At 34.3% G+C, this 72089-nt stretch overlaps 3 protein-coding genes across 7 annotated transcripts; 1 reads left to right on the top strand and 2 right to left on the bottom strand.

Moving 5' to 3' along the window:
* The first annotated feature begins 515 nt into the window (after positions 1-515).
* On the top strand, positions 516-6247 carry LOC136219516 (DEAD-box ATP-dependent RNA helicase 51-like). Its single transcript, XM_066006943.1, has 12 exons — positions 516-1034; positions 1522-1707; positions 3065-3250; positions 3480-3563; positions 3827-3868; positions 4059-4130; positions 4210-4509; positions 5089-5127; positions 5214-5318; positions 5491-5559; positions 5643-5768; positions 5863-6247. The coding sequence occupies exons 1-12, from the start codon at positions 753-755 to the stop codon at positions 6037-6039; spliced, it is 1668 nt and encodes a 555-aa protein (XP_065863015.1). The 5' UTR covers positions 516-752; the 3' UTR covers positions 6040-6247.
* Positions 6248-34651: 28404 nt separating this feature from the next.
* Positions 34652-43139, bottom strand: LOC136219515 (chloride channel protein CLC-f). The gene is made up of 9 exons (XM_066006942.1): positions 42509-43139; positions 41480-41882; positions 38992-39186; positions 38152-38606; positions 37927-38031; positions 37133-37336; positions 36811-37020; positions 35767-35999; positions 34652-35117 (listed from the first exon to the last, which is right to left on the bottom strand). Exons 1-9 carry the CDS (start codon positions 42917-42919, stop codon positions 35036-35038), a joined length of 2298 nt encoding a protein of 765 aa, XP_065863014.1. The 5' UTR covers positions 42920-43139; the 3' UTR covers positions 34652-35035.
* A 9823-nt stretch (positions 43140-52962) lies between these two features.
* LOC136219514 (probable WRKY transcription factor 2) lies at positions 52963-57508 on the bottom strand. 5 transcript variants are annotated; one of them, XM_066006938.1, is made up of 7 exons: positions 57285-57508; positions 56924-57023; positions 55565-56082; positions 54977-55162; positions 54016-54851; positions 53759-53917; positions 52963-53654 (listed from the first exon to the last, which is right to left on the bottom strand). In XM_066006938.1, the coding sequence occupies exons 3-7, from the start codon at positions 56015-56017 to the stop codon at positions 53090-53092; spliced, it is 2199 nt and encodes a 732-aa protein (XP_065863010.1). In that variant the 5' UTR covers positions 56018-56082; positions 56924-57023; positions 57285-57508; the 3' UTR covers positions 52963-53089. The 5 variants fall into 5 exon arrangements, with proteins under 5 accessions (XP_065863010.1, XP_065863013.1, XP_065863009.1 ...); XM_066006941.1 differs by lacking the exon at positions 56924-57023; XM_066006937.1 differs by lacking the exon at positions 57285-57508 and having other exon boundaries at positions 56924-57275.
* Positions 57509-72089: the final 14581 nt, after the last annotated feature.

Genomic DNA, 72089 nt, shown 5'->3' with positions numbered 1-72089 from the left:
GTTTTTTCACTTAAAAAATGAGAGTTTTAGATGTTTGGTTATTGAACTTCTGTTTGCCTTTTACACTTAGTATTTTATAAAAACAGAGAATCCCTGCTTTTTGGAAAAGCAAATTTTTCCAATAGCAAACAGCAACAACAAACAGTAAGTAAAACAAACGTGTTCCAAGTTAGTAGAGCTTTTAGACACAGTATCAAGCAATTACGAGTAATTACTATAGATGTATGTATATAATTTGGTTATAGTGTTATGTCATATTTATAGGATGTCTAATGAAAATTCCGCCAGTTTAATGGTCTCTCTAAATTCTTTAGAAGACAACTGGATGATGAATATATTTGAAATAATTTAGGATTTGAGATTCTTTAATCCTAGTTATGTTTTAATCCGAAAAGGAGGAGGGATTTTTATTTCTATTTAGTTTTGTTAATAATGGATGAAATTCACATAATTAAATTATGTCGTCAAGGATAAGAATAGCTTATTCTTTTTAAATACTGTAATTATTTATATTGGCACCTCCTCAAAATTTTGACCGCTACTATCAATTCCCGACTTGAAGCCCTAGCTTCTTTAGATTATTGTCTGGCGGCCATAACCTCACGAGCTTTCTATCAGCCACCGCCTAAAGCTTCAGTCCAATCGTTCACCACCGCAAGCTTCGCGAAGTCCTCTTCACTGTCCACACTCCACCGCGGCACCTCCAAATAATCTCATCTTCTTAAATTACCGTTAGTTGTTTCTGTGATTCCATGGCTGACCAAGAGGGGAAGAAGCTGGTCCCTGTGATAGACGACGGGCCAAAGAAGAAAAGGAACCGAAAGCGAAATCGAGGCGAAGTAGAAAAGAATAATGGTGATAAAGAATTAGATGGGGGAGGGGAAGATGTTGGGAAGGAGAATGAGGAGGTTAACAAGGAGGTGAAGGTGAAAACCGGTGGTGGGATTATGAGTTCTGAGTCATTTGAATCTCTGGGATTATCTGAACATACTCTCAAGGCTATACAGGAGATGGGGTTTCAGTATATGACTCAGGTTTTTTCTTCTTCCCCCTTTTTGAAAAGAAATACAGTGAATTTGTTAGTATTAGATATCTCGTTTATGCTTTTTGAGGTTTCTTTAGTTTTATTAATTAAGTTTGGGCGAAATTAATAGAAGCTTTAGAATCCTGAAAGATATTTTATGCTGAGATGTCCAATAATTATCTACTCTATCTGAATAATCAGTATTTTATTTTTTTTACTGGAAAATTTTAACTCTTTTTTGAATTTCCTGTTTGTCATATATGTTCTTACTATTGTAATTCCTTAATGAAATAAGAATTGATATTTTCGGTCGCATGCCATGTTGTTGGATGAAGATCTCTGTTTGTGTTTGATTTATGATACTTATTTAATTAGTTGGATTTCTTACCTAACTATTAGAGGATATGTTTATGATGCTGAAGAATTTTTTTTTTCCTTGTTAAGGTCTAATACATTTATACGAGTTTTTTGCTATTGACATTTCAATGCAACTGCAGATTCAAGCCAGGTCTGTACCACCACTTCTAATTGGCAAGGATGTTCTTGGTGCTGCAAGGACTGGTTCTGGGAAAACACTTGCTTTTCTAATTCCAGCTGTGGAGTTGTTGTATAATATTCATTTTGCTCCTCGCAATGGAACAGGTGTTGTTGTTATATGCCCTACAAGGGAGCTTGCAATTCAGGTGATAATACGGCTGCGAACTCATAATTCCCAGAATTATATTTTTATTCTTCTGAGTTGCAATCGTCTTCAGCTCAATAGATTTATTCTATGTATCCTATGAACTTGTGCTCCTCACAAGTCCTATAGGTTTGCCAAATACTGGTTTTCACTTAGTTTACGGATTATTGATAGAATGTCTATACAATTCATTTGTAGGAAGGCCGTACATTGCTCTCATAAAATAACAAGGCCAAAGCACAATTTAGTTAAATTAAAGGAATAGCTAGAAAATTTAGTTTGGGAGGCAAAAAACCAAAGAGAATCCATTATGCTCATATTGTATGAGTTGAAAATCGAAGAAAAATAGGTGGAAAGCCATTCTATAATGTTTCAATTCCAGTCATACACAATCTGATCTCTTAAAGATTAAATGGTCACAGGTCTAACTCTTTTTGTTTTTTTTCTTTTGGGCTGTGTTTGCCCTCGAAATTTAGTCCCTTGAACTGTTAATCGACAGGCAGTTTGGTCCAATTAACTCTTTAGGCCAAATTGAGTAAAACTTCTATTTTTCAGGGCCATTTTGTCTAATTGGTTGACTGTGCACACCTGTGATGGTTGAGTTGATAAGTTGTGTACTAGGATCAAATTATTTGAATAATAAAAGTTTTAGCCTGATTTGTCAAGAGAGTTAATTTTGCTAAATTGCCTGCTAAAGATGTATTCAGGGGATAGATTGTGCTTTGTTCAGAAAATAGTAATAATGATGCTCATTGTCATTTTAATTTCCAAAGATCGATTGGAGTTGCTCGGGTCTTCTTGTTCCCTAAGATGTGAACTCTTAAAAATTAGAACGTCTTTTGAGTTGTGGATTTAATGTACAAATTCTTAAATGAAGTTGGATCCAAAATGTCTGGTGGGGTTGATATCTTGGTGAATCATTGAATTTTTAACTATCAAGGATAATTTCTACAAAGTTTTTTAAATGGCTTCCAGAAAAAGGGTAGTTCGTTTATATGAATAATAGCCTTTGTTTTTTGAGCATGGCACCAAGGAAAAGTACCCATCAATTGCATCGTTATTGTGTAGCTATGCAATGGATCCTGTGCTTAAGATCTAGTACATGTACATAGTATTTACAAATAAAGGACACAATTAATAAGCATATGCACATCTATTTAATATCATTTAATAAATCATATGGTGCTATCTGAGAATGATAGTTGCTTATTGTTCTCAAATATTTCTTCCTCTTTAAATTTTAATTAACAAAATAACCTGATTTTTTTTTTTTTTTGCTGAAGTTTATGTTGTTTTTTTTGCCTTGGCTATTTGAACTTTTAAACTGATCTGTCTATTTCAATATTCAAATGATTTAGACCCATGCTGTGGCAAAGGACCTTTTGAAGTATCACTCTCAGACTCTTGGCTTGGTCATTGGGGGCTCTGCTAGAAAAGGAGAAGCAGAACGCATTGTTAAAGGAGTAAATTTATTGGTTGCTACTCCTGGGCGACTTCTTGATCACCTACAAAATACTAAGGGATTTATATATAAAAACTTAAAGGTAATTTCACTACATGCTTTCTACTACTCCTTTTGCTTATATGATATTCATTTTTTATTTTCTTATAAAATCATTGTGTCATGAGCTTATTTAATTTTATTACTGTTCTACCTAGAAATTTCAAGCTTACGCTTATGCTGAAAACATTATAAATGATCCTTCCTCTTTCAATTAGTTTTGGGTGTTTTATAGAGTCCTGATATCTAGGGGAAAAAAATCCCACTTGCAGTGCCTTGTGGTTGATGAAGCAGATAGGATACTGGAGGCGAACTTTGAGGAAGAAATGCAACAGATTATCAAGCTTTTGCCTAAGGTAATACATTCTTTCCATTGAATATATTTTAGGCTATTTGAATGGCACTGATTACAATAACAGAGGTTAAGTTGATTGAGTGAATGATGCTGTAGTTGTTACCATTATTGTTTTATTCACGAGGCTGCCTCAACTTGGGCCTATTATATTTCATGACAAGATTATAATTTATATAACTAGCTGAGACACCGATTTCTTTCTTGTTTTTGTCTGTACTAGCAACTTAAATATTTTTAGCTGATGAATTGCTAATTCATGTGCAGACTAGGCAAACTGCTTTATTTTCAGCGACTCAAACCAAGAAGGTATGTTTCAGGATCTTTTGGCTGTGTTCAAATTACTTTTCTAAGTTCGGTTTGTTTAATCAAGGTTATTTGTTATTTGTATTCCTAAAGATCAATTAATGGAGTATTCATTAAATTTCATCCTTTATCCTTTCTATTTATTAAATTTTTTCTTATTCCTGGATGACCCTTATTTTTATTAAACATGCAGGTGGAGGATCTTGCTCGCTTATCCTTTCAAACAGCTCCTATCTATGTTGATGTAGATGATGGAAGAACCAAGGTACACATAATGAATTTGTTCCATACAAGTTTGCGAGCACAATGCTCTACTCTGTCCTAACTTACATATGGCATTACAGGTCACAAATGAAGGTTTACAGCAAGGCTACTGTGTCGTGCCTAGTGCTAAGAGATTTGTTCTTCTTTACTCCTTTTTGAAGAGGAATTTATCAAAGAAAGTGATGGTCTTCTTCTCCTCATGTAACTCGGTCAAGTATCATTCAGAACTTCTTAGATACATTCAGGTGGAATGCTTTGATATCCATGGAAAACAGAAGCAGCAGAAGCGGACTACTACCTTTTTTGATTTCTGCAAAGCAGAGAAGGGGATCTTGCTATGTACGGATGTTGCTGCCCGTGGACTTGATATTCCTGCTGTTGTATGTAGCTTTCTTAAATTGGGTTATGAGTTATGACATGGCATTTCTGATACTTGTGCTTTTACATCTTTGATGTGCAACTGTTTCTCAATGAAATCTATATATAATGCTCTGGTTGTTTTTAGGGGTTATTGTTAGCAATGCCAAAGCCCAACCTAGTTACTTGGCCTTTAGTCACCCTTTAGAGAAGTTTGGACCCTTAGTTGACAAAAACGTTTTCTGTTTGCTTAGTTACTAATTTTACATTTTTTAGAGTGCAAAATCATGAAAGTAGTGAGTATTTTCGTTTATCTAATGTTTCATTTCTTGTTTTTGGTTGTCATTTATGATATCTTCAGTACAAGTTAATTTTTATATATAAGCACAATTCGTTGGAAAAACATAAATTTTTTTATTAATTTTTTTTTTGTCGCACAATTTTATTTATTAAATTATGGCTTTACATTTTAACTGTAAAGTATAAACTATAGATAAAATCTATTAAGAAACTACTCCTATATTTGATCTGAGCTAGAAGCATTAAAAAACCTTTAATGATTGGCTGGTACTGACAATTTTTTTTTATCTTCTCTCATGTAGGACTGGATAGTTCAGTATGATCCTCCTGATGAGCCAAAGGTATAGTAAGCTTACCTTGTTAAAATGCTTGTCTTTTCACTCTTCATGGATAGCATTAACATGTAAGTTGTAATTGCTACTTTCAGGAGTACATTCATAGGGTGGGGCGGACAGCACGTGGAGAAGGCGGAAAAGGGAATGCCCTGCTTTTTCTGATTCCAGAAGAGCTGCAATTTTTGCGGTATCTGAAGGTATAATAAATCTTGCCGATATGCTTTTGGTCATCCCTATTCTTCTATCGAAGGGATTTCTCACTTTTTCCAATGAGCTACTGATGTAGAGTACTGGTGGATTAGATTTAAAAGCATATATATATATATATATACACACACACACAACCTAACTTTAAATGTCTATTTTCAGGCTGCGAAAGTTCCTGTTAAGGAATATGAATTTGATGATAAGAAGCTGGCAAATGTCCAGTCTCATCTGGTATTTATTTTCTTGGCTTGTTTTCTGCCTCACATTTTCTTAGTAATGAAGAGTCGCTGACACTGATTTTCGGATTGCTGCAGGAGAAACTGGTGGCTAATAATTATTACCTTAACAAGTCAGCTAAAGACGCATATCGATCCTACATATTGGCGTATAATTCACACTCGATGAAAGATATATTTAATGTCCACCGCCTAGATATGCAGGTACGCTTTTAACTCGTAATTGATGTTTTATGTTAGTGAATGATATTTTTTCTGGGGAAGTAAAGTAATAGTGTTGGATATTTGTGGGTGGCAGGCAATAGCAACATCATTCTGCTTCTCGTGTCCACCAAAGGTGAATCTGAACATAGACAGCAATGTTTCAAAATTTAGAAGCAAAAAACAAAAAAGAAGCAGAAATGGGTTCAGTGAGACCAATCCTTATGGAAGACAAAAGGATGGAGATGATATCCGTCAATTTGTGAGGCATTAGTATCAGGCTCTGTTTTTGTAACTCTACATATTCCTTGTGGGTCACCACTAAATTTTTGTATGAATCTTATGTTTTGTTGATTTAGACACTGAAATTCGAAAGGTTTTTTTTTTTTTTTTCTGTTTTTTCTATTCTCTTTAGCATGTCTCAAAAGAATTCGAATGTACTAACTGTAAGGTTATTTGAATACTAAAATTTAAATTGACCATCCCAGTTTATATTAGTGTTGGGGCATAAAAAAATCATATTTTATTTGAGATTAATAAAAAATCGTACTTTTATTTTACTATCTTAATTTATATACTCCCTTCTGTCCACAACCGATGTTTTTTTAGGGAATTTTTTTGCATATTAATTAGTGGATGTAATTAATATATGAGTAATAAATTCTTTTAATTCTTAATTTATGAGTCTTAACCATCTTAATTTATGTGTAGATTGCTATAAATATTGTTTAAAATTAACATATAATATTAAAATATAATATTTTATTTTTTAACTCATCTATATCACTTTTGTTCGATTTTTGTTAAAAAACACTCAAATAGTAAGCAATTTTAAAAGTTGCAACCATAACCCACAAACTATTCTTTTATATATAATTTATTTTCATCATAAATATTGTCATAAAAATAGATCAATTGTAGACAACTAAATCATTTTTTTATATTAAAAAAAAGTAAGCATTTTTGTTAGAAGGTTGCCAAAACGTGGCAACATTGCTTAACACTCACCATGGCTCCAATAGATGATACTCTTCAAAAGTTGCTAAAACCATTGCCATATCACAAAGCACTCTTCTAAGAGCAACTCCAATAGAGTGTGCCCAAAAGAGTGTCAGCTGATGTGGCATCAGGTTTGACACTATTGGAGTGATTATGAGTGCCAAAAAAAGTTGTCAATTTTTGGCAATCTCTTGACAACCTTGTTTAATTATGTTTTAATATAAAATCTGTGGTCCATCTCCTAAAGATAATAAATCTGGAGCCTTTTATTTTTAATATTTATAATAAAATAATATTTTGTAAGATTATAATGACAACTTTTCAAACAACATCTATTGGAGCATTTTTTAAGTAAAAGTTGCCAAAAGTGATGTGGATGAAAAAGCCAATAAAATATTATATTTTGGGATTATGTGTTAAGTATTGACACTCTTTTAGCCCTTGTTTGGGAGGGGATTAATGGAAGTAATGAAAGGTTAAATATTAAGTTAACCTTGTTTGGGAGTTGTTTTTTGAGAGTAAATGAAGGTTAATGAGGTTAAAAGTTTACTTCCTCTAACCTCCAAATTCTAACCTCCAAATTGGGGGTTAATGGAAGTAGTGTAATTTTTTTTTTTAATTTTTTTTGCTAAATTTTTCCCTCCCAATTTAAACTCTCAAACGAAGTTAAACATTTAACCTCATTTACATTCTATAAACTCCCAAACAAAGTTAATTTTTAACTTTCATTTCCATCACTTCCTTTCTCTTTCCATTACCTCCATTAACCTCTAAACTTCCAAACAAAGCCTTAGGCACCCTCTATTGAAGATGCTCTAAGTACCCTCTATTGGAGATACTCTAACCGATGGAGTAATGACGAGTCATGATTAGTGATTTTTAATTTAGTTGAATTTTAAGTTATTTCACATAAATTAAGAATCATAATTAATATATTGGTTAACTATATTTTTTTTATCTCTCATGTAATGATTGGAGAATAATAAACCTCACATGGATTAAGATAAAATTTAATGTTTAAATTCTTGAAAACTAGAACGAATTAAATTCGAGAAAAAAAATCTAAAAACACACTTAAAATAAATAAATATTGAAGCCTTTCAATTGATTGATTTTCACTTTATATAAATATTAAAGACTTTCAATTGACAGAATTTTTAGGTACTCAAACCCCACCTTAATCTTTAAAGTGTTAGGCCATCTCCAAGGTTCTCTAAACTTAGAGAACCCTTGGAAAATCCAGTTCCAATGGAGCTGGATTTGCTTGCGGCAAAGATACGGCAAGCAAAGATACATTATTTTATTAATTTTTTTAAATCCTTTTGTTTTATTATTATTTAATTCAATTTTATTTTTTTATTAATCTTAATCATTAAATGTTTTGTTTAGTTTTATATAGTATTTATTTTATATTATATTTGTTTTAAATATTTTTTTATTTTAAATATTAATTTCATATATATTTATTTTTTGTACATGTATATTTATTATTTAGGTATTATTTTTTAGACGTATTCATGTTATTTAATTTTTAATTGTACTGTTATTTGATTTTTTATTGTGTTGTACAAAGGAGGGTTGCGGTAGGTTTGTGGCGGCCAGCGTAAAACTTAGTCACATCTTATGACATGAACCATAATATAAATACCGTTGGGGCGTTCCCTACTCAGCGACGCGCTGCACTTCCTAGACCCGGGTGTAGTGATAAATGTGCAAGGGTTGCTAGGTCGTCGCCCCGAAGCGGCGCGCCACCCCAGGACCCGGGGGTGGTGTCAAATATGCAAGGGTTGCAGGTAAATAAGCTAGTCCACGGTAATGGTAGGGGTAGGGGTAAGGGTAGTAGGTTACGCTTTGGGACATGGAACATAGGTTCTTTGACAGGAAGATTAGCTGAAATTGTAGATGTTATGAAGAGGAGGAGAATAAATATATTATGCCTACAAGAAACCAAGTGGGTTGGAGCTAAGGCTAGAGAGATAGCTCCTTAGGGTTATAAGCTTTGGTACTCAGGAAAGGATAAGGGTAGAAATGGAGTAGGTATTCTTATTGATAGGGAGTATATTGATGAGGTAGTAGCGGTGTCTAGGAAGAGCGATAGAATTATGAGTGTTAAGCTAGTGATAGGGGATGAGGTTGTGAATGTCATTAGTGCATATGCGCCACAAATAGGATTAGATGTGTCTATAAGACAAGCTTTTTGGGATGACTTAGAGGAAGTGGTGCAACAGGTTCCTAGGGATGAAAAAATGGTACTAGGGGGTGATCTCAATGGACACGTGGGTTCTAGGCGAGATGGGTTTGAGAGTGTTCATGGAGGGTATGGTTTTGGAGATAAGAATGAAGCAGGAAATGATATTTTGGAATTCGCATCAGCCTATGACTTGAGTATCATGAACACATGGTTTATGAAGAGAACATCCCACTTAGTGACTTATCGGAGTGGCGGTAATGCGAGCCAAATTGACTTCTTCTTAGTAAGGAGTGCTTGGAGAAAGAGTTATATTGATTGTAAGGTGATCCCTGGTGAGAGTACGACAACCCAACATAGAGTAGTGGTGCTAGATTTTCGAAGTAGGAAATGTATAAGAAAACAAACACCTCAAGTAGAGACTAAGATTAAGTGGTGGAAATTGCAAGGGGAGAATCAACAAAAATTTGTGGATGAGATGACCAAAAAAGATATTTGGACTTGCAATATGGATTCAGATATAGATTCGATATGGAATAAGATGGAGCATAGTATAAGGGAAGTAGCGAAGGAAGTTCTAGGGGAATCTAAAGGTAGCATGCCACCGGGTAAGGACACATCTTGGTGGACAAAAGAAGTACGACAAGCAGTAAAGAGTAAGAGAGAATCCTATAAACTATTGGGGAAATGTAGGAGTGACGAGAACTACGAAAAATACAAAGAGGCTAAAAGGGAAGTAAAGAAGGTCATACGAGATGCTAGAGCAAAGGTGAATCGGGATCTGTATACAAGATTGGATACGAAAGAAGGGGAAAGAGACATATATAGAATTGCTCGGATGAGAGATAGGAAGACGCGAGATCTCGGAAAAGTTAAATGTGTGAAGGATGTGGACCAGAAAGTCCTAGTTGGAGATAAGGATATCAAGGAACGATGGAGGTCCTATTTTGATGACTTATTTAATGGAGATCGCCAACAAGATGTTGGAGATATAAATATCCATCACGATATGATAAATCATGAATGCCTGCGGAGAATTCAAAAGGGTGAAGTCAAAATGGCATTAAGTAAGATGAAGTTGAAGAAAGCAGTAGGACCTGATGGCATCCCTATTGAGATTTGGAGATGTTTGGGAGAAAGAGGAATCGAATGGTTGATGACGTTCTTCAACAAAATTTGGAGAAACAATAAGATGCCATCAGAATGGAGGAAAAGTACCTTAATCCCTTTGTATAAGAACAAAGGCGATGTCCAAGATTGTGCCAACTATCGGGGAATCAAATTAATGAGTCACACTATGAAACTTTGGGAGCGAGTGATTCAACAAAGGCTAAGGAGGACGGTGAAGATTTCGGAAAACCAGTTTGGCTTTATGCCGGGAGGATCAACTATGGAAGCCATCCATCTAATGAGACAATTAATGGAGCACTATCGAAATAAGAAGAAAGACTTGCATATGGTTTTCATTGACTTGGAGAAAGCATATGATAAGGTACCAAGGGAAGTACTTTGGTGGGCCTTGATAAGGAAAGGCATTTCGCGGAAATATATTGACATCATAAAGGACATGTATGAGGGAGTATGCACGAGTGTACGTACTAGTGTTGGGAAGACTGAAGAGTTTCCTATTACGATTGGAGTGCATCAAGGTTCCGCACTAAGCCCATTTCTTTTTGCCATCGTTATGGATGAACTAACAAGTTCACTTCAAGATGGTATACCATGGTGCATGCTGTTTGCAGATGATATTGTGTTGGTTGAGGAGACGAAAGAAGGAGTGGAGATGAAGTTGGAACTATGGAGGCAAACTCTAGAATCTAGAGGCTTTAAGTTGAGTCGAAGTAAGACAGAATATTTGGAGTGTAAGTTTAGCGGCCGTAGGAGTAGGGAGGCAGGGATAATCATCCTAGATGGGAGAGTTGTTCAGGCCTCGGATTGCTTCCGGTATTTAGGATCTATTATCCAAACGGATGGAGAAGTAGATGGAGATGTTGCTCATAGGATTAAAGCTGGTTGGTCGAAGTGGAAGAGTGCTACGGGTTTCATTTGTGATCCCGGCATGCCTAATAGATTGAAGGGAAAATTCTACCGGACGGCAATTAGACCAGCATTGTTATATGGTACGGAGTGTTGGGCAGTGAAACACTGCCACATCCATAAGATGTCGGTGGCGGAGATGCGTATGTTGAGATGGATGTGTGGTCACACGAGAAAGGACCGGGTGCGTAATGAAATAATTAGGACAAAAGTAGGGGTCACATCTATTGAGAATAAAATGAGAGAAAACCGACTAAGGTGGTTTGGCCATGTGAGACGTAGAGCGCTTGATGCGCCGGTTAGGAGAACCGAAGAGTGGCAAAGGGATGTAGTGGTGAGGGGTAGGGGAAGACCTAAGCAAACTTGGAGGAGGGTGATCGAGAGTGATATGAGTTTATTGGGAATTGAGGAAAATATGGTAGTGGATAGGACGGAGTGGAGGGAGCGAATCTGTGTCGCTGACACGACTTGATTTTCACGGTTTTATATGATGGTTCATGTTAGCCGACCCCGAATCATTTCGGGACTAAGGCTTTGTTGTTGTTGTTGTTGTTGTACATTTAAATATTAAATTATAAAACATGATAAAAATTAATAAATGGATATATTTTGATTAATAATATAAAGAATATAAATGTTATGTTTATTCAAAAAAAAATTGTTATGTGAAAAATGAATATAATAATAATAAAAATTTTAAAGAGTGGGTAAAATAGAGTATATGGTTGGAGAACTTTCACTGTAGCAACTCTATATTTAAAGATAGAGTAGAGAAAAATGAAGATAGAGTAGGCTAAATAGAGAACACGGTTGGAGATGGCCTTAACCTTGTTCTTTAAGTACTATTCTTTCATAGAATTTAGGACTGTAAATGAATCAAGCGGTTCGGTGTTTGGCTCAATAAAAGCTCGATTGTGTTCGGTTCAATTTATAAACAAACTGAATCTGAGCACGGTAAAACTCGGTTCGTAAGCTCGATTATAGGTTTATGAACAAACTCTATTACAGTGTTCATGAATACGCCCATAAGCAAGCTTGGTTTGATTATATTTTTAATAATAATTTTTTATAAAGGGGAAATGCGAATGAGCCGAGCGGTTTGATATTTGGCTCGATAAAAGTTCGATTGTTTTCGGTTTGATTTATAAACGAGCTGAACTTGAGCACGATGAAACTCGGCTCGAAAGCTCGCGAGAATGCTCGATTATAGTTTATGAACAAGCTCGATTAATGTTTATGAATACGCCTATGAGCAAGCTTGGTTCGATCATATTCTTGATAATAATATTTTTATGAAGGGAGAAATGCAAAAACAATATAGTTTTGTATATTTTAGAACTATGTAGTGTTATATATGTATTTTGTAAAATCAATATAATTATTGAACATAATTAATGAATTGTTCACGAGCAAACTTCATGAACTGAATTCTGTTGAAGTATTATTACTTTACACGTGTCATGTGTTTGTGGCATGTGTTGTAGGCGGGAAAGATTGTTATTAAGATGTGGAGGAGAGCCATCCACGTCATTTTTGTATCTTTTGTATTCAGCTATATATATAGCTGCTTGTACTGTCATTTTTCATTAATAAGAATTGCAGAGTTTCAGTTCTTTTTGCTTCTCATAGAATCAATATGGTATCAGAGCAATATGGAGAGATCCATTAACAAACACACAAAGATGCTTCGAAAACTCAAATGAGAAGAGGATCGAAGTCATATGCGCAAGCAGTTAGCAATCAAGAAGAGGATCGAGAAGAAGACAAAAATTCAGAAGAAGATAGAAATTCTGATTCGGAGGAGAACTCAAATCAAGGATCGAGCAATAGAAATCAAGAATCGAGGAGTAGAAATCAAAATCAAAATCAGAATCAAAGTTTTGAAATCGAATGAGATAATTTCAGCGAAGAAGGAGGTATGGATTCTAACCCTAATAATACTCAAAACAATCATGGTGATAATCCTGGATTAGTTTTGGCCAGTTCTGTGTTAAATGGAAGTAATTACATATCTTGGAAAAGATCTATGATGTATGCTTTGAATGCGAAGAAAAAAACTAACTATATCTTGAAAGATGAAGAACCTAATGACAGAGAATCAGCGACATATATAAAATGGAAGCAAATTGATGATTTAGTTTTTTCCTGGATATTGAATGCTTTATCTAGAGATCTTGTTGAGGTTTTCTTCATGCTACATCTTTAAGGAAATTATGGAATGAAATTTCCTTGAGATATGAGAAAAGCAATGGTCCTTTGATCTTTAGATTGAGAAGAGATATTGCTGGCATATCATAGGGAAGTATGAGTTTAGTGGAGTTTTTCAACAAAATTAAGAAGATGTGGGATGAGTATGATGTTGTTAAGCCCACTAAAACTTGTAAATGTGAAGAGTCCAGAAAATTGGTTCAAGAACAGAAAGAAGAAGAACATCTAATGCAATTCCTATCTGGATTAAATTCTGAATTTAATCATGTAAGGAATCAGATCCTCATAACTGATCCATTACCTACAGTTAGTAAGACATTCTCAATGCTTTTAACTATTGAAGATCAGCACAATAATGATAGTGAAGTAACAACTGATTTTGTGAATATGTCTATTGGAGGTGGAAATAATAGGAATTTTAGCAACAAGCATGCTAACAATTCTAACAATTCTAAGAAGCAAGTGAGTGCAGGAAACTCAGGCAGCAGCAACAATAGAAACAATTATGGTTCAGGTAAGAGTAAAGAGGAGAAATGGTGTTCTCACTGCAGGAAAGGAGGTCATGAGAAAGCTGAATGTTTTCGAATCAAAGGATATCCAGATTGGTTCAAAGGAAAAAGGTTTGAAGGACCTGATAAGCAGCAAGCTAACATGATGAACGAGCAGAAAACACCGTTGTGGGAAAATTCAGATTCAGAAGATGAAAGTTCCAAACAAGACTCAATGAAGATACTTATACAGAAGGAAGTTCAAAGAATTATGCGTGGCAAAACAGTTGAGGACAACAATTCACACCAAGAATTCTCAGCATTTGCAGGAGCTTGTTCAGGTAACAATTCTACAAATTTATATTCAATCAATAATGCTTGGATAATAGACTCTTGTGCTACAACGCACATGACATATCTGAATTTGATGAAGAATATGACTAAATTAAAGACTCCTAAAAGAGTCTTTCTACCTAATGGAGAAGCTCAATTGGTTGCTTATCAGGGAGATGTAGTTTTTCATGAAGGTTTTATTCTCCTAAACGTCCTTTACATACCTGATTTCAAATACCACTTATTATCAGTGAGTAAATTGCTTCAAGATCATAACATTTCGGTTTGCTTTTGGACTAAGCATTGCATTTTGCAGGATCTGGAATGCTTTAAGACATTGGCAGTGGGGAGAATGCATAGGAGATTGTACTATCTTACTGGAGATTCATTTGACAAAGCTGTAATAGGACAATTTGAAACAAAAGATATTGCATGTTCTGCAAGTGTAAAAGATAGTGTTACTACTGAATTGTGGCATAAGAGGTTAGGTCATATTTCGAAGGAGAAATTCAAGCATATGTTTAATAAGCAGTCTGTGAATGATGATGTTTTCAGTGATTGCGATGTATGCATTCGTGCTAAACAGAGTAGAAAGTCTTTTTGTAGTAGTGAAATAAGAACTAAGAAGCCTTTTGAATTGATACACATGGATTGTTGGGGGCCTTATAAGCAATGTTCTTTAACACGAGATCGTTATATGCTTACAATTGTTGATGATTATACTCGTGTGATATGGATAGTGCTTTTTAAGCATAAACATCAAGTCACTCAATTAATTGTAGATTTTGTTCAACTTATTCAGAATCAATTTCAATCTAGTATAAAGGCCATTAGAACTGATAATGGCACAGAGTTTGTAAGTCAAAACACACAACTTGTGCTGAAAAAATTTGGAATTATGCACCAAAAATCTTGTACTTACACACCCCAACAGAATGGGGTTGTAGAGCGAAGGCCTAGAAGTTTGATAACTGTTGCAAGGGCTGTTCTAAAACAAGGACATCTTCCTGTAAAATTTTGGGGAGAGGCCTTGCTACATGCCACAATGTTATTGAACATATATCCTACAAAGGTTCTTAAGTGGAAATCTCCTTATGAATTGTTATGCAATCAGAAATTCAACTATGACCAATTGAAGGTATTTGGCTGTCAGCTCTTAATAATGATCCTAAGAAAGGGAAGTTTGAAGATAGAGCAATTAAAAGTGTCTACTTAGGGGGATCTCCTGGTCAAAAAGGATGGAAAATGTACATGCTTGATACACATCAGATATGTGTTTCTAGAGATGTACAATTTCAGGAACATATTTTTCCATTTTCTGACAATAGTAACACTAACACATTTAATGAAGACAATTATTCATCTGGAGTTATTCCACTTTTAGACAATTTTACAGAAGCAGATCTTGAAGTACCATATGCATTTCCACACGTTGAATCCACAGGGTGTTCATCTCAGCAAGATATGCCTTTACCAACTACTGGTGCAATTGAAAATCCTCTCATATCTTCGAGTCGATCTGCCTATGATAGTGCTGGTTCTACTACAATTTTACAATCTCCAACAATCATCAATGATGTTCCCACAACAAGAAGAACAACCAGGAATGTAAAGCAACCTGGATGGATGGCTGATTTTGTTATAAATCAAGCTTCAACAAGTGAAGCTGTTTTTCAATACACTCCTCAACATTCTACATTTTTGGCAGCACTTGTAATTCATAAAGAACCAAGAAGTTACAAAGAAGCAAAAGGAATTCCAGAGTGGGAAGAAGCTATGCATCAGGAAATCACAACCTTGGAGAAAAACCAGACTTGGGAATTAGTGTCTCTACCCATGGGCAAAAGAACAATCACTTCAAAATGGTTGTTCAAGATTAAGCGAGCACCTGATGGAAGTGTCACTAGGTTCAAAGCCAGACTGGTTGTTCGTGGTTATGATCAAGAATATGGCATTGACTACCATGATAGCTTCTCACCTGTTACAAAGGTAACCACTATTAGAGTTTTCTTAGCTGTTGCCATCACCAATCAATGGCCGATAGAACAAATAGATATTAACAACGCTTATTTGCATGGCACCATTGAGGAGGAATTGTATATGGATCCCCCAGCAGGATACTCTAAAGCAAAGGATGGTCTGGTATGTAGGCTTAAGAAATCATTATATGGTCTTAAGCAAGCGGGAAGGCAGTGGAATAAGGCATTTACTGAGCAATTACTGAAGTTAGACTTCAAGAAGTCTATCCATGATTATTGTCTATTCACTAAAAAGACAATTCAGGGTGATTTTCTTGCTTTAATAGTTTATGTAGATGATGTCCTCATCATAGGAACATCTATGAAGTTGATAGAAGAAGTCAAACAAGCTCTTGATGCAAGCTTTACAATCAAGAACCTAGGAGAAGCAAAATATTTTCTAGGCATTGAATTAGCCAGATCAGAAAGGGGATTGATGATTACTCAGTCTAAATATATCAGAGACCTGATTAGTGATGCAGGTTTGGACAGTGCTCATTCAACCACCAGTCCTTTTGCTGCTGGAACCAAGTTGGATGTGGAATCAGTTGAGTATGAAAAACCAGAAAGCTTCCGAAAATTGGTTGGAAAATTACTGTATTTAGGTTTTACTCGGCCAGATATTGCGTTTGTAACTCAACAATTGAGTCAATATATGAGCAAGCCAACTCAATTGCAGATGGAGGCAGCAAAACATGTAGTGAGATATTTGAAAGGCACTAGTTCAATGGGGTTATTTTACAGCTCTCAATCTGAATTAAATTCCATGGAGGGGTTTTGCGATACAGACTGGGGAGGTGCAAAATCACAAGAAAATCAGTAACAGGGTATTGTGTCTCCATAGGGGAATGTTTAGTTTCTTGGAAATCAAAGAAGCAAGGGACAGTTAGCAAGAGTTCAGCTGAAGCTGAGTATAGAGCTATGGCTACTGCATCATGTGAGTTAAAGTGGTTGTCATTCTTGTTGAAAGAGTTTGATATTAACCCCATTTTACCAATTCCTTTAAGATGTGATAACCAGGCAGCAATTCACATTGCTGCAAACCCAGTGTTTCATGAAAAATTGAAACATGTTGAGATCGATTGCCACATCGTGCGTGAGCATTTAGAAACTGGTTTCATCAGTACTCCATATATAGCTTCATCACATCAAGTTGCAGATTTGCTTACAAAAGCATTAACTGGTTCACAAATGTATGGGTTCTTAGACAAGATGAAAGTTGTAAATTGCTCTTCATCTTGCGGGGAGGCTGTTAAAGATAGAAGAGTATAAGTTTTAGGGGAGGCTGTTGAAGTATTATTACTTTACACGTGTCATGTGTTTGTGGCATGTGTTATAGGCGGGAAAGATTGTTATTAAGATGTGGAGGAGAGCCATCCACATCATTTTTGTATCTTTTGTATTCAGCTATATATATAACTGCTTGTACTGTCATTTTTCATTTCAGTTCTTTTTGCTTCTCATATAATCAATAAATTCACGAACTGCTCGCGAGCAAAGCTCATTAACAAGTTCGAAAACAGCTCACAAACAGAATGTTAAGCTCGAACTCGTCAATTTTTTTTGATGATCCGAGCCTGAGCGTACCAAAACTCGGCTCGGTTCGGTTCGGTGCAATTACAACCCTAATAAAATTGTTAAGTTTTCTTTAATTTTTAATATTTTGTTATTTCAATTTTTATACTCAAACTTTTGCTAAATAAATAAATAATTTCAATTCTTGATTCTTGTGAGCTTTGAATTTATTTTGTTAATTGTTGCACGTGGAACTAAGAATATTCTGAAGATTTTTTAATTATTGAACCTATTCATAATTATTTGATAGAAGTTGGTAGTTTATTTAAAACTGAGAACTTCTCTGGCGCTCCTGTAAAATCAGAAAATTCAATGTTGGAATTAGCTGTGATTTTTCACAATTAACAAATTTGACAAATTTAGTTGGACCATTTCAATGTCTAGCCCTGATGAGGACAAAGTAACAAGATATGAGAGTGGCTGATGTACCACAATATTTTAATGGTTTAAATGAAAGGTGATTTTTTTTTATTATTATTATGGTAAATACAATAGTAGCATAGGTTGATTTGTACATTGCTTTTAAAACTTCCATTGATGGCTATATCCAACTGATGAACATAATCTTGATGATTTTTTATGTTTCATTTGAGGAACATTATTAAGATAAATCTGGTTGATATGTGGAATGATCTTATTTATCATATAAAAATCTACATGGCTCTAATTATACGAAATCATCGGAGCATCTAAGGAAGAAGGAATCCTTATTGTTCAAGCCAAGATTTTTGGCGAAATACATACAACATTGGCCAGAATTTTATTGTGGAGAAAATGTGGTTACAATTCTCAATGACCCCGAAAAAAAATACAACGGGATTAAGACAATTGAAGAAGAAATGACTTTTATGAGATCAAATCAAGTTTAATAGCTAGATGATACACTAAAGGGATAAAAAAACAATTGGGAGCAAGTGGATTCTCTAAGTAAAGTGAAAGACTGATCGTAGTATTGAAAGATACAAAGTTTGTCCGGTCGATAAGGGCTATACGTAACAGGAATGGATAGATTTTGAGGAAAATTCTTCGCCTGTTGTGAGGCTTACATCAATAAGACTATTTTATTTAATCTATTTTGGCAAGTTTTGACCCTGAGCTACTTCGAATGAATGTAAAGATTGCGTTTCTCAATGGAGAATTGGAACGAGAAAACCATATGGAATAACTTGTAGGTTTTATCGAACAAGGCTGCGAATAAAGGCTTGCAAGTTAACCAAATCAATTTATGGCCTTAAATAGTCTTCTAGATAATGCCACACTCGATTCACAATGAAATGATATCAAATGCTTCAATTTAATTGAATGATACCATTGTGTCTATACAAGGCACTATAGATTCCAAATGATATTGGATTCGTACACCAAGTCCAAACTTGGATAAACCTAAGTTTTGAGATGAAAGATATGGGTGAAGCAACATATATTCTTGGAGTTAAGATTATAAGAGATCATTCAAAGAAATTATTGGTCTTGTCTCAATAGACACATGTCAACAAAATTCTCGAGCGATTCAAAATGTGAAATTGCAAATCTATAGGTAGCCCAATGAGCAAGGGTACGACCCTTATCACTGAAGAGTGTCCCCAAACACAACAAGATATCAAACATATTAGAAATATTCCCTATGCTAGTGTCGTAGGTATTCTGATCTACATCATGTTGTGTACAAGATCCGTTTTTCTATCATATTGTTGGGATGGTGAGTAGATATCAGTCCAATCCTAGAAAAGCACATTGGAATGTTATGAAAATGATACTAATGTATCTCAAGGAAATTGTGGATTATTCTCTATATTATTAAAGAAGAGATCTTTAACTAAGAGGACCCACAAATGCAAATTGGACATGAGACTTGGATGAAAGGAAATCCACGCCAGTCTATGTTTTCTTGCTAGATATCATGGAGTAGCAAGAACAAACTTGTGTTATCCACCATGCAAGCCGAGTATGTATCATACTCATCTGTAGTTCATGAGGAAGTATGGTTGAATAGATTCATGAATCGCTTAAACGTTCCTACCTCATATGCTCATAGTAAACAATGATAGTCAAGTTGTTAATGCTTTTGCTAAAGATCAAAGATTCCATATCAAATGAAATCACATAGAGATTAAGTACCATTTTTTAGAAATTTAATTGCATACAAAGAAGCTAGTATGAAGTATATATTCACTCATAACATGATAGTAAACCCTTACTAAACCAGTAAAGAGAAATGTGTATGTAAAACATGTTAGAGCTTAGGATTTATGTTGGATCTAAACATACTTCTATTTCATGTATTTTCGAACATGGTTATTTAATACATTTTTTAATTTTACACTTCACGGGTGAGAATGACATTTGTTAATATTTACTGTTATATTATTATGCATGGTAGGCAGAGAAGTAACTCACTCACATAAGTATTTATTCTTATTTTGTCACATGGTAACGAAGATAAGAATGATGCTATTTTTGAATAAACTGAAAGCTTATTAAATCATATAAACCACCTTGTCTAAACTATAAAAATGCTTTCATTAAACTACAAGATGATCATATACATGCACAAGAGTGCCTGTATATAAGAGATTACATATAATCTAAAAGACAAGTTAATAGTAACTTTAAGCCTTTGACCTTATACTTGGAAATAGTCCTTAAAGGAAGTTGACTAAGGTTAGATGTTTAAGCACATCTGGACTAATGCTTTCAAATGATGTTGATGAGAGATATGCGATTCTTTAAAAAGAAAAGGAGTATAACACATGATTTCATACCACATGTGCTTAGCGACTATGCAATGAAAAGGTATGATCTCAACATTTTCTAGTGTGAGATCATACCTTTTCAGTAATGTGGCTAAAATTATTCCAGTAAACCCTTGCTAAAATTGCATGTTGATTTTTACTGACATAACACGTTTAATTTGTTAGCTTTTATTAAGTAGTATTTTAAATTATTGACTTTTACTAAGGTGACATATTGACTGGATTGTTTTTTTGAATAAAAAAAACAATAGATTAATGAGCCAAATCATGGCAAAATTGTAACAATGAATCAGAAATATAACTCGGTAATAAATTAAAAAAAGAAGGGCAAGTGGATAAACGAGAAGACTGTGCTAACACATGTGTCATCCCATTCGCTTGCCGCCGTATCCATTTGACTGAGTAAGAGTCATTTGATGTTAGAATCAATCGTATTTGAATAATTCTATCCTCAAATTCAGAATCAGCAACAGAGCTAGAATTTATTGCATCAATCACTTGTTTAACATCAGATTCGAAAACCACATTCCTTATTCCATCAGCTTTTTGCCATTGCATAGCATGTAATAGAGCTTCGGCCTCACATTCTCGTGTTGTCGGACAACATAACAAACCCGCACATCTCCCCATTACAAACTGTCCATTTGCATCTCTTACTGCTGCTCCCATGCCTGCACGACCATCAGCGCTAAAGCATGCGGCATCAACACAACACGAGAGAAATCCTTCCGATGGCGGGTGCCAAGCCGTGCAACCAGTAGATGAAATATTTTATGTTACTATATTTCCGACCCACTGTTCTCCCGTACCAGTCCGATTCCTCAAGGCATTTGCTTCTGATCAATCATTAAATACTGTGCAAGCTTGAGCCACTATTTGATCTGTTGTGCGAATCTCATACTGCCAAAGACGAGTATTTCTAGTCTGCCATAAACTCGAGAGGTGCATCAAAAATATTTTTAGAATTTATTCCGGTGTTGTTCTAATCATATTATGAAACCATGCTGTCAGGTTCTCAGCCACCGCCGCCTCCGCATTAATTCGTTCCAGAAGTCCCACCTTCTGCCACACTCTTATAGCTCCTGCACATTCAATAAAAAGATGTCATACATCCTCCCAAGGTTTGTTACATATCACACAAGTACTACATACCTGTAGCCCACGAAATTGAAGATTCACACGTGTTGGGAGACAATTGCATGCTAATTGCCAACCAAAATGCCGGATCTTCTGTGGAATTTCAGCATACCATAATTTTTTCCAAGCTCCCTGAACATGAAATCTTTCACCTGCTTCCATCGTTGTAGCCAATCGGTAAGCACTTTTCACTGTGTAACGTCCCGAAGAATGGAATTTCCATATTAACCGATCCTCACTACTCAGCGTACCAACGACCAGTTTATAAATTTCTGTAATATCTCAATGCTCGAAAATATCCTCCAACAGCTCTTCATCCCAATCCCTGGAATTATGGATAAACAAATCATTAACTTTCAAATACTCCAACCCTTCCACCATAGGGGTTCGTATATAGCCATCATCCTCATTACGTAACCATCTCACTCCACACATTTATTGATTGACCGTTTCCAATTTTCCATCTGATTCCTTCTCTAATGATTAGTTGAGAACTCCAGATATTTTTCCATATAAAACTTGGTGAATGCCCCAATGAGCCCCCCTTAAAATCCCCTCTTAGCTTTGAAGACTTTACTAACAAGCGAAGATGGATTGGTAAATAACCGTCATCCCTGTTTTCCCAACATAGCAAGATTAAAGGCCGTGAAATTTCGGAAACTCAGTCCTCCCATCAATTTTGGAGCACATAATCTGTCCCATGCCATCCAATTCAGTCCTCTCTCACCTCAATTTTTATTACCCCACCAAAACGAATTCACCATTCGTTGTAATTCCTCAATCGTTGATATAGGGAGCAAGAAACATAAACATAAACACTACAAGAAAATGTGGAGTTAATGACCGAATTTAGGGAGCAAATGACATTCTGTACTTAATTAATTAATGCTATGAGTCATTAATTCATTAACCTCTATTTCTATTGGTAAACGCGAATGTCAAATGCAAAATGCAACGTAAGAAGCCGCTGACTAGCTGGCGAACTACGTAGGCGCTCTTAATTTGGTCATCACGAATGTGGAGTGCCTCATGCAGGCCTCCAAGATATTCTATTTGCAGATCCCAGTGGTCGAACAATGGCACGATGAGTAACAAATTCTTAATTTTCCCTAGTTTATTTTCTGTTTTTTTTTTCTTCCATCTGCTTCTGTTCTGCGCTTTTGCCTTCCACCTTTATAAAAAAAAAATGCAACGTAAGAAAACAAATATATAAATAGGAAAATCTTTCAACAAAGTTTCAAACATGTTTTAAAAAAAATTCAACAATGTATTTAACAATAAAATTATATAAAAAAATTAAAATAATCCGCGTAATAATTTAACAACAAATACACATAACGAAATAATAATAATTATTATCTATACTATATATAATTACGGAAACAGAGAGAAATGAGAAGAAATGTTTTAGAGGTCTTTTTGATGAGTTGTCAACGTAGTAAAAAATAAGATTAAAAATATTTAATTAATTAAAAATAACAAATTTATATTTATAATATATTAAATAATTACTAGCCTATTAATTAAAATAATAAAAGAAAGCAAGAGTTACGGGAAGATGAAAAAACACAAAGCAAAGGAAATCCAAAAGTCACAAATAAACTTCTATATAAAGCATGATAGATAGTATTCCACCATTATATTCATTGGTCACGATAGATAGTAGTATTATATTTCTGAAGGTAAATATTCGATTTTTTCATATGTTGTAGTTATTTTGTTCTCAATTATGTTGTTGTTTTATTTTTTATTAAACAGTAGTTGTTATAGTTTCATCTTTCAGATTCATTTCTGTTGTTACCCAGGTTCTATACCTCTCGCTATTTTATCCATGTTTTCTTTTTTATTTGTCTTTTTTTCCAAACTGATAGCTTCAATGGTAGAAATCCGACAGAAATAGAAGATGCATGAACAACTAAAACCGGAAAACACAAAAGTGTCAAAAATTATAAGAAATTCTTATGTTTCTCAAGGTAATTATTCGATTTTTTTCATATGTTGTAGTTATTTTTGTCCTCAATTGTGTTGTTGTTTTCTTTTTATTAAACAATAGTTGTTATAGTTTCATTTTTCAGAGATGAAATTCCATTTCTGTCGTTACTCAGGTTCCATACCTCTCGCTACCTTATCCATGTTTTCTTTTTTATTTGTCTTTTTTTTTCAAAATGACTAAAATAAAGATTTTATAAATTTGTATTCTTTTTTAGTATATGTTGCTAGGTGGTATCGTTTCGATTGCTAACTCTTAACTAAAATTTAGATTTTCGGCTTTATATGAACTCAATTTTTGGCTTTCTCAATTGTGCTGTTGTTTTATTTTTATTAAACAATTGTTGTTATAGTTTCATCTTTCAGAGATGAAATTCCATTTCTGTCGTTATCCAGATTCCATACCTCTCGCTACCTTATCCATGTTTTTTATTTATTTATTTTTCAAAATGACTAAAATAAAGATTTTGTATATTTGTATTCTTTTTTAGTATATGTTCCTAGGTGTTATCGTTTTGATTGTTAACTCTAACTAAAATTTAGATTTTCGGCTTTTTATGAACTCAATTTTTAGTTTTAATTGAAGTTAGATTAATTTTTCTAATTCGGAACATGTTGAAATCCACTCATTTTTTTAGTTTGAGTTTAGCTAATTGATATGGATTGTATTTTTTATTTTTATGCATTTTGGTACAAATAGATATAAAGTTTCACACGATAGTTGTTCATTGAAGTTTGAGACATTAAATAAAATATTAAAGAGATATTAGAATATTATACTTGCAATGAAGTTTATTTCAATATAAATTATGTTATATTATTATTATTATCAAGAAGTTATTTTTTTCCAATTTTCTACACAAGGAGATTGTAAGCGTCTAATACGCTTGATAAGATGTTTATTCTTGAAGAATGTGGATTATGCTAGATACGAATTCAAAATCAAGGTAAATAAAAATAAATTTTGATGCTCAAAATCCTAAAAATTTACATTAATTATGGATATTGAGATAATTGCTTTTGCAACATTGGCTTATATAATTTTTAACTATTATATTATGGTTCGTACAAAATTGTTAGTATTTCAAGAGTTTTTAACAGATGAAAATGAAATATGATCATATGACAAATTATTGAAAAATATTAATTAAGAAAATATTATTATTTGAATCTCTTCAAATTCTCAAATGTTGAGCATAATGATTCTAATTAATATAATTAATTTCACATATTAATTATAAAACGTTTTTTTTTACTGAGTGGTTACAATTGCGATTTAATTCTATTTAACTAAAATTAATTTATGGACTTAATACTTCATTAAGAAAAAATAAAATGTTTAATTAATGGGCAAAAAATATTTTCACTCTACTCTTTATACGCTTATGTCTCGACATTCTCTCTTATTTTCAAAAAAAAAAAAACCTGAGAGGAAGATGGTTCTCTCCTAATTATCTTTTTCGTCCCTTCATTTTTTTTCAATTCTTTTGTTTGTTTTTCTTACTTACATAATTCAAGAATATATAATTATTAGAAAATATTAATGAAGTCAAATAAGTGATATCTGCGAGTATGAATGATATTCTATATAGTGAAAGAATGAAGAACAAATTGATCGAATGTCTTTTATTAGATATTACGAGATGAAAATAGGAGAAATCACCATCTTAAACTGATTCAATTAGATATATTGGGTTATTGTAGCAGAATGAATAATTGAATTCGAATACTTGGTGATCATGAAATTCCATCAACCAAAATAATTATCATCAAGATGAATTTGTGACTAATTCTTACGAATTTTATTTTTTTTTATATGTAACATATTGAATTGATAAAGTTTCTTCATATGCAACATTAGAAAAATATTGATTGTAATAGTTTATAGAATAATATATTAACGTTGCTTCCATTTTAACATAGATTGCAATTCTTTTGTATCGTAGATATAATATTTAATTTTAATTGTAGTTTAATTCAATTTTTGTTTAACCTATATTGTAATTCTTTTGTGTCGTAAATATAATATTTAATTTTAATTATAGTTTAATTTGATTTTTGGTTTTTTTATTATATTCTAATATATTTTTTAATTAATCTGTTATTTTATTATTATTGTTTCACAGAATATTTGGAATATGAAAATGTATTAAAATTTCTAAAAAGTACAAATCATTGAATTTTGTAAAAATAAATAAATCATTCATATTTAGTTAAAATTCTATAAAAAAAAAGTAGTCAATTATTTTTAAAATTAATTTAATTTGAATTATCATTAAAAAATATATATTAATTTCAAATATATATAATATAAAAATTTTTTATAACATGATATAAAATTATTTAAAAATAAACATGTCAATTTATTTATTTATCTAAATTATATAAAAGTTTCATATTCCGTACATCGCATGGGTTTTCGACTGGTTATTATAATTATAATTGCTCAAAAAAATATATATTAAACGAACTCATGAAAAACATGAAAAGAAGGTTTCAAAAAAACAAAAACATGAAAAGAACACACGCAAAGTAACATATTTTGCTGATAGGGACATATTACTGCAAAAAAGACCACATGTTTATCGCCATTTAAAATTACGAAAATATCACAATTCTATTTTTTCAATGGTGATGTGGCACGGGTAGTTTCTTTTTCCTCCTCTAAAAGCATATTAAGAAAAATTACGAAAATATCACAATTCTATTTTTCACTTTAGCCAAAATCAGTTTATCTTCAAATCGATTTTTAAAGAAATCAAGAAAATCAAAAGCAATTGTAAGAAGATTGAAGATGTAACTTGTTAAAAGTTCATTGAATCATAAAAAGACAGATTTTGCGAAAATCTTTTTCTTTTTTCTTTTCAAATGGAAATATTATTAATGTTATTTTTTTAATATATTTTTATTATTTATAAATGTTAAAATATATATTTTTCTATCTCAAATATTTTTACCATTATTTTTTAATAGTATAATTTATTTTTAATAGCGGCGAAGGTCCTGACCTAATTGTTGAGAGTCTACTTATGATTGAAAAAGCCACAAATTCGAATCACATTGGGTGAAGATGACTAATACGGATCGTTTTTGGACGAGTTGATTTTAATCTTAAATCAACAAAGAGAGTTCTTCTCTAACTAAACTATAGGAGTTAATCTCGGATTTCACGGACTAAATCTGTAGGAATTGAAAATTTTCCATTGTTGAAGGTATGAAGACCTTTAACAAGCTCCAAAGAAGAAGGCTATATTTTAATTCATTAAAAGTTGACCATCCTTACAAATAAGGAGGTTTACATAGCTCTTCCAAATACAATATAAAAGACAAACTCTAACATAATAGAGAGTTAGGGGTAGAATGGAAAGGGAAGACTCAAATGAGATTTAGGTTATTAATCCAAAATGACAAGACAATAAATACATGACTGACAAAACAGTAAATTCTGGAAATGGACAGAAAACTGACGGTATTGTCTCAAGGTTCGTTTGTGCAGGAATTCACCCCCACAAAGTGTGTGAGTCAAGCCATAAGACGTGTGGTCACTCCACACGGTGCGTGACTGGTCTTTTGTCCTTCGACGTGCGATCTCATTCTTTTCAGTTCCCGTTGCAACTTCCTCTAGAACCAGGACCTGTTGGTCCCGTGTGATTAGTTCCAAGGGGGGGGGGGGGGGGGGGAGGGTTAGAAACTAATATAACTTTTTCCAAATTTAATTATGCTGACTTAATATAATTTCTTGAGTTTATTAACTCAGCTTTGGTCAGCACGGCCAATTGTAGCGTAAGACAGCTTTAGTCAGATGTTGACTAGAACTGTTTTACATATGAGTTGAGAATTGACACTTTTGTGGTCAGCTTCCAACTCAGCACTCTTATTTACTCAGTGTTAGTTTAAACAATTTATATACCGAGTAAATATAACAAGCAACACATACAGATATATATATATATATATATATATATATTGAGAGAGAGTTAGAGATTACTCAGCACGACTTATCATGGTTCGGCCTCTCCGCCTACGTCCAGTCCCCAGAGTCCTGCCGGGCTTTTTAAATCCAATACTGAGCTCTTTAAAGGTAGAGCACAAACCGTTTACAAGGCAGTTGAATATGCAAGAGTACATTCCTTTATTCGTCTACTCAACTCCTACTAAGTGCTATAACCGAACACCTAGATTTCTCTACCACTAAGCACTCAACACCGAGTACTTAGCACAACACTCTCAATTTTACAATTGATACAAATTGTTCTTTTCGGATGAAGAACACTTTAGATGATTACAGAAAATCAATCTAGCTTTTACACAAGAATAAAAATTTGGTGTAAAATCTCTTTTGGTTTTTGTATGCTTTGTATGTATACTCTTTTTGTTCTTGTTGTGATCGACTATGATCCAAGAATGATCATATCCTTTTATAGTTGAGGTCTAAAGCAGAAATGATTTGAATCTTGGATTTGTCCGTTGATCCAAACGGCTCCTTTTTGAGACACGTTCTGGTCAGCTTCAGTTTTGTAGGCCAATCCTGTCGTCTGAATTTCCACAGTCGTCAGGCTTGTCTTCTTCTTGCAGGTTTCGTCTTCTTGTGCCAGTTTGTCTTTTAGCTAACGAACAGTTGACCCATGCATCTCGAAATTGGCTTTTGCGTAATTCCAAGGTTCTGGATTGGTGCAGACAATTGTCGGATTTTGTCTTTTAGCAAACGGATCATTCATGTTGTCCTGAAGATCACTCAGCTTGACTTTGATAGGCGTTGTCTTTGATTGTTGTCAATTCGTATACTGAGTTCTCTTTTACTCAGCTTCCATGGACAGCTTCGTTTTGCAAGACATAGTTCTCAAGAAGACTTTTCTACTTTCGATACTGAGTTTCGTTCCACTCAGCTTCGTTGATTAGCTTAATCTCTAAGCTTCTGTTCTGAAGATAACTTTTCTTCTTTCACGCTGAGTTCCACTCTACTCAGCTTGAGCTGTGATCTTATGCTGACTTCGTCCGGTCTTACTTTTTATTTCTATTTGTATTTATATTTATACTCAATCATTGAACAAACATATTAGTACAATTAAATCAAAGAATTTAAATTTAATTGTCCCTTAATCATGGATTAACTTAAATAATTTTGTCAAATCAAAATCATGTGGAAATGTGTTTCAACAGGACCCACTCCACACGCCGTGTGGGAGCGCTTACACGCCGTGTGGTAGGGGTGTTCGAATATGGATGGGTTATTATAACTCATCCATTCTCCACCCATCCAACCCATGTAACATGTATAGATGGGTTATATGTGGGTTTCATGGGTTGGATGGGTTACAAATTTTTTTTTTGACTTAGATGGGCTGGGTTATAATAACCCACCCAATTAACCCACCAACCCAACTTAAAAAAAAATAGCATTCATTTGTGAAAAACCTAATACACATCCAATTAATTTATTCTTTTATTACGTAAACCCTACCCATCCAATATCTTCCATTCAAATTCCTCCATCGCCTTAAAGCCTCTTGGTCGGACCACCGTCTTCGCTCGTCGAACGCCACTGTCGGAATCGACACCTCCATTGACACCGTCTTCAGAGTTATTAATTAATTTAAGCCTCGAGATAGGTAATAATTTATCCCATATTTTTTATTTTTTATTTTTCATCATTGTTTTTATTTGTTATCAATTAATTTTGATTTTAATTACTTTTCGGAGTTCGAAAAGGCAAGATCACCCATGGTCGTGGAACAAGATTCGCCAATGGTTGATTGATTTGGATTTTATTTTTTTTATATATTTTTCATCGGTCTGTATTTTGATTAATATTACCCTTTAACTAGGGGTGTTCAAAAATCGAATCGAACCAAAACAACCGACCGAACCGATGTATTTCAGTTTTTCGGTTTAATTTTCGGTCTATTAGATTCGGTTTCGGTTTCCAATATTAAAATATATCGGTAATATCGGCCAGGATATCTATTGCTCTCGGAGGAGGTATTAGAGGTTACTTTGGTTGCTCCTGTGGAGTCAGACAGGGAGATCCGCTATCTTCTACGCTGTTTGGGCTAGCTGAAGACTTTCTAAGTCGATGGATTTCAAGAATGGTTGATAATGGCAGATTAGATCCTATGTGGTACACTGGACAATCAGTTTTTCCCTCTCATCTTCTGTATGCTGATGATATGATGATCTTTGCCCGTGCTTCGACAAAAAACATGAAATGCATCTGTGACATCTTCAATATGTATGAAGCCTGTTCTGGTCAAACTGTCAATTGGAATAAGTCACAGGCTCTTTTCAGAAATTTCATTACAAATTTGCGCAGAAACAGCCTTGCTACAATCTTGAACATCAGGCAAGCCACACTACCATTTAACTACCTGGGTATCCCGCTGTTTCAAGGGGCTCCTAGAGCCCGGTACTTAAATCCTTTGCTTGACAGATTTCTCAATAAGTTCAGTCTTTGGCGTGGACACACGCTCTCTTTTGCTGGTAGGCTCACTCTCATAAAATCGGCTCTCACTGGAGCTCTTGTGCACTCTTTTCTTTTGTACCACTGGCCTGCTGCGCTTATTGCTAAGGTAAACAGAGCTGTGTGTAATTTCCTTTGGACAGGTGACAGAGATCGTAGAAAACTAATAACGGTCCCCTGGAAAATTTGCTGTCAAAAGGCTGAAAATGGCGGCCTGGGAATCAAAAACTATAAGCTGTTTAATTCGGCTCTTCTCGTAAAATTTAACTGGGAGCTGATTCAAGGTAATGGTTTTATCATTAATCTTCTTCGGTTACGGTTCCTAGAATCTTCTAGCTTGGCTGAAAAGTATTTAACAAACTCTACTGTCTGGTCTTCTTTAAGACTGAACTATGAAAACATTAAATCTGACTCTGTTTGGTGGATTGGAGAGGGATCTGTGTGGAATTTTTGGGTCGATAGGTGGTGTGTGCCTACGATTGCTGATCAACTGTGTATTCCTGCGAAGGTTCAATCCAATCTCTATGAGCCTGTTCACTCATACATGCAAAATGGGGGTTGGGCAAACTTGAATGAGCTTCCGGAAAACGTTCAAGATACAATTCAGCAGATTGAAGTGGTACACGGGCCAGATGAGTGCATTTGGGAACCGTCAGAATCAGGACAACTGACGGCTAAGTTGTTTTATGATAATAGCAGTGCTGGGACTCGTGTTTGCTGGAGCAAGTTCCTGTGGAACTCGCATATTCCTCCTAGCAGAGCTACAACGTGTTGGAAATTGTTGCAGGGGAAACTACCGCTGCAATCGCTGCTGCAGATTTGCGGATTGCAGCTTGCTCAACGTTGCGAGTTCTGCAATTCCAGCGAAGAAAACGCTATCCATCTTTTCGTCAACTGCAAGGTTGCCAGGGAGCTTTGGCTTATGATATTTTAATATGTTTGGTATCCTGTACTATTACCATTCTAATGCTGCAGATTTCATTCTATGGTTGAGAAACATGCGCATCAATCGAAGCAGACGAAGAGAATGCAATTTTGCGGTTATATCTTGCATTTGGTTCATATGGTCTGTCAGAAACCGTGCTATCTTTGAAGCAGATCTCCCTTCAATCCAAATTCTCAAGTACAGACTCATGTTACTGATTAGAGAGGGTTGTAAGAATGACGCCACTTCTGATCGCCTGACAGCGGATCAGGATTTTCTAACTGTCCGCTGGCTGGCTCCACCAGCGCAATGGATAAAAGTAAATACTGATGGAGCAGCCAGTCCCACAGGAAATGCCGGTGCAGGGGGGATCTTTCGCAACTCAAGAGGCTTTGTAGTCGGTTGCTTTGCTTTCCCTATCCATTGCTCACCCCCTCATATAGCTGAAATGAAGGCAATCACGTTTGCTGTTAAAGAGGCGTGGGAGAGAAATTGGAAGTCCATTTGGATTGAATCAGATTCGGCCTATGCGGTTCACCTACTCAACAACAACCGGACTGATGTGCCGTGGAGAATACGAAGAGAATGGGGAACCTGCTTACTCACTCTCTCTAAAATGACCTGGCATGCCACACACATTTTCAGAGAAGAAAATCAGGCTGCGGATCGGTTAGCGAGTCATGGTCAATCAGCAACGGATACCTGCTGGTGGAACTCTGCACCATACTTTTGTCAGGCTTTTGCGTTTGATGATTTATGTAATGTAGCACACATTCGTTTCTTGTAGATTTCTTTGTTTTCTTTCCTTTTTAGTTCTGTTCCTCCCCCTCTGTAATTTTTCCTTTTTTTAATAATATTCGGGTTGATGGTTGTGTCGGAGGTGCCAGCCTAACTGGGATGTCTGACCTTCCCTCGCGTCCCAACTTTCATTCAAAAAAACAGTTTGCAATTTTCGAATTAATAAAAGACTATTCAATTACGTCTTAAAACAAAAGTGATTAGTCTAACACGTTCTTCTACTATTATCAATTCCTTTTGGAGAGGTTGTGATCAAGCAAATTGTGAAAAAGTTTGTTACTTTATTGTATAAATTGGTTTTAGTTTTTTTTAAAGTATTATTAATTTAAATGTTTAATAATGAACAGTAATATAATTAATATTACTATACATTCAGCCTATATTGTGAACTAGGTCCATGATTTTTTTAGTTTATATCGATGAATTTTTCATACATACTTCAATAATATAATATAAAATAAACTAATAATAAACAAGTAACAATTTATTTAATAAATGATAAAACCGAGGACCAAACCGAACCGAATCAAAATATTCAGTTTGGTTAGGCTTGTTAATATTATTCAGTTAGGTTCGGTTTTTATTTTAGGTGATATTCGATTATTTCGGTTCGGTTCGGTTTTCAGATCGAACCGACCGTTGAACACCATTGCCTTTAATTATAATTTTGAGGTTTACTTATTATTATTATTATAAAAAATCAGCAGCTTAAAAAAAATCAGCACAATGACAAAAATGGAGTTGAATTATTACGTACAATTCATGATAAATATACAATAACCCATCAAACCCACTATAACCCAATCCATCTAACCCACTTAAAAAATTCATACAACCCTTCATAATCCACTATAACCCAACTCATTTTAAAAAAAAAATCCTTACATGAGTTGGGTTAAAATTATACTATAACCCATCCAACCCAAGTTTGAACATCCGTACCGTGTGGGGCAGTTTTGCCTATTTTTTTCCGTGCTCGTCCGTGCTTCGTTTCTTATCCGACTCCCTTCGTCTGAACTCGAAGCCTTAAAAAAAATGCCCGCATCATTACTTTAAATAATAAATCTCACAACAAAATTAAGTCTTGTTGTGTTGCCTTTGTATTGTTGTAATTTGAACCAGCGTTAAGTACATGTTCGGATTGTGGAGCATACTCGAGCCCAGCTCTTACATAACACTTTATTTTATGGAATTTTTTTCCCGAAATAATAGGTTAACAGCCAGTTTAGCAGTTTAGTATTGTTGCGGCTAACAGAAACTACTCCATAAAGTACCGTGAAAAAAAGTGATGTGAGAAAAATCCCGACGACAAGTATTTGATAAATACACAATAAAAGTTATAAAAGTCAAGAAATAATAAAAAAAAAATATATAGTATTATGTTATATTGAAAGTTATGACTATTTCTATCAAAAGAATTTGATATCAACTTTCTTAAATTGTGACGTCTACTTTCCCTAAAAACTATAAATTGTACCTTTTCACGAAAGTATCTAACTTTTAAGGAAAACAATTTTGTATTTACCAAACGTTGTTTTTAGCTGGGAAAGCTGCTTTTAGGATTTGAAAAAAATCATAGCTTTTCTTCTAGCTTTTAAGGAAATCAATTTTGCATTTACCAAATGCTGCTTTTAATTGGAAAAGCCGTTTTTATAGTATGAGAAAGCAATACCAAACGTGTCTTTAAACTGAAATGGATAATTGGACCAACATACTCATGTTATTTGATTCCAACAGAAAAAAGTTATAATTGATATACAATATCAGTTATAAAGATGTTAATAACCTAACTATTTAGGAATTATATTATGACAATGATAATCTATCCGACCAAAACTAATTTAATCTATTGAGCATTCAAGATTAAATTAGTTCAAATGTGATCCAATCCAGTCCCATTAGAGAATTTATAAAATTCTTCACATTAATAAGGAAGGTTATTAATTTTCTTAAAATATTGCTTTAATAATATAATTGAATTAAACGAAACAAATAACCATATCTCTTTCTATATCTCATATTATTAGTTTAATTTTTACCATCACTGAAATGTCATCTAAAATGGATCTGCATAGCATTCTCACTAATAATAAATTGGTCGAATCTAATTTCACCAATCGATATAGGAACCTTAGAATTATTGTGAAGGCCGAAAAGATTATCTATGTGCCCAATGGTCCAGCTGAAAAGGCACCCATTGAGATCATCCATGTTCTCATGATGGTCTGTGTCTCCAGAAACTCCACAAGCAATGAGAACATGGATGATGACATTGAATTGAAAGTTAAAAGCAATACTCAGCAATACAACAGTTGTGTTGGAAATAGTTATAATAATGTTATAAAGACTTCTTTTTCAAAAAGAGTCCCTCATGTTATGTGATGGATCATCAACATCATCCTGTCCACGAATCTCACTCCTTTTTTGCTATAAAAATGATGTCAGTTTCCTAATTTATATATCCACAATAGCTATCTGCTTTAAGTGAAACTATAACTTACATTTTAATATCAATGGATGCATCTCATTCCCCAACAACTGAAGATCAAAATTTCCTTAACTTTCCTCATCAACGAAACATAATATCCACCCTAAATTAGTCCGGAATCAAATATGTTTTCTTATCAGTATGATGAAGTTCAACAGGAATTTTCAAACATACGTTCTGGAAAAAAATCAGCCTGAAAGTCCATTTATATTTTATGTTAAACTTCCATCAATTGGACTTGTTTCGAATTCAATCACTACAAATAGAATAAATGATTCTTATGTACAATGCATTGTATGTCATTTGAATTTCTCCCCTAAAGTGTCAGCTTCACCGTCAGGGGATGTTTGGTTTTTTATTGCTCATTTTCACCATTCTGTTTGTCTTTTCATTTCAAAAGAGAGAGTTTGGTTTGCCTTTTACACCTGAAAAACATCCTTTTACGAAAGCAGAGAATCCCTAAAGGCAAACGATAAATAGTAACATCAAACAGTAGGTAAAACAAACGGACACTTAATCTGAAATGTCTAAATGTCTAAGAAATGGACATAACAGGAATAAATAAGACACAATTACTTGGATTCAACTATCAACAGGTATTTCTCTTCTTTTTTCCTTCTATTTCTTTTTCTCCGTGTGTATCAAAATGTAACTAAATATAATTACATGTACAAATGCAAATTTGCTAGACCAATCTTCGACAATATTCAGTGTATATTCATTTCTTTCATCTCAGAAATGCATATAAATATTCAACTCAGCCTATGAAGATGTTCTGAGATTGTATAAAGCCGAGATCTCTCTTCCGACCTGTCCTTTTCACGGTAGGACCAGAGGATCTTGAAATTTAACAAGCCAAGCAGTAGCCTTCACCTCACTAATGCCCACTTTCGATCATATTGTCTAGACTCCTCTCTTTCCTGTGGTGATACTTGGACTTCCTACGAGCTATTTCCTCTCTGCACATACAAAACCAATCTCAATCTCAATGAAAACTCTTGTCAACTGCAAAATAAATCAAAATACACACGAAGAACATAAGATACGGGTTTCTTTCTCCTTTCTATTTTTCCTTTGCAGAAGAGGGAGAAAGAGAATCAAAGACCTTCAAATTCCTGAAGTACATCATGGTATGGCAGGACAAACAAGAAATGGAATTAAACATGACCTTTTGATACAAAGTATGAAAGGTCATGTTAGTAAATCTCAACCATTCATTTCGAATTGAATGGTTAAAAATTGCAATATGACTGCATGTTCACTATGAATATGAGAGGATCCTAATCCATTTGTACAGTGTGGCAAGTGTAAACAACCTAAGAACAAAAGCTGAAAGTGGATAGCCGATACAAGACTCCGTTCTGTTCAGACCAAGAAAAGCACAATTACAGGACTTCTATGTTATGTGAGCAATTTTCTTAGCTCCATTATAACATTAACTGTCAAGCACTAGAAAAGTGATGGGGACCATAACGGGTAAACCAGCAATACTATCTAAAGACCAATACCAAAATACTGCACTTCTGAAGAATTTCAAACTAAAATCAGGAAGTGGGCCTCAATTATGATAAAAGAAATATTGTAGCTTGATAATAAAACAGTAAGAACCTGAGACAGTTCTGAATTGAATCGTAATGAAGAATGGCAACAACTCTTCGCTTCCGTTCTTTTAAGGACCCTCTTAAATGCTTAACAACTGGCAACTGCTTGATCCCTTTGGCCTCCATTAACTCCTTAGCAATTGCTAAATCAGTGTCTGGATAGCAGGTCAAAAGTCCACGACTTTGTCCTCTATAGCTAATCTCTCGAGTACATACAGATGAAACAAGACAGGTCTTGACCTATAAAATAAGCAATGAAGTACAAGCTTAGACTATGATAGAAATAAAATGCACAGCAAAGTCTGAAGCGCAATAATAATAATTAAAAAAGGGGGGGATAAGGACCACATTTGACCCTAACGTTTTCGGTGAATTGCAAATTTGGCCCTAACGTACGAAATGGTTCAAATTTAACCCTAACGTTTTCAAGCAAGTTTAATTTTAGCCCTAAACATCAATTAGGTATAAGATTAAAAAAACATGTTAAAATGCTCACATCTAAGTATGTCACGTACAAGTTAATCACAATTTTTTTTTGGTCAATGTGTCTAAAAATAGAGGTCACGGGTTCGAGTCTTAGGGGCGGCCTCTTGCCAATTAAATTGGCAAGGGAAGGCTTGCCCCCAATACACCCTTGTGGTGGGACCCCTCCCCGGACCCTCGCTCAGCGGGGACGCGTAATGCGACCGGGCCGCCCTTTTTAATGTGTCTAAAATGTTTACTGTGTTGTTAATATAGTTACAAATAACCAACAAAAAATGTGATGTAACAGTTAAATCAAACCAGCCTTTTCAAATTTTCGTTAGCGTAGAGCTAAAATTGATCTTGCTTGGAAACGTTAAGGTTATATTTGCACAATTTCATACGTTAGAGCTAAATCTACACGTCAAAAACATTAGGGTCAAATTTGATCTTTATCCCTTAAAAAAAAAGCTGCATAAAATATAGCACTGATTCACAATTATTATGTAGGAACTGCCTAATAAGGTTGAGTAACTAGGTGAACACAATTATTATGGAACACGGTAAATTTATATCCATGCTTACGTACATCTTTAGGTGTTGAGTCACCAACAGAAACCTCATCAGACTTACTAGACAACCGTCTAACGTCACCATATGTTAGTATGCCTTCCAGTAAATCTTCGTCATCAACAACAATCACACAATTCTGCTTAAGCTTGTGCATAAAATCTATGGCCTCTTTCAATGTTGAGACAGCTAAAACCTTCGCATAGTTCTTTGACATGGCCTTAGAAACCTATAATCAGCAACAAGAAAATTTGCTGAAATTAAGCCTCAAAGAGAAGAAAAAAAAAAGAAGTTGAAAGAAAACCCTGGAAGAACAAGAATAAACAAGAACTAGTTCAGACCTTCAGATTTTCCAAAACTAAATCTTCATTGATTCCTTCATGATCAGAAGCATTTTCTATGACAGCAAGTTCCAGATCATCTACCATGTCATCAGAATTTGAAAGAGAAGAATACCCCCTAGTCAAGGTGCGTGTTTCAGTTGCTTCACTCTCCTTTGCTTGGTTGGTCACAGAAGGAACCCATATTGCTAATCCAACAGCTCCCTACTTGCATATTCCGACAAGAAAGAAGCGACGTTAACATAGAAAGAGGTTCAAAAAGATATCACACTGCGTATAATGCACAAAGCTGCTTAAAAAAGACAATGTTAACAGCAAAAGTGGCAACAAATCCTCGTCCTAGAATAAGTGAACAATAAAGAAATAAAGGCACAACAAATATTAAATTCAAATGTCACAAACAGCGACTGGCAAAAGCAAATTAATGTCCCATTCAATGATAAAATCAAAACGCACATTATCTCTACATTATGCTTATGGCATATGACCTGTGACATAATGTTAATTTATGGAAGGAACAAAAGGGAATTCACCATGGATGAGAAATGTAGAAAACATCATACTAATAAAAGCCAGGAGTGTGTTCTCTATATAAAGCAACACAACGCAAAGCAAATAACATATAACTGCAATGTCCATGGATATCTAGCAGTAAGGCAAAGCAAGTTGGATGAATTTTTTTTTTATCAATTAGAGATTAGAAATCCAAGGAGTAGAAAATGTGCAGACTTCCTTGATCTTTTCTGTTAACTTTATCATGTGTGAAAATCTTGAGCAAAATCAAGGAAAATTACCATAAGAGGAAGGATTATCCTGTAGTCCTTCGTTAACTCGAACAGGAGTAGGACTGAAGTCAATGGAACTGAACAAACTGAAGCTAATGTAGCAGCCATTCCAACCTGCATCAAGAACAATTTCGTAACTAGATCTAGTTAAGAAAAAACACAAGGTATATTTACCAAGAAACAGATGAACACTGAAATCATATCAGCAACAACGAGTGAAACTCTATACTTTACCAATGCATATGCCTGAGGCTGAGCAACAGCAGCATTTCCTGGAATAGCTGAATTAATAATTTCTGCAGCTGAACCTCCAAATACAGCACCTACAGCAGCACCAATCATCAAACTCGGTGCATATAGACCGCCTACAAGTCCTGAACCTTTACATAAAGCTGTAGCCACCACTTTGGCTATTGCTAACTGAGTTAAGAGCCAGATTCCTGGAGCTGAAGCACTCTTGCCAGTATGTAAAATTTCTTCAACATTTGTGAAACCCCAGTATAGTATCCCAGGATACCTGAGAGCAATTATCCCAGCTCCTAAACCACCTAAAGCAGGACAAACAACAGCAGGAAGGGAAAATTTGTTCTTGATAAACTCAAATGATTTGGTGAACCAAGCGACCAAGCGAGTAAAGGCCACACTGACAACCCCACATAGCATACCCAAGATCAGGTATAAAGGTAATTCTGCAAAGCAACTTTAAGTGTATGAGAAAACACATAAAGCAAATTGGAGAAGAATCTCAGCTCATTGGTATTTCAGAATGCTAAGTCAAATCAAGTTTTAAGCTGCTTTGAACAATGCACACACCACTATGTGACTACTGTTATTCATACAAGGCAGATTGCCTACAACCTCAAAGTAAGAACTCCACCGTAGAGAAATACCAATCAACGCTAAAAATCACCTGAACTTTAAAAGGGCAAACCAAAACACTTCTAGAAAGACTTGCAAGATTGAAAAATCAAACGTATGCATACATCCAATAAAAAAAATCTGACACATAAGCACATATGTCATATATGTTAGATGGGGTAATTAAACATAGAACAAATAAGTAAGAAATAGTACCCGCTGCAGATTTTAAATCATAAGGAGGCACTGTAAAAGCTGATTGTGTACCAAGTAAGACATTTGACACAGTTGATGATATGACAGAAGCCAATATTATCATTGCAGTTGTAAATGGAGGTGAATTTTCAGCACGTCGAGGCCTCAATACAGTTTCAATAGCAAAGAAACAACCAGCAACAGCTGCATTGAAACCTGGAAGAGAAGAGAAAAAAGCATGAGACTGATACCTAATATTCCACCACTAAACTATAAAGAATTTTTTTAACGAAAAAAGAGGTAATATAATTTTTTCAGACTAAGCTCAACTATTTTCTTGAGCTTCCTGTCTACTTAGGATCTCAAAGAGCCTACCACGCACATAATTAGTGTATAAAGAATTAATGGGAATAAAAGAAGGAACAACTTTAACTGGAGCATGCACAAAGACCTAATGATGAAAAGTAAATTAATTGAATAACATTTTTCTGCATTCTGATTGTATTAGAAGAAAAAAGGTGCTCTTGCCCAAAGAAAATGCTAGATATTAAGCAATAACTACTAACTAACAATGTGAATTCATATGGTTTGGTGAAAGAACAAGTGGAATAAGGCATAATATGATGCAGGAAAAGATGATTAAATGTAACCATACAAATGTGAAACTGAAAAAAAGAGAGGCCAAAACAAACAAATTTTCTATTGTCCCTTGGACAATCTTCTATGTAACAATGTCATTGGATGCAACAATATCGCACACGGAATTGAAAGATCAAAAGTTAGATGTTGTAGCTGATGATGGAACAAAAATATCAATCAGAACCCAACCATAGACTTTAAATGGGAGAGGGATCATCATCTAAAGGGTGTTTGAGCAACCTCGAACCAATTAATCAACTCTTATTACCAAAAAAGAAAAAAATTCACCTCTTATTTCTAGAAGGCTTGTAGGGCCTACAGACAAGCCAGTCCCCACCAAAACCAAGACAATTACAATGCTTCGAACTACAGTAAGCATCTAAAGGCAACCTCTATTTGTTACCAACAAAAAAGAAACATTCAGCTTTTATTTTGAACTAAACATAAAGAAATGGAATATATGAAAATTAGTTACTGCATATTATTACCAAAACAGCTTAAAACTAGTTTAGACCTCAAACTTAGTTGATTCGAGCCTCCTTTCCCTCCATTTGTCTTCTAGCAAAGAATGCCTCCAAACAAGTATAATCTGCCGTTTCCTTATTGTTTCTTCCAAATCAAATTGCAATTACAAATTAGGCATATCTTTCGATTTTTACCCCTTCCTCAAGTCATCCAATATATGAGATAACAATTAGAGCATCCTTTGGCATTTCATCTATTATTACTCTTCTTTTGAATAAAGGGAATATTTGTATTGCCTTCAAACAAGCACATACCTCACTTTTCCTTATTTTGTGTCTTCTAAGTCAAAATATTGCCAAAATTGGCATAAAATGCCATTTTACATTTACTGCTTCCTCAAGTCATACAATATATATGAGATTACAGTTAGGTTAGGAGTGGGCTTTGGCATCTCATCTGTTATTGCTCTTCTCTTGACTTAAGCTATGAAGCACCGATACTTCCCGGAGGTCACCGTACGCGTATCCGATACTCCGGGTGCGGGGATTCGCCGGGATACGTACGGGATTCGCCTGGGAAGTATCCCCTTTTTTCTTTTTCTTTTTAAATGAGGGGATACGCAGGGACACGCTGGGGACACGTCGGGAATACTTTAGGGGTTTTTTTTAAAAAACTTTGAAAGTATAAGGGTTTTTTAAAAAAAACTCAGTAAATAGAAGGATTAAAATGAAATAATCCAAGATTACTGGTATTTGTGGTTTTATAATGACTTGAGAGTATTATTTGTGTTTTTATAATGACTTTATGAATATGATTTGTAATTTATATATTTATGTATCTTTTGAATTTTCATTATAAATGATATATATATTATTAATTATATATAAAATTTGCCGTATCCCCGCCGTACCCGTATCTCATATTTTTTAGAAATTTCGTTTGCCGTACCCGTACGCGTACCCGCACCCGTATGCGTACCCATAACGGTGCTTCATAGGACTTAAGGGAATTAGATCCTATCTTCCCATTGAAATGATAGCTACATTTTGAAGTCTTTCCATACGCACATATAATCATTTTTTTTTTGCAATTCATATGATTTCATCTATAGTCGGTCTCTATTTGATCAAGAGAGACAATCTCCTGCCCTCCTATTTAAATCATAACTTATGAATAGGACTACTGACAAATATAGATTTCCTACAATCATGGTAATCTAAACATGAATAGCATAAGAACCTGGTACTTTAGCTTGAATATAGGTAAGCACATCTCAATTTATGAAAGCAAAAAACATGTAGTAGTATAACACCAAAACAGTAATGCTATACAAGGCTCTTTTTAACTCGAACTTGTGCAACAGAAAACTAATAACCCAAGAAAGATTTTGAGCTAGAAAGCACACCTGAAGCAATCCCAGCTGCTGCACCAGCTGCAACAAGAGCAATCTCCCTTTCTCTATTGTTTTCCATAATTGACAATAATCCATTGGCACAGGATTTTCCAATATCCACGCTAGGGCCTTCAGGACCCAAAGAACAACCAGTACCTAATGTAATTGCAGCCTGAATGGCCTTTAGTGAGGGGAAAACTCCCGCAACAACATCAATACCTTGCCTTTGCGATGAACTTGTCTGCCTTATTTGCTCTAAAATTTCCACTAACCCGTGCATCATTCCAACAATAACTCCCCCTGTGACCGGTATCAGAAGAACTCGATGCCAAGTGTCAGCCAATCTCTGTAGGCGGAGCCATGCGGCGCCCTCATTAGGAGTCCCAGCCCAAGCCCACTCATGTATTAGATGAACCTAGAAGAGTAGCATTAAAATTTCAAATAAAGAGATAGTCAGGAAGAATGAACAAAGTAATCAGGGATAACAGGAGGAACAGCCGTTTGTGGCATAGACAAGAAAAGGAACATATATTCCAGAGAGATAGGCATCACTCAAACAAGATATACAATGAAATTCAAAGAGCAACATCATATTTAAAGAACAATAAAAAATAAAGTGAATATTCAAGAAGACTAAACCAAAAATCTTGTAGCAAGAGAAGATTAGCAGAATAGAGAACAAATTCTGGATAACTTCACAAATATCATACTCTACGCCATATATCAGAATATGAGCCTGCGAAAGTAATTTCATTTTTGTATTTGAGCTTCTTAACATGAATACACAACACTATAAAGTAAAATTCACCAGCATAAAGTCTATATTATATAAACCAACTAATGGCAACGTCACAAAAAAGGGCAGAGATTTCATACAGAATTTCTTTAATCAGATTGTTTTAAGAATCAAAATGAAATTGGCAAACTTCGAATCCAGATAAAACGAAAAAATCAGCAATTTAAAGTCTGGAAATTCAATATAAATGCCAAAAAGAAAAACACATTATAAGAACAAAAGAGAAGAAGATGAGGAGGACTAACGCCTTTATTGAAAGCAGCAACACAGAGACCAGAGGCAAGGCCAAGAAGGCAACCAAGAAGAAGCAACACCCATTCTGGAGGGGCGGTATCCGCAAGAACATCATCATCATCTTCACGCTGCCCAGCATCATCAAAATCATGATTACTACGATGATTATGATTACGAGGATGAGAATGACGCGGACTATCTCTAGAATTGACTATATCGAGACGCTTAGAAGTGGAAAGGCGGCGGCCGGAAAAACCTCGATCCAAATGTTTAAGGAGTAGATCCTTAAAAGCACCGCCAGCTCCTCCTTTACCAGGACTAGTGGCGGTGGTGGGAACTTGAACTTCCAAATCGTGGGCGTCGAAGTCTTCAGTAGATCTTAACAGATGATTTTCGTCACTCAATTCTCCTCTTTCTCCCATTTTGCGTATTTCAATCAAAGTATGGAAATCAGCCAAAAAAAAACATTTGGGACTGAGATCCCGAGAAGAGAAAGGAAAAAGGAATGCTGTTAAAATTCAGTGAATTAGAGGAGATCAGATTGAGGATTCCTCACAAATACAATGCTCATCAAGCTTTCCCTCAGACTTCCATTTCCATACATACTAGAATAACGATGGAACCTTATTCGAGGATTTTATTCCTTTTTATGTGTACAAATGGCAATGGCAATTTAGGCTTCATTAAAATTAAAGAAAAAAACAAAAAACAAATTACGCTTCATTAATACTAGTATATAATTATAAAGGTGTAAATATCAAATCTATATATAATATAAAACAGTAACCATGGAACTGAGGTGTTACTTCCTCCTTTTTTAATGATAAAAAATTTAATATATTAATTTTAATTTTATTATATATATTTATCTATAAAAAGATTATTGTATCCGTACTATATCTAAGAGTTCTACAGAATTTAAATTAATCCCTAAAATCTCTCTAATTCTCTACACATCTATATATAATATAAAACAGCAACGATGGAACTGAGGTGTCACTTCCTCCTTTTTTAGTGATAAAAAAATTAATATATGAATTTTAATTTTATTATGTATATTTATCTATAAAAAGATTATTTTATCCCATATATCTAAGAGTACTACAGAATTTAAATTAATCCCTAAAATCTCTCTAGTTCTCTACACATCTATATATATAATATAAAACAGTAACGATGGAACTGAGGTGTCACTTCCTCCTTTTTTAGTGATAAAAAATTTAATATATTAATTTTAATTTTATTATGTATATTTATCTATAAAAAGATTATTTTATCCCATATATCTAAGAGTACTATAGAATTTAAATTAATCCCTAAAATCTCTCTAATTCTCTACATATATATATATATATATATATATATATATATATATATATAATATAAAACAGTAACGATGGAACTGAGGTGTCACTTCCTCCTTTTTTACTGATAAAAAATATAATATAATATATAATATATTAGTTTTTATTTTATTATTATATTTATCTATAAAAATATTATTTAAAGTAAATGTGAAAATCAAATAATAATATTTAATTTATATAACACATTTATGTCATTAATTGTAATTATTAGATTGTATTTTTATTAATATTTATATATTAAGATGAATCCGTGCATCGCACGGACCAAAAACTAGTTTAACTCTTATGTTAGGTGCAAATTTAGTCTTAAGGTCTGAAATCTTATAATTTTTACCTCAACGTTTTTAAATAAAATCAATTTTAGTGGTATGTTATAAAAAATTAGAAAAAACAAGTTGACTATTATTTAAGTTGACTATTATTTAACTATCATTTTAGATATCTAAAAATAAAATATGTCTAACATATTTAGTGTATTATTAATAAAATTATAAAAATTATGTTAAAAACTGGACCGAACATTGAACCAACGTGATACTAGATCAATAGTTCATTGATTCAATAGGATGGACCGAAATAGTTCAACTATATAATATCATGAATATATATTATATATATAAAGTAATAAATATAAATAATAAAATTCTATTTAATTTAACATAATATAAAAATTCACCAATTCAAAAATAAATTCCTAACTACAAACCAAAATATTAAAGTTGAAGTTAATTAACAAAAATTATTCATAATTTGAGATTTAACACAAAAAAAATATAACACAAAATAATTTTTTTTTGGGTAAGGTAAGGAGGGCTTAAGAAACGGTCCGAAAAAAGTCAATAAAAAAGAGAAAGTAAAAAACTAAAACTAAATACGAATCCATCGATCAAGGCTCACTTCACGTCGATCTTCAGACATGATCTCTAGAATGACCACCGGAGGCACATCGATCTCATGGTTCCCTAGAGAGAGACTCCATGCGAAGTTAGCCAATCAGGCGCACGGTTCCCTTCCCGTTACGAATGCACAAACTGTCTCTCCAAAGGTTTGTCGCGCAGCTCTTGACATTGAGCGATCAGCCTTTCGCTTTTAATAATATTGGGTACTACCCAGCCTTTATTAAAAAAAAATGAATTAGTTATTCTTATCTATTAGACTACTAAGTCCATTTCCAAAGCGCCTTTATTAAAGAGTGACTAAAACATATCATCTCCGACAATATTTCTTATATTCACTTCTTATTCATTATTTTATCATTAAAATTAATAAGTATTATTATATTTAAATAATAGTGAGAGGAAAGAAACTACTAAATAATAAATTATTAATAAAAAAATAAACTAAGGAGGCAATAGGAGCTCCTCAATAATAGAGATGGTGAGGAAACTCTTAGAGCACCTCTAGTGCATGGTGTACATCGGTGCGGTTTAAACCGCATACCGAACCGATTGGATTTGGTTTTTCGGTTCAGTTTTTTTTGACACTTTGGTTCAACAACTGTTTTAACTTTTTGATGTATTTCAGTATTTAGTTCGGTTTGACAAAAAATATAAAAAAAACCCGAACTGCACCGAATTACACATATTTTATATTATTTTATATATACACACATATATTTGAATTTACAAGTATAATTTTGTTTATTGTTATTGAGATAACAAGCTAATATGAATATATTTTGAAAGTATTTCAAAAAAAAATTTATTGTTGAGGTAAATTTAATGATGAAATATAGTGATTTTTTAATTATTGTTTTTGTTTTTTAATTAAATTTGGTTTGTTCGGTTTAAAACCGCACCACACCGAATATTCTGGTTTTATATGTTATTCGGTTCGGTGTGAATTATTTGGTAATTTCGGTATTTATTTTTTCGGTTCGGTTCGGTTTTGAACCGATGCACACTCCTAATACATCCCACGTGGTTGTTATTTTCTCTTAATTAGGAACAACCAAGCACTGGTGGGGTTGTAACTAAAATTGGTTTGTTACCAATTTTAGTTACAACCAAAGGCATATCCCGCAAATTCAAAAATTTAAGTGTTTTTTCAATTCACGGAGAGCGCCAGATCTGGTGTGTGGATTATGCGCCAAATCTGGCAAGTTACGCGCCCTCCTTTCAAGACAAAGTCTGCTTTTTGGTATATGAAAATCACAAGTTTGGTTTGTGGAAAATTATAGTTTTGGTCCTTATGTATAATTAATAAAAAAATTGTCCCACAAAAAATTAAATAACAACTCCCTTCTAGTAGGATGTTATTAACCGTTGTTACTATTGTCTCTAAAATCACAATGATTGTTACCAACTATTGTGGATGTTTTTTTTAAATGAACCATTGTGGATGTTTTCAGTGATTTGAAAAGTCATTAAAAGACCATTTGAATTGATTTTTAATTCTCTCTCCTTATATTTTAGCTTAAGAGTCTAATTAAAAGACGGTTGAAAATGTTCTAAATATAAATATAGAGCGCCTCCAAAGAAACTGTAAAAAAGGCATGCCGCATTTTGCCGCAAGACAAAGAATGCTTTTTTATTTTTTTATTTTAATGTTAGATTAATATTTTTTAAGTGTAGTGTTATATAATTTTTATGTATATTTTTAATATTGGAACAAATTTTAATTTTATTTAATTCTTTTATTTGTTATTAAAAATTATAAGGATACCTATATTATATTATATTATATTATATTATATTATTATTATTATTATGTGTTTTACATTTAAATTTAAATTGTAATTTTATGAAAATTTTGGATCAAGTAGTTAAGATTCTACATGGCTCTGTTTTTGGGTATGGATGTTACGAAATGGTAGGCGAACAGTTTAGACATTTGTTTAAAGCTGATGATTGTCTTAGTGCCCAAAGACTTGTACCAATAGGAGGCAGGGCCCTTTAGAGCAGTGGGGGAAAGGCGGCACATCACGCCATTGGTTTTTGTGGTGGTATTCATAGCTCGTTTGAAGTTTTTAACGTGAATAATGGGGTCTGTTGTTCCATCATATTCTTTCAGCATCGGATACTTAAACCCTCGGGGCATAGGCTCGCTCATGATCTTTTTACATGGGGTATTTCTACCTCTGTGAGATCGAGATGCTTCGTGTTGATCCCTACCTCGACGATGGTGCTCCTGAGCTTGTCGAGCTCTTTTTGCATTTCCTAGAGTTTAAAATCGATGGCCTCGTATTTGATCGAAAGCTTTCTCTCCTTCGGGGCCATCCTTCCCGAGTTCGGAGCTTGTCTGCTCTTTCTTAGCTGACAGATCGGAATTCAACTGGCCGATGATGGATCCTTTAGTGATTGGAGTATGGTGTCCTCATGTTCAGGGAGGGTCGTCTTTCTTCTCTCACTTGGATCTTATGAGGGATTGACCAGCGTCACTTATGTTACGCACGGGGACGAGGGGTTTGGGACTTGTATCGTCGTATCGGGGAGGTTCCTTTCTCCCTTGACTGGTGTCCATATCTTTTATTCGGCTTTTCAAAGATTCGTCTTGCTATTGATAACAACTTCGGATATTGTGGTGTCTAGTCTAGTAGTTAGTATTCTCAGGTTTGTTCACATACCTGATGGTTTCTTCTGATATCTCGAGTATTTCTTTTACTTCAGCGATTTGAATTACATGCTTTTGCCTCATGATGCTGACGACTTCGTGGACAAAATCAAGGTTTTCTGCTATCGGGAGATTGCGCCCAAAAGCCTTTGTTGTTGGGGCTTTATGACTTCGTCTTCTTCCGCCATTTTTAAAATTGGGTCATGATTAATGTGATGAATTTGGCGCACCTCTTCTTTAGTTGTTTTCTAGACCTCTATTATGGAGAGCACACTAGTGGAAGGAATTTCAATGGAACTGTTCAAACGAGTCATCGTTGTGTCAGTCCATGCTCACCGTACCAATTTGATATGGTTGAATCTTGAGAATCCACATGCCAACCTACAAATACACAGAAGCAAGGTCAAAGGGAGGTCGTTGCCCAACAAACCCGTTCTAGTTCCTAAGTCAGTTTATGAAAGGATTGGAGGATGATCAAAGTCAATAAATAAAAGTTGTAATGTAAGCTTAATAGAATGAATGAACTTGTGTACCTTGAGATGAGTTTACTCTATTTATACTGATGTCAACCTATAGAAGACGATTATGGATTATGGAACTGGGTGGGTCACGTGTCTCCTATTGATAGGAGAAAATATGTCTAATATTAGGGGGCTGATATTCCTCAAGCCCACTAGGTCTGTGATTCTCGAGATCCGACATGATTATGGTAACAATTGGATCCTTGACTGGATCTAAGAAGACTTCTCGAATCAAGATGTCTAGTAAGTAATCGTATTACTTGATTTCGCGGAGGAAATGTCACGTGGTCTTTATCTTCGAGCGTTGGTTCGAGTCTATTAGGCACCATGTAGTAGAGTTATATTCGTCTGATATTAACTAGTATTACTTTTTATTGTTTATATTAATATAATAATTTTTTATATAAAAATATAATAATTTTTTTTATAAAACATAATTAAATATATATAAAAATTAATTAGTGATGGAAGAGTAAATATATTATTCTATATAAATTTATGGATGAAAGAACTAAGTAGTTTATATATATATATATATATAATAGTATTAGATAAAAAAAGTTTAGAGATACAGATACATGAAAAATGAGGAATAAAACCCCACACCTATACAGGCTAACGCCAGTACAAGATCCATTAAAGGAAGAAAAAAAGACTATAAAAGACAATAAAAACCATTAAAGGTATGACTAATACAAAGGAAATAAAAATTATATACTTCTCGAAAGTCGAATCTCGTTGAAATACTGTTGCAATCCATTCTTCATCCTTTAAACTCTTTCGGACATTTGGATCTGAATCCTTTCCTATTGTGCAACCACACAAATCTATAGATCTACGTATAAGATAAACCTTTTTCGCTTGTGTAAACCCAAAAAAATGATAAATGATAGAAGTATAGTTAATAGATGTAGATCTAACGAAAATGTACTTCAATAAGATAATAGATTTCAAAGCAACTAAAGCTACAAACCAAGAAAATGCAAATATAAGGTGAAAACTAAATCTAAAACATAGATGGAAGGAAGAAGAATGAAGACAAACTCCCTTCTTCCTCATTGGAGTAGATCCGGTTAGAAAGGAGTCAACGGAAAGTAAGGAGAAAAGAAGGAAAAAACAATGGAGGTAAGAAGAGGAAAGATGAGCTTTGACGAAAGAAGAAAGGAAGAGGGAGGTGAGAGCTTCTCACTATGAAAGAAAGAATTAAGTAGTTAGTAGTTTATAAATATAAACAATTTCAGAATCAATAAATTATTTATCCATTTATAATTGGGATAAGGGCCAAATTTAACTCTAGTATTTCAAGATAAGTGCAGATTTAGCTCTAACGTATGAAAAGGTACAAATTTAATCTTAATATTTTCAAACAATATCAATTTTAGCCATACACTATCGCAAATTTGAAAATACTGGTTTGCCTGTTATTCAACAGTCAGATCAGACATTCCAAACAAGTTTGTCGATAAATTGAAGTAATTTTGTACATTTTTTGTTGGTTGTTTATAACTACATTAATATCACATATATTCTAGACAGTTTGACAAAAAAAAATTATACTTAAATTATAGGTAGCAGATTTAGTTGTTAGCATTTTAATAATGTTTTAAAAACCGGACGGAACCGGTTGATCCGACCGATTGCACCATGAATCGGTTATGAATTTGGTCTGGTTATAGGTGCTACGGTTTATTCATATTAAACTTGACTGAACTTGGGTCAAATTGGAACCGACATCAAACTGGTGAACCAGATTAGACCTGAGCATGGACCGGGCTGGACCGGACTTGTCGGGCTTTTAATAAAGCCTGATGAGTCCAAGCCCAGCCCAGCCCGTAAGAAATTTAGTCGGGCTCGGGCCTAAGATATGAATCTCAAACTCATATGTCCAAGCCCATCTATATATTAAAAAAAATTCAATTAAAATATATTATAATTTATTACAATTAAAAATACAATTAAAGTATATTATAAATTTATAATTTATTTAATTATAAATTATAAAATAAATTATAAATTTATAATTTATTTATTAAAAAAATAGATTATAATTTATTAAACTTGTTGTGTGTTAACACAAAGCAAACTTTAAGTATAAATAATTTATATTTATGAAAATATATTATAATTATAATTTATATAAATATAATATAATATATATATATATATATATATATAAATTATATAGTATATCGGGCCGGGCCGGTCCGATGTAAAATTCGTAAAGCCCAAGCCCGTCCAATTTTTGGCGGGCTTATACGGACTTGGGTCGGACCGAACCAAACCTGGTAGCATTTTCATGTGTCTAAGCCCGGGTAAATGCACATGGACCTGGGCGGGTCGGGCTCGCCGATCCATGCCCAGGTCTAAACCAGATTGACCCCGACTTTTTGAAGATTTATTTTTTAAAAATAGGAAAAAACTAATAACTAAAAAGTGATTTGATGATAAAAAAAAGTTAAATTCTAAATTATAAATAGGAATAATTTGTATTAATTAACTTCAATTTCAATAGTTACACAGTCTAGACCCTGGTTTGAATGAACAAATTTGGCTGACGATTTGGAGCTTGGACATACTCGAAAGGTTGAAGTTCTTTTTTTGGCTTTGTGTGCAGAATAGAAACCTTTATAATGATAATAGATTCCGTCGTAGCCTAGGTCCCAATAGTAACTATGTTTTATGTAGGGAACCGGAGACAGAACTGCATCTCCTTCGAAATTGTTGGCATGCCAGGAAGGTTTGGAACGCCTTTGTCCCTCTACATCTCCTTGCTTGGTTTTATAGCATGACCCTAGATGAATGGTTTGTGGTTAATCTGACTGCGACTCTGATGGTCCATGGGGTTAGTTGGCCGATTATTTTTGCCACGGGTATTTGGTGGATTTGGCGTTGGCGAAACGACAACTTTTTTATGTACTTTCCTCAGATTCAAACTGCTCTGGCTTCATTCTTCATCAAGCAAAAATCTATGTTAATGCCTTCCTGCGTCTCCAACCCCCTTCCCGCCCTATAAAGGTTTTTGTGTGGATTTGTTGGAAGCCTTCTGAACATCAGTGGGTGAAATTGAACTCTAATGGAGCGTGTAAAGGCAACTCGAATAGAGCTTCGGCTGGCGAGCTTTTTCGGGATGGTCATGGGAATTGGCTCAGTGGTTTCGCAGCCAACATAGGCATTAATTCCGCCTTCCTCGTGGAGCTTTGGGGACTATTCTTCGGCTTGCAGCTTGCCTGAAACAAGGGCTTTAGGCGGGTTATTATTGAGCTTAACTCGAGAGTTGTGCTTTCCTTTATGACTGGGACTATTGCCCCCATCCACCCCTTATTGTGGAGCAAAAAAATTAACAACAGAGCATCCAGAAAACAACAACTAAACAAAACGGAAAGAATCCCTATTTAAAGCATTATCGCGAAGGAGAAAAGAACAAAAATCCGGAATTCCATCCCACCAACAAAATTCCGAACTGACTCTACCAAAATCAACCAGCTTATCCGCAACTTGATTACCTTCCCTGAACACATGATAAAAAAAAACTACTTCCATCTGTAACATATGCTCTAAACAGTTATGTCAATCCACCCTCATAGTCCACGGAACCATCAATCGAGAACGAAACAGATGCACAACATAAGAAGAATCACTCTCAACCCAAAGCTTGTGCCACCCATACGAAAAAGCATAAGAAATTGCAAATAAAACCGTCTGAAGTTCGAATAACCATTTCATTAATACATTAATTTTTACTTATTATAATAACCAATCATTTTATTCTAAAAAAATTGCATTATCAAATTTCTGAGTTTTGTATTTATCAAATATTTAGTTTTTTCATCTAAATTTTCCAAGTTTTGTATTGAGAAAAGTACAAAAAAAAAAAAAAAAAAAAAAACAAAAAATGTGATTTGACTCATTTTCAAAAACAATTTTCGTGGTTTAAAAATTAGTAAACATAGATCTTGTGCTTTGTGAAATTTACTGTTAAAGGATATATGCGTCAATTTTTCGATCAAACAATACTTATGATTTAATTAATTTGTAAAGTCGGACATTATATTTTGAGTAATTTGTAAAGTAAATAGTCATGATTACAATTTTTGACGGAACATCCATAACACATGACCCTTATTTGTAAAATTTTAAACCATCAAACTGTTTTTGCAAAATCATATAATTTACTTTTACAATTTTTTGTTTTGTATTTGTCAAATCTTTAGTTGGTTCAGCTAATTTTTCTGTTAATCAAAGATTTTTTCAGATTGAAACTTAATATATGACAAATTTGCTATTGTATCATAACAAATTCAATAATTCTTTAATTCTTAATATTTTCACAAAAATGATTTTTTTTCATGTTTAAAATAATTTTTCTCTCAAATAACTAACCATCAAATATTATTATATGGATCTGTTGACTCACTCAACGCCTGTAGGCTTCTCTTTTATGAGTTGGACTTGAACATACACTTGAACATAGTTTAATTTTTTTTAACTCTAGAAGTATTTTGGGACCAACAGATTTTAATTTTAACTTTACTATACTTTTTTTATTGTACAAGACTGGATCTGAAAATTAGTTCCCTTAACTAGCCTAGTCCGACTTTGATTTCAATGTAAAATAGTGCAGGCTAGCCTGAATTTGAATAAGATATTTGTGTCAGTCTGGTTAGATCCAATATGACCCGGCTAAGCTTGACCTAATCCAATCCATAAACAGGTCTAATGTTATTATGAAAAAATAACGAAGGGAATAGATTTATAAGAGATGTCAGTGTTTAGTAGGTGATTGTTACAAAAAAATTAGATAGCAATAATAAACTCAAAATCTATAATTTGTTAGATAAGTAGAAATAAATGTTTTAGTTTTAAACTGAATTTATCTGCTAATTGCCATCAGATATCAACTTCCAAATTTTTTTTAACACTGTTTTACTTTGAAATAATTCATATGATTATCTTATATTCCCAGAAACATCAAAGATAGCTATATATTTTTAGTTACCAAGGCAGGCATCAAGAGGAAGAATAAGATGCCCTAATGAAATGCCAATCTATATATATAAAGAAATAAATAATTCTATATTCCTCACAGCAGTATGAAATTGATAATGACAATAATAAATTAACTTTGAAAAAAGGATTAAAAAAAAAAAGAACTTTACATCTGTGGTCCAAGTGGCAGCCTACTCATGATTTGCTGATATACTGAAGGATTGTTTGCCAGATTCAGGCTTGGTTCAGACATAGGTTCCATTTTTGGTTCTCCTTTAGGCAACATGAACCCCATCTCATTCATCTGCCTTTGCTGTAAATATGGGTGAAGAGGCATTACTGGCATCTTGGGTTGCCCAGGACCTAATCCAGCCATTGCCAGATTAGCTAACCCTGGTTGGTTCATTCCAAACGAGAAGCTAGGGGCCGGCCCTAGCTGCTGACTTCCACCCAGGCCGTAAGATCCATATGCACGAGACCTTTCGAACCTCGGGATGTTGTTGTGAACTTGTGCAGGTTCAGGCCTGTGAACATGGCTTTGAACAACCGTACCAGCTTGTGTATTTCCATTATTGGGACCACCAGAATTGACATGGCTGCTATTGCGAGCTGCCGGAACATCATGGTTGTGCTTTCCCTCATATGTTGTGATCACTGATTTAAGGTCATGTGATGCCCTTTCCACATGCTTCCTCACTGTGCAGCCTGCATTAGTACATTTGTAATAACTCCTGCAACAAAAGAAGTGATCGTTTTTTTTTAGTTTTCAATCTGCAACTGCAACGGGATGCTCTGTTCTATGCGTGCAGAACTGCAAAATCTTTAGACTACTCACCTGGGATTTGGATTTCCTTTCACAACTTTCTGCCCGTACTTGCGCCAGCGGTATCCATCATCAAGAATATCCACCTCGCTTGTAGTCTGGACCACCACTCTTGGCTCCCGAATAGCTCTGGTAGCTCCTCCTATGTCAGTTGGGTAAGTTTCAATTTTCCTGGGTTGGCAGATGACATTATGCATTACATTATTGCACTCATACAAATACTGTGCTCTGCATCAATAAATACTAAAATTAAGAAAGAGCCTAGTAACCTTCTCTTGGATTCCGATTCATCTCCTTCGCCATCATAACCTACACTGCCATGTGTAGCCCGATCATCTTCATCTTCGTCATTAGAAAAGGTAGAAGAGGCATCAACCACATCACCCGATTCAAAGTGAGTGCCATTATGAGCTTGTACCGTGGAAGATGGATGACCATATTCAGGGCCTGCATTTGCTGAAGATGTCACCTCACCATTATCGTTCCTCCATTCCGGAGTTCCAGCAGCAGTTCCCTTCTGTGCATCTGTCCACATAGGATCATTGTCTACACAACTCTGTATTCCAACTTGATCAGGAACATCTAGTTGTGCGTCGACAAGAGCATTCGAGGGTCCAATGGCTGATCGCCGGTTAGGTGTGGGTTTTGGATGGTTGTGAGCCCCCTTGTATATGATCTCCGTTATGTGGCCTTCATGAGAGCGCTCCACTTTCTTCTTCACCGGGCAATTCGGATGAGTGCATTTGTAATAACTCCGTGGATACTCGCTGCCTTTTACTTGTTTCTGTCCATATTTTCTCCAGTTATATCCATCCTCAGATGGTGTGCCGGTGCCACCGCCTGCAACGGAATCACCGGCTCTCTGCTCTCCTTCTTCGTCTTGTTGATCCTCAAGCGGTGGAGAATGTTCAGCACTGCCACCAGTAGGGTCAAAGGCCCTTCTGTCTTTCCTCATAGTGCTAGCTCCGTTGTCCTTTTCAATTGTTGATCTGGAGAAGTCTTCTGTAAAATGGAAGGTGTTCCTATTCTGAGGCTGGACTTTGTTTGGTTCTACACCATGAGAGTTCTCAGACTGAACCGAAACCTCGATACTAGGAAAGGATTGCTGCAGAAGAATTGCTAAAGTTATACATATGCAGAAAGCAAATACGGTTCAACTAATACATTAATCATCAGACACTTTTAGTTACCAGCATCCTGTCTAAAGAGTAAGATTCACGCAAGACTTACTTTGATTGCGCCAAGGAGAAAAGACGACCGAGAGTCTGGAACAGGCTTGAATGCAAATGAAGAATCATTGATGTCCTCAAAAAAATTATCCTTACTTTTATCAGCAGGTTCAGAAGCCATTGTGGAGCTCTTACTGTTAGGATTTAGCATAAATGAGAATTTTCCAGTTGTTGGCGACGGCTGTGCCTGAGTCATACATTCAGAACAAACATTCAGTAAATTAGAGAACTCAACAAAGATCCATTTCTGTTTTGGAAGTAATGTTTCTACAATATGGCATTGTGTGAGAAAAAAAAGAGATACAAGACAAAGGATGCTTATGAGAAGCAAGAAGAATATTGGTACAAAATCATTTCACAAATCCAAAATCAGAATTAGAAATTATAGTTTATTTGATAATATTTCGGCAAGTAGAAGCTTAATTAGCACTATGACCTTAAGCCATACACCATTGAGCCGCAATTCGCTTTCTGTAGCTCTTGCGGGAATTGATTATATGTTATTACAATCCTACATATACCATGGTTCATTACAGAGCTTCAGACCTTGATTACTATGAAAAAAACTCACAAGATTCTAGAAACTTACCAGAGAATTTGAAAGGAACACTGGAGAGTCTAACAAGGTTGTTGGGCTGAGACCAGGAGGTATTGTTAAGTACGGAGATCGAATATCAGGGTTCATTGAAAGCTCGGCAGACCTAATACTTTCTGTATTCAACCTTGGAGCATTAAACCCGGCTCTGGCTGCCATTCTTTCTACAAGGCCACCGCGCTGGCTGGATTTCTGCTCTGGAAATGGAGGTAAATCTGCAAACTGAGAAGCACCAGTTTGTGCCCCATCCTTCATCTCAGCATTACCTTCCGTTGTCTGTTTCCGTGACCCCAGAAAGAGCTCTTCAGTTCTGTTTTCCCGAGAAGGTTCTGGCATTGTTCGTGAGTTGATATCATCACCTAAAATTGCCGAAAAAAAGGCTCGTGAACTTGGACTAGGAGGCACCCAATCCCCAATTATAGCAACATTATCATCAATGCCAGCCATGTCTTTAAAATCTTGAGTCCAGGTCTGGGCAGCTTGCAGTCAAGCTATTTGATATCGTGGAATTCCTGAAAATTTACATCACAAATAGGCATTTATTTAGTCAGACATGTAACATGTTCGTGTACTAAGATCATAAAATTAAACTCAAGTCTGGATTTCCACAAGCTACAAAACCAAACATCCACTCAACTAACTACAAGAGAATTCATGGACACTTCGTTGAAGTGAGTTTAGGATTACTCAGAAAACAGAAACAGAAAACTAGGGTAGTATGTTTTCAGTTATGAGGAAGGAACTTAGCCCTTAAATTATCCAATTCAATGATTTCGCGAATGCATATATAGAAAGAACTCAAACCCAACACAGATTCGTTCCAATTAAATGTGATCACCTAACATAAACAGGCATGCGAGTACATTTTGAAGACCAAATAGAAGAAACACTAAAGAGCTACATAAATGAATTAGTTTCCGAAATCAGAAAGCAATAATGACGATCCTTTTTGTTAGCTTATGTTTCCTGTAGAAAAGCAGGAGACCCATTATGAAGCAAGAGACAAGACAACATTCAAATTTCGATATTAATGAAGAATCTTCCGAAATTGAGAAATTAAATGCAACCTCAAAAATTTCCTATCAAGATCTGGCGATAGGCGAGGTTAAAAAAGACGAGATTAAGAAAAAGGGGGAATACGGAATTAACGAGGAATAAAAGAAGAATAAAAGAAGAAAAGCAGGAGGCATAGAAGCTTTGAATCAACCATAATAAATGAATTATGGTACCTTAATTTGGCAGGGAAGATATGGTTGTCAGACATTCATTAAAAGAAATCATCAAAATTGGGAAATTAAAGCAAACAGCAGAGCTAGAGAGAGAAAGAGAGAGAGAATGATTAAAAATGATTACCTGATTGATTAAGGAGTCAAGGGTAAGATGATGAGATGAAGAAGACCCACCACCAACCGGACCACTGACCCCAAACCCCCAATAATGTTTCCAGTTGCAACTGAGACGACGACGACGAACAAAATTAAATTGAAGAGAGAATGAGAATGAGAATGAGAATGAGAATGAGAATGATGATGTTGAATTGAATCGAATTAAGAAAATTACAAAAAGCAGAACATTATTTCCATTAACATCATTTCCAATCAAGGAAAAAAAACAAAGTAGGGTTAAAAAAGGAGATGATTGTGGAGAAGGAATCTTTGAAAAAGCGAAAGAGAAAGAGAGAGAGAGAGAGTCTTTTTATAAAACAAAAGCTTACACAATGTTTCTTCGTCTTCTATGGAATTCTACACTGGTTGGTTATGGAGTGGGCTCTTTTTGTATGTATCTATCTTCTTCTTCCTTGATTGAATGATATATACATGAGAAGTGAAGTTCTTGATCCTTACCACTCCATAACTCTCATCTAAATTTAGATTCCTTTTTTAATATTAATTTGCTGATCTTTCTAACTGATCTTTAATTAGTAGTGTGTTTCTGTGGTCATTTTATTTTACACATCATTATTACACTCATCAAACCTTTTTTATGTTACATTTCAGTGATTATCGGGGAGGACACTTAATTATTTTATTAATTCTCCATAGTAGATCAACGGAATTCCCAATGAAGAAGACATCGTTTTTTTTTAATTTAATTAATTTCAAACAAGAAACCATTTTTTTTTCATGGACGACCGTCTAACCTACGTCAAATTATGGGTTTAAGTTACGACAAACAAAGAAACAGCCTTTCTTTTGTTTTATTGATGTGTTATTAGTTTATAGTTAAATAATTTATTAATGCGGTTTAATTCTCGTATTTTAATAATATGTTGTTTAGTTTATAGTTTTTTCTATTCAATATTATATTTAAATTATTAAATAATTTAATAGAACAAGGTTAAAAACTAAAGTGTTTTGTTAAATTACGTGGACTAAAAAGTGTGCTAATGAAAAATACAGAGAGTAATAAATTATTTATCATAGTTTATATATTTTTCTTTAATTCATATTCTGTTTGAATATATAATATTTACTTATAAACATGATTCTTTCTTTTGTTGTTACCTTTATGTCTTGTAATGGCTAAAGTTGGGTAAATCATACAGTAGTTTGAGTGATTTATTGGGTTAGTTAGATTAATTGAGTATAAATAAATATTGAGAGACGAGAAAAAATAGGTGTCATGTGTATAATAAGTTAATACACGTGCCGTTTAAATGGTTTGGTTGAATTGAATTGATTAATGTTATATTTTTTAGTTAGAAGTTAATTTTAAAATGATTTTATTGGTATAGAATGAGATGTTTATATAAAATGGTTTTGTGATTTTATTGAATTATTATCTAAATTTAAGTGGTAGTACTTGAAATTTGTTCGGCAGAAATTATTAAAATTTATATTTTTGTTGATTAAATTTTAATTATATATTAAATTATTGATCAATTATAATTATATAGAAGAATTTTTTTTTTTGAAACAAAAATAATAATGCATTAATGAGTCAGATCAGGGTAAAATTGTAACAATGAAACACAAACAGAACTCGGTAATAAATTAAAAACAGAAGGGCATCAAATACTTTTGAAATAGTTGTAAATATTAAATTAGTTGTAAATATTAACTTTTGGTTGAAAATGAAATAGTTTTTTTATTTGAAATTGTAGTTTTAACAGCTCAAATACTTTATATAACGGTAGGAAACTTATAAAAATCTCATTTAGTTTGTAAAAATTGTAATTTCATTAAATAGAAAGGTTAAGGGCATCAAGGTGATTTTTTTTTTCCTGTTACAACATACACAAATTAAAACTTTATGTTAATTTGTAGAGAGAGAGAGAGTTTGATTGATTGAAGACTATATATAGGTTGGGAATTAGGTCCACAATCCATATATTGCGGATGTGTTAAGCAAACAATTTTTTTTAAATGATTTTTATGTATCAAAATATTCCCTGTATATAAAATAAAACAATTTTAATCTTAATGTTTATCAAATAATGCTTCACTAGCATAAATTGACATATCATATATTAGTGCCGTTAACCTTCCATATTTAAACACAACATCTTTCCAACCGATCACATCCCACGGCACATCTGAAAAAGGAGCACAAAAAGAGTTCGTGACTTCTTTAATTCCAAAACTCTTCCTAAGAATATGATTTTCACCTCTAATAACGATCAATGAAGAGTTAACATTACAGTTAGCTGATGTGTCAATTTCTATTGGTGAGCTCTTTAATTGCACAGTTTAAATATTGAAACTGAAATTATATTCTTTTGTATAAAGTTAAATTAGCTTTCACCTAAAAACCTTAGACTATTTTGGTATTTTGACCCGATTTTTATTTATACCTATACAACCATATAATAGTTATAACAAATATACTGGTGAGATGGGTTAAATGGGACAAATATACCTGTCAAACGGTATAAAATTATAAGAGTTACAATAAATTTGCAACTCAACCTATGATCAGACCCGTTCAATATATATACGGGTTAAGCGCGTCGACTCATTTATGATCGAATCTGTTAAGTCAGAGCCTAATTCGTTTAGTTAATGGATTACGTGAATCGTATTATCATATATATCATGATTGTTTTTTACCGTCATAACTTTTAATGACCAATTCAATAATTTTTTTTAAATAACCAATTCAATTATTTGAACCCTTATGATAAAATTATTTGTTATTTTATGTCAAAGTTTGCAAATTTTGCATCATATCTATTATAGATATATGAACGGAATCGAATTGCCCATGGAGATAAACGGATGAGGGAGACAAAAGCCATGCACTATGTCTTAGACATACTTGAAGGAATGGAAAGGAGGAAGAAAGATGATAAGAGCAACGATCAAGTCCAACCTCAGATGATGCAGTTTCAACAACCTACATGGCAGCCACCTCCATCTAAAATCCTCAAAATCAACTGTGATGTAGCATTCGACCCAGTGAGGCATCAAAGCTCTTTCGGTTTCTTGATTCGCAACCATCAGGGCACTGTACACCTTGTGGGGGGAGGTACAATCGGACAGTCGCTTAATGCCCTCCATGTTGAGTTACATGCAATTGCGACCAGTATTAACGCCGCATAGAATGTAGGCCTGAATCGTGTAATCATTGCATCAGACTGTGTAGAAACGGTGAATCTCCTTCAAAGTCAACTTAAATGTTTGGATTGGAATTCTAGTAGGTGACACCCGGGAGAAGGCTAAAGGTTTGGGCACAGTGAAGTGGATCCATGAAAGAAGAGAGGCTAATATCCCAACTCACACTCTTGCTCCCAACTAGGGATGGCAACGGGTAAGGTACCCGCGGGTAGTGCCAATCCCAAACCCTTACCCGTTTATTTTTTAATTACCCGTACCCGTCCCATTATCCTAACGGGTATATTTTTGCATCCCATACCCTTCCCATTTAATTCACGGGTACCCACGAGTACCCCTACCCGTTAAGAATCAATAAATAAAATAAAAAATATTACAAATTTAACAAAGTATAAATTTAATAAATCATTTATCTAAAAATTGAATAAATTGAACCTTAATCAATAATAATAAGTAGCTTAGTGGTATCAAATATTACATCTAAAAAACAATAATTTTTTTAATATATAAAAGAGTTATGACGGGTAACGGGTACCGGGTACCCTGGGGGGTATTCCCATACCCGTCCCATTACCCTAACGGGTAATTATTTTGATCCCATACCCGTCTCATACCCTTTTATACAAGGTACGGATAGTCCCATTCGGGTCGGGTAGTGTCGGGTACCCACGGGTATACTACCTGTTGCCATCCCTACTCCCAACGCACAATATAGCAACTTAAAGACCCTTAAATTTAAAGATTTTCCTAGTTCTTATTTCTCTGCTGTTTTAGCTGATGTAACGTATTTGCTTATTTAATAAAATCTAGCTTTCTTATATAAAAAGATATTAGGGTCAAATACATGAATATCATAATTAATTAAAAAAATTATAACTAAGTCATATCACCAAAATTAATTCTTAATATGTCATTATTCTCTATATATTATGATTTTAGACTATAGTTTAAAAATTCTAGACTCTAATTCATAAACCATAAACCCTACAAAATATATTCTAGACTTCTAATTTATAAATTTTAATTCTTAAAATATATTAAAATACTGATTTTACTAGGTTGATACAATATCAAATTATGAATTGAGATAATTGTAAATAGTTTTTAAAAGATGAATTTCTGTGTAATTTTCCCAAGATATTATGTAGTACTATAAAAATATATATATAATCATACAAGAAAGTTTACCAATTGCACATCCAGCTTTGTTAAAATTTGACAACTCAGCAAATTGTTGACAAATCAACTATTCAAACACCTTGATTTTTTTTTTTTTTAACTTTTTCCAATACCTTATTATAAATATATATAAAAGTTGAAACCAACCAATCGTTGGTTGGCGCAGTGGTAGCATGGGGCTGCGCTTGGTAGGGAGGTCTCAGGATCGATCCCCCACAACGGCGATTGGGAGGGGTTTAAATACCGTAATCCTTGGACTCGTCCCGAATCCGGATTAGTCGGCCCAATGTGGTTCGGAGTACCGAATGGTTTAACCAAAAAAGTTGAAACCAAAGGCAACTCCAAATTTTGCCATGTCAAATTTTGTCATGTCAGCATATTTTATGACATGTAAAAAACGAATCATTTTTCTTCTTTATTTTTTTTGGTTTTTTAGAGAAGTCTAATGGTTACGTTTTTCGTTATATTAATTACTCCATAATACCTTATTATTCATTAATTAATTGTAGTTATCATTAATTGAGGAAACGAAAAGTTTTATTTTTTTTTTCATGTAAAAATAAAAAAACCTTTTATTTTTATTTTACGGAGAAGTCTAAAAGTTATATTTTTCGCTATATTAATTACTCCATAATAATTTATTATTCATTAACTAATTGTAGTTATCATTAATTGAGGAAATGAAAAGTTTTATATTTTCATGTAAAAATAAAAAAACCATTTTTTTTATTTTACGGAGAAGTCTAAGAGTTATATTTTTCGTTATATTAATTACTCCATAATTTATTATTTATTAATTAATTGTAGTTATCATTAATTGAGAAAACGAAAAACTTTTATTTTTTATACCAAAAAAAAAAAAAACTTTTATTTTTTCTCCATATAAATTTCTCTTTGCTTATTTTTAGAATAAAAGACTCCAAAATAATTGTTTTCTTTGATGGAGAAGTCTAACAATTACATTTTTATTTATATTAGTTACTCCATAATACATTATTATTCATTAATTAATTATAGTTGTCATTAATAGAGAAAACGAAAAGTTTTGTTTTTTTCCATATAAATTTCTCTTTGATTATTTTCAGAATAAAAGACTTTATAATAATTGTTTTCTTCGATGGAGAAGTCTAACAATTAGGTTTTTCTTTATATTAATTGCTCCATAATTACCTTACTATTCATTAATTAATTGTAGTTATCATTAATCGAGAAAATGAAAAGTTTCTTTCCATATAAATTTCTCTTTAATTATTTCTAGAATAAAAGACTCTACAATAATTGTTTTCTTTGAAGGATTTTGCATCCGCGTTTTCCCTTTCTGCTAAAATTATTCGCAAAAAAAAAAAAAAAGCACTTGAAAACATAGATACTGATCAAAGTTCTATCCTACTACTCCTTCAATGAAGGTAAGCATTTTACGATTGTTTTGGAAAGACAATCCTACACGATGACTTCCACTTCTTCAAGATTGGCTCGGATTGATGCTTAATTAAAAAAAAAAATTACAGGTGACACAAGTCTAATCACAAACGGTTTCAGATTTAAGACACACGATGTCGATATTACAGCTTGGTCTTGGCTTGCCCAATGCTCCTCCCATTTTAAAGGGTCTAAGGCAAAGGTTTATAAAAGTGAATTTCTCTAAAGTGTAGATATTATATTCACTTAAAAATTATATCGATGTAGTTTAATTTATACTGCTTCAATTATGTAAATATAAATTATACAAGTTTATACCTAAAAAATGATTAGAATTGACATTTCTTGCAAAATTTATAATAAGTATGATTACAACAATTAGGATAATAAAAAATAAATTATTTTCAATTATCTATATAAAAATGTGATAAGGTACCAAAACAACCTTTGGAAAGAACTAATTTAATCTTTGTGTACAAAACAGTACAATTTCAGTCATAACCTTTGTCGAATGAGACAATTAAAGCCTTCACTAAATTTTGTCATTTTATAATGTCGGAAGATGAAATTGATATTCAAACTGAAATATGTGGTAATTAGGGGTACAAAGGTTAACGACATGGTCATTTGATGTGTCAATTTTTTTTGTTACAGTAAGGGCATTAATTATTCCATTTAACGAATATTGAGACTGAAATTGTGATGTTTTGTACGTAAAATATTAAGTGTCATTATATGGGTTTTTTTTCCACATTTTTTCCTTTCCAAAAAATTACTCTCACCTAAGTTATATATTAGTTGCTTTTAAGCCTCACCCGCGTCGTTTTTCCTACCTTGAAACTTATGTATTAGTTGTTTTTAAACCTTAAAACCCTTTTATATTCTTCCCTTAGAACTCTTTTAGTTCCCTTCATAATGAACTCCATACTTTGAAACTCCTCTATTAATTGCTTTTAAACATTAAAGCCTGTTTAGCTTTCCTCCCCTGTAACTCTTTACCTCCTATTTAAATTCTAGATCCAAATCATCAATTTGAGAAGAATTCGTTTTGTTTATATTGTAATCTCCCGATCAACTTTCTTAACTTATGAATTATGATGGATTTGTGATATGTTTTCTTGATTGTTGAAGGTAAGTGTTTTACGGTTGTTTTGTATTGCTTTATTTATTTGAATATATACTATACAAATACAAGTTTATATCTAAAAAAATGATTAGAATTAATTTTCTTACAAGTAATTTAAAATAAGTATGATTATAATAATTAAGAGAATACAAAATAAATTATATATTAATTAAAAAATAAATTATTTTCAATTATCTATATTAAAAATGTGACAAGGTACCAAAGCAGTCTCTAGGAAAAACTGATTTAACCTTCATATACAAAACAATATAGTTTCAGTCCTAAAGTTTGTTAAATGGGACAATTAAAGCCTTCACTATTTTTTTTTTTCAATTGATAATGTCAGAAAATGAAATTGGTATTCGAACTGAAATGTGTGGCACTTAAGGGTAAAAGGGTTAACGACATAATCATCTATGTGTCAATTTTTGTTATAGTAAGGGCATTAATTATACTATTTAACAAATGTCCAGACTGAAATTGTGTTGTTTTGTACATAAAATGTCAAGTGTCATCATATAGTTTTTTCCACATTTTTTCTCTCCTAAAAATTACACTTGCCTGATTTGATATCAAGTCCAGCATGAGGCATGAGATTGTCACTTTTATCTAATGCTCAAATATGGCTCCTGGTATTGATGGTATCCCCGCTAGTTTCTATCATAAACATTGGGACACTGTTAAAGAGGGTATATATAGCTTTGTGTTAGGTGTCTTTGGTGGTTCGAACAATATCAGTTTGGTTAATAAAACCCTCCTTGTCTTGATTCCTAAGGTTGCCAAGCCTTCTTCCTTTCTCCAGATGAGACCCATCAGTCTTTGTAATGTCTTGTATAAAGCTATTACTAAGATTGTGGCTAATAGAATCCGGAAGATCCTTCCGGATATTATCAGCCAAAATCAAGGGAGCTTTGTTCCTGGAAGACAATTGATGGATAACGTTGTTATTGCCCAGGAGGTTGTCCATTCTATGAAGATTAAGAAAGGCAAGAAAGGGATCGTGGCTCTCAAGCTGGATCTGGAGAAAGCCTATGATAGGTTGAACTGGAGCTTTCTTCTGGATAGTTTAGCCAAAGCTGGTATCCCGGAGAACTGGAGGAATTTGATTGGAAAGTGTATCTCCTCTCCTGTTTTCCAGGTTATGATCAATGGGGATATTTCGGATGAGTTATTTCCATCCAGGGGTATTCGTCAAGGGGATCCTATGAGCCCCTTCCTTTTTGTTATTGCCATGGAAAGATTATCTCACCTGATCCAAGAGGCGGTGAGCAAAGGGACTCTCCACCCTGTTTCCATCAACAGACATTGCCCCCCTGTAACCCATTTACTCTTTGCTGATGATGTCATGCTTTTTGTGGAGGGTAATGAGGAACAAATTAAGGCTGTGATGGATATCCTCGACTGCTTTTGTGAGGCTTCTGGCCAGAAGATTAACATCCATAAATCCCGTATGCTTTGTTCCAAGAATATGGATAATAGCTTGTGTAGAAGACTGAGTGAGATGTCTGGCATTCCCCTGACTCAATCGTTTGGGAAATACCTTGGGGTCCCTCTTCATAGTGACAGGGTGTCCAAAGCCTCTTTTAAAGACATTTTGGACAAATCTAACGGGTTGTGTGCTAGCTGGAAAGCTAATTCTCTTTCCCTTGCAGGTCGCCTTACTTTAATCCAGTCTATCAACTGCGCTGCTCCAAATCACATCATGCAAGCCTGTAAGCTCCCTAAGCCGGTCCTCAACGACCTTGATAAAATTAATCGGCGTTTTCTGTGGGGAGAGTCCGGGGATGGGAGGAAGATTCACCTGGTCCCTTGAAAGGAAGCCTGCCAGCCTAAGAGCAGGGGGGGTCTTGGTATAAGGCAAGCTAAGGACAATAATAAAGTCCTGTTAATGAAGCTTCTTTGGAGAATGTCGCAATCCCCCTCCTCCCTTTGGGTTCGTCTTCTGTGCGGCAAGTATAGGAAAGATAGAATCTTTGGTGGCCCGAAGGAGAGGGTTGTCAGCTGTTCCTTCCTCTGGAAAGGGCTTAGTGCTGTTTTTGCTGAGTTCTGTACGGGGATTGGCTTGGAGGTGGGTAATGGGAGATCCATTAGTTTCTGGTATGACACCTGGATTGGTGACAAACCGTTGATTGAGGTGTGCATCGCCCCTCCGCCGAATGATCTCCTCTCCTGGAGAATTGCTGATGTGGTGGACTCGGAGGGAGACTGGATCTGGTCTAAGTTTGACTCCTTTCTTAGCCTGGAGACCCTCCTTAATATTAGAGGTGTGAAGATTAGTAATCAGGAGGAGGATAAGGACAGACACTGCTGGGCCTTGACTAATAATGGTTCTTATTCTTGCAAATCGGCCTATGAAGCTTTTACCCCTAATAGGGCTGATCCTCCCTTGGAAATTTGGAAGTCCATTTGGGCCCTCAAAGTCCCCTACGCATTAGGAGTTTCCTATGGCTGGGAGTCAAAGACAGGCTCCTCACGAATGCAGATAAACACAGAAGGCACTTGGCTGTATCTGGTGCCTGTAGCAGATGCAGCGGCCATGTGGAAACCTTGTGCCATGCTTTGAGGGATTGCCCGAATAGTAGAAAGGTTTGGGAAGGGGTCCTTCCTCACCACATCCTTCCTTCCTTTATGGGGTTCTCTGATATTGACTGGTTCTCTGAAGGCGTTAATGGGAATTTGTTGGCCAGTATGGAGCACGGGGCTATTCTCTTCGCTATTATTTGTCACCAAATGTGGAAATGGAGGAATGAAGAGTTATTTGCTGAGAAGACTGTCTTTATTCCTGACCTCCGGTTTTACTTCTCGAAAAAACTCTCTGTTATTACAAAGAGTTTTGAAGGAGAGCCCCTGGTTCACCCCTCCCCGGTTAAAGAGGTCCAGTTAGTTGGTTGGAGGAAGCCCATGGAAGGGGTTGTCAAGTTGAATACAGATGGCTCATGTCTTAGTAATGGCAGAATTGCTGCTGGTGGAGTTCTTCGGGATGCTGGTGGCGCCTGGCTGGCTGGGTTTACCCATAACTTAGGTACGGGCTCCTCCTTTATTGCGGAGCTCTGGGGGATCTTGTCTGGCATTAAACTCGCCATTCGCATGGGTGTTAAAAGACTTTCGGTGGAGTCTGACAATTTGGAGGCTATCAACAGAATTTCGGATAGACAGGCTGTTTGTCTTAAGAGTCAGAATCTCATTAAAGCCATCTTGAGGCTTCGTCCTGCCTTCGATTCTCTTACCTTCTCCCATATTTATAGGGAGCAAAACCGCGTGGCGGATCGCTTGGCAGCTGCTGGGCATGGGGGGATGTTAGGTGTTTCTACCCTTTCCGTTCCTCCTTCTTTTCTGTTACCTTCTCTTCTTGAGGATAGGATTGGGGTCAGTCTTCCTAGACTGATCCCGGGTTAGGTTTTTGTTTGTTTGTTTTTTTCTTCCCTTCTTTTCAAAAAAAAAATCTAATGCTCAAATATTTTTTGACCTCTAAGTGAACTGATAAGATTGAATGAGCAATAACTCTAATTACCTCATTCGGGCATAGCCACACGCTTCTAAGATTCACTAATTAAGTGGTATGCGATATCTCCTCTTCCGTAGGAGAGTAGAAATCCACACACTTCAATCATGGTTTTAAAGCATGATTTAGAGCATACCCAACTAAACCCATACTTGGCACCTAATCATGGGCGCATTAAGCGAATGATCTAAGCATGTTGTGTCTCATCTAGGCCCTATAGTGACTTTGGATTTAAGGACTCGACTATGAGTATTACATAAGAAACACACATGCATTGTAATCATGTGGTGTTTTCATAGCAGATGGATCCAAAGGCTTATTGTTTTGTAAGCCCCTATGCCCTTAACTGACATCTAATGTCCATGACCGGTGAAACACCATCAATAGCCAAGCCAGATACTAGTCTTTAGTTCATCATTGTTTCCATGATGATAACAAACTAGGGATGTTTTAGAATAGTATCTTATTGCCTCATGGTTTCATTTGCTTGGTCCTCAATCCATCAAACATGGGAAGATAACTAATATTATATACTTTATACGATTGATTTGCACAAATGTATCAACATATAGATTATTGCCTTATATTAAAGGCATTGTGAAGATTATAATATCTCGGAACTAGGTCATACACAAACAATTCCACAAAGGGCTCATTTCTAAACCCAAATCATTGTCTCTAAAGGGTAAAATAATAATTTTAAATGGTAAAATCACCATTCAAAGCCATCTTTGCATCAAATGAGATGGTGCAACATAAACATGAAATCATGTTTAACCGTGTCAAATTGATGCTAAATTAAAACTTAAAATGACAGATATAAGGGAAACAAAGAATAATTCAGATGGAGAAATATTGTAGATAGGCTCCCCCCCCCCCCCCCCCCGTACGAGCTCGTGTAGTACTTCCCCCTATCTCTAAAGGGGCTTATGCACTCCACTCGCTGTCTACTAAACGAGCGTTAGAGCAAGCGAGTGAAGCCTTCAATTTTTTGCTTACTCCTTTCCTTTGAGACCTTCTCCTGAATCTATTTTAATGCCCCGCTTCATTAGCCTTTCCCCCTTCCAGGGTACGGTACTAAAGGTCCTCGGACTTCCAACAGGTTCGGAAGATGCGAGATAGATATAAGTGTTATTTGTTGGACGGAACGGACTTGCTCTAAGGGCACCGAACAGGTACATCGAAAGTGAAGATTAATTGGAATTGGAGGATGCGTAAGAACCCGAATTTCCATATTGAAAAACATAGAAAATACCTATGAGTAGTGTTGCGAGGAGATAAATAAAGCTGAAAATAACTTTAAAACCTTAGAATAATTCCCTAAATTTGGTTTAATTAAATAAAAATTCAAGTATTGACTAGAACTTCCACATGGCATAACTTGTCTATTATACCTTCAAATTGGCACCATCGATTACGTTGGACCACTCTTAACGAACATTATCTATTTGTGAATGTCCTAAGACCTACTTTGGACCAATCAATAACTTGAATTGTGATTGGACTTGATTGACTAACCTTCTGTTATGGGTCCAGTCCATATTTAAGGTCCATTTAATATTAATTTTGGCTTCTTAGAGAAGCTAAGTTAATATGTATTTAAGTGTATGAGTTGTCATTTATTGAGACAAGTGAAGGAAGAAGAAAAGACACACACAAAAGAGAAATTCGTTTTTTTGCTTTTCTACATCAGGTCAGTCCACGTTTTTGTGGATTCCTGGAGATTGAACCGTCGGATCTTCACGATTTTTGGACAGGAGCTTCTAGACATATTGTTCCATGTTCTCACCGTTGTGATTGTCGTTCGGAGGTCGGGAAGGTCTGTTCGGAGTTGGGGAAGATTGTAGACTGTTTCTTCTCTTTGTGGTATTTGTTTTCTTCTTGATCTCTTGTTGTTTATGATTGTTGTTGGTGGGTTATAAACCTTTGTAAGAATTTATTGGGTTTGTTTTGCCCTTAATTTTATCATAATAAGAGAAGAATGGTGGACTCATTAAAAGTCCCGTGGTTTTTACTCTTCACACCGAAGAGGTTTTCCACGTATAAATCTCGTGTTGTTGATTGTGGTTTAGATTTCCATTCTTGTGGTTATTGTTGCTGTTTTGATTTGGAACTTGGGTTGTGCTTTGGTTGATTGTTTGTGAGATTGATCATTGTGGTGTTGTTATTCGTGTTCCGCGTGTTATTGGTAACCCGTCTTTTGGGTCCTTCAATTGGTATTAGAGCAAGGTTAATTTTGAAGTTAGCTATGGAGTCTAATAGCAATAATAGTTCCATGGTTAAATTGACATCAACCAACTATTCTATATGGAGACCTATGATGGAAGATTTGCTTTATTGCAAAGACTTGTATGACCTAATTGATACAGAAATTAAAGAGGATGGTAGTGTGTCTAAACCGGTTAAACCTGAAAAGATGGAAGATAGAGAATGGGAAAAGTTGAAAAGAAAGACTTTAGGGACTATTAGACAATGAGTTGACATTAGCATTTTCAACCATGTTTCTCAAGAGTCCGACCCATATGATTTGTGGAAGAAATTAGAAGGTCTTTATGAAAGAAAGACTGCTCATAACAAGGCTTCATTGATTAAGAGGCTTGTTAATTTGAAGTTGAAAAATGGGAAGTCAGTTTCTGAGCATCTTAGTGATTTTCAAGATATAATCAACAAACTTACCACTATGAAGATTATTCTTGATGATGAGTTGCAGGCTTTATTTCTATTGAGTTCATTGCCAGATAGTTGGGAAACTCTTGTTGTGACTATTAGTAACTCTGCTCCGGATGGTGTACTTTCTTTGGATGTGATCAAAGAGAGTATGTTTAATGAAGAGTTAAGAAGAAAGGAGATGAGAGTTGATAATTCACAAGCTCTTGTTGTCACACCCAACCCTAAACGACCTCAATCGGCATCGAGCGTGAAAATAGAAATCTCACAATCAACACTTAATAATCTTCAAATATCATAAATATCACTTTTCTATGTATTCCTCTTAAATGTATATTCTAAACAAATCCATATTCCTATTACATTAAAACCTCAACATATTTATCAACTTCATCATATTACAGTTAAATACTAAAGTTCTAATAATAATTCTAACAATAAGCAACTACTTCCGATCCTCGCCTAATCAGTCGGTAACCTTCTCTCTATCCTGCACTTTCTCACCTAAAAACATTAAAACATTTAAAAAGGTGAGACAGAAATCTTAGTAAGCAATTATCAACTACATAAAATACTTATACTCAAAATAAGTATATATGTAGTTTAATTTTCAAAATACATCATATAAAATTCATATACTTCAAAATGAACTTTTTATGGATTAAACCATAATAAAATACTCAAAATAGTACTTTTAACCAGATATGCAATTTTAAATATCATAAGCTTGTTATAAACATTATTTCTCAAAATATCACACATAGTCAAAACATAAATCACTATATTAAAACACTTAATATAAAACTCATGTCCAAAATAACTATATATATTTATTTGTTTAAAATCTCAACTATACAAAATAAATAGGTTTGCAATTAACCATTTAATTAAATCAACTGTAATTCGATAAACACTTCATAAACCGTATTTCAATAAATACTTCATAAATCGTATTTCGATAAATACTTCATAAATCGTATATGGATAAATACTTCACAAATCGTATCTCAATAAATACTTCATAAACTGTATCTCAGTAAATACTTCGCAAACCGTATCCATCCGAGAGATAATCGCCGTATGTACCAATCCCCACAATATAATAGAATCGAGATATCTCATAATTTGCCTAGCCCGCATGGTCTTACTCAACATTTCTTTGCCATACCCGATAGGTCTTTCAACTGTGTACACAGGTCGTATTTCTCACTCAATAAATCAACATCATAATTTTTCTCAATACCTTTACTCAATCAATTATCAAAATATTAAATCATACTTCATAAATCAAACCAAAATCACCAATAAATAATTTAAAAATATACTTATCAATATTAACTTCAATTTCTTAAAAATACACATAAATCATCATATATAAACTTTATTGCAATAAATCATAAATTCATCAAAATTGCAACTTTAACAATCTTTAATTAAAACTAAAATTTACTTTGAGAAATAAGTTTATAGAAAATCACTTAATATATAAATATACCATTGTTCATAATCAATTATCAATAAAGTTTCCCAACACACTTTTCTTTGAATTTTAACTCTTTAAAATATCAAATCTTACACAAATATTAATCAAATATACTAAGTTCATCAAAACCAAACTTAAATCATATATACATAAACATATATTATAGGTTGAAATTGACATGCAAATACATATATAATTACTTGAACTTAATTTTAAGCTCATGTTAAAAACTAAATCATAAAAACTCCAATTAATCAAATGCATGTCAAAAATCACCACAAAAATTTAATTTTCTGAAAAAGTATAGAGTTATATATACATATATACATAAAAACTCAAAAGGGTAGTTGATAATTACTTACTTTAGCACTAATTGGGAGAAAAACACATTAAAACCTCAAATCTTCCCCTCTAATCTGCTTAGGACGAATCCATGCTAGAAATCTCCAAATCAAAATCACACCGATGTGTATAAGGATGTCTAGAAGCTACTATAAAAAAAATCGGCTCAATCGGACGGTGCAAACTCCGGATATCACCAGATTACTAAAGCTATGTAACTTGAGATCAAAGAAGAATAAATGAGAAAA

Source organism: Euphorbia lathyris, chromosome 2 (genome assembly GCF_963576675.1).
Source record: "Euphorbia lathyris chromosome 2, ddEupLath1.1, whole genome shotgun sequence".
Lineage (NCBI taxonomy): Eukaryota > Viridiplantae > Streptophyta > Magnoliopsida > Malpighiales > Euphorbiaceae > Euphorbia > Euphorbia lathyris.
The sequence above is the reverse complement of the archived record's forward strand: the minus strand, read 5'-3'. Positions and strand labels throughout refer to the sequence as shown.

Excerpts from the sequence above, each read along its gene's own strand:
- LOC136219516 (XM_066006943.1), top strand. The coding sequence starts at position 753 with ATGGCTGACCAAGAGGGGAAGAAGCTGGTCCCTGTGATAGACGACGGG. Across the intron at positions 1,035-1,521 it reads GGTTTCAGTATATGACTCAG|ATTCAAGCCAGGTCTGTACC; the intron begins GTTTTTTCTTCT and ends ATGCAACTGCAG. Across the intron at positions 1,708-3,064 it reads CAAGGGAGCTTGCAATTCAG|ACCCATGCTGTGGCAAAGGA; the intron begins GTGATAATACGG and ends CAAATGATTTAG.
- LOC136219515 (XM_066006942.1), bottom strand. The coding sequence starts at position 42,919 with ATGGGAGAAAGAGGAGAATTGAGTGACGAAAATCATCTGTTAAGATCT. Across the intron at positions 41,883-42,508 it reads TTGCTGCTTTCAATAAAGGC|GTTCATCTAATACATGAGTG; the intron begins GTTAGTCCTCCT and ends CTACTCTTCTAG. Across the intron at positions 39,187-41,479 it reads AGCAGCTGGGATTGCTTCAG|GTTTCAATGCAGCTGTTGCT; the intron begins GTGTGCTTTCTA and ends CTTCTCTTCCAG.
- LOC136219514 (XM_066006938.1), bottom strand. The coding sequence starts at position 56,017 with ATGGCTGGCATTGATGATAATGTTGCTATAATTGGGGATTGGGTGCCT. Across the intron at positions 55,163-55,564 it reads TGTTCCTTTCAAATTCTCTG|GCACAGCCGTCGCCAACAAC; the intron begins GTAAGTTTCTAG and ends TGTATGACTCAG. Across the intron at positions 53,655-53,758 it reads AAAGGAAATCCAAATCCCAG|GAGTTATTACAAATGTACTA; the intron begins GTGAGTAGTCTA and ends CTTTTGTTGCAG.